This window comes from Coffea arabica, chromosome 11c (assembly GCF_036785885.1).
Source record: "Coffea arabica cultivar ET-39 chromosome 11c, Coffea Arabica ET-39 HiFi, whole genome shotgun sequence".
Classification (NCBI taxonomy): domain Eukaryota; kingdom Viridiplantae; phylum Streptophyta; class Magnoliopsida; order Gentianales; family Rubiaceae; genus Coffea; species Coffea arabica.
In genome coordinates this window covers 31,198,516-31,267,833 of record NC_092330.1, presented here as the reverse complement: position 1 = coordinate 31,267,833, position 69,318 = coordinate 31,198,516, and the positions used below count along the sequence as shown (strand labels likewise).

Genomic DNA, 69,318 nt, shown 5'->3' with positions numbered 1-69,318 from the left:
CATCAACTTCATTTAGAGTTGCGGTGTTTTTGATAAAAAAGCACTTTTGGGTGGTAAAAGTACTTTTGACGTGTTTGATAAATATCATCCATAAAATTAGGAGTACATCTATTGGTATGAAAAGAACTTTTAGTGAAAGCTCAAATTTGGTGCTTTTAGAATAGCTTTTGTATTTTAAAAAATAAAAGATTAAATTTAATAATTTTATCCTATATTATAAGCTAAATAAAGAGATAAATACATTTAAAATTTTCAAATTACATATTATCCAATACAATGAGTACTCATTGAACTATATATCTAAACAATTTATTTAAAAGCACTTAATAAGTACTTTTATTAAAAGCTTTTTTCATGAAGCATTTTTCAATAAACTACTATAACCCCAAACAGACCCTTTTCTCTAGTTTTGCTTTTTAAATAGGGACAAATTAGTCCAATAGCTATCTTATTAATAAGGACAAATTAATCAAAAATTTAGTTATGTTATTTGGAGGGACAAATTGAAACTTTTGATTTCTACAGGTCTGGCTTTGGTGTTTGGTATGTTATTAGAGGTGCTTCGTATGTTATCAACAACGCATGTCATGTGCCAATACTTTTCCTATTGTTGCCTACTATTTAGGCTTTTTTTTTTAAGCAAAACTTGTCACTTATTGTTAATCACCATTGCATTATTAATTACCATGATTTGGCTTACTTAGTAAATAATATTGTCCCATTTTAGATTTTTTTTTTGTCTAACGTGAATAATCTATTCTACTCCTTTACTACGAGAGGAGGGAGAAGCCCAACCGAACTTCTATGGAGTTGAAGGTGAGCATCCAGATCCAAAAGATGCACCACTGCACTCTTTGACCTTTTTAACGAAAAGAAGCATCATGTTTCCCTCAATCTGCAGGCGGGATTATTCCACTTTAGATGCTCTTAATACTTTGTTGAATGAGCTCCATTGATGCCATATTTTGTTTTTGACTGGACTAAACTTATTATTTCAGCCCAACCGATGATTGTTTCTCTCTTCATGTTTTACCATTACTAGCTACTTGAACTTGCAATTGGGATTAGTTTTTCGTAATAATGTATACTGCCTAAAACTTTTAATAGAGTGTTAAAATCGTCTTCTTTTTGCTCAGGAAACTTATAATGCATTTTTTCACATTATGTTCACTTCTACCTTAGAAAGATGCATATTACCCTTTTATATTGACAACGTGTGCACCAGCAAATATTGATGTATGTCACATATGTAAAAATTGAAGATTAAATTCAAATTGAGATTACATGACATGTGTTTATAGTCACTAATACATATACAAGATAAAAATCTTTTTTTTTTTACAAAGTAAGATGCCAATTACTTTTTATTTCTTTTAGTATGATTTCCCTAAATATAAATTTTTTCAAAATTTACCATTGAGCAAAGTGATGCACAAATACTACTCTGTCACGCCCCATTTTAAAAATAAACAATTATGGGTTTTATAAAAAATGAATTTTGATTTAATTTTGATTGAAAATGAGTTTTGATTTTTAGAAAATAAATAAAGAAAATGGGCCTAAATAGGACTTTAAAAATGCGACGATTTTGGCCCAAAATAATAGTTTAAAAAGGGTTTTTAATTAAAAAAAGGAGTGGCCACTTGATATTGAGTTAAGGTGTACTAAATCACCTAAAATGAATTTTTTTTTAAAAAAGTAGAGAAATCCCTTTTTCAACGACTCCAAATCTGCGAAAATCAAGAGAAAAAAGGGTCCAGAGTCACATTTGAAGAAAGGGAAGGCAAGGATAAAATTCAAGACACCCTTTCAACCTAGCCAAGACTAGTTGCGTGATTTAGTAAAAAAATTTCTTATTTTTAGTCTAAAAATTTATCACATTTGGATGCCAATATATGGATGCAAAATCTAAATCTAGGAGGATATCGGGGGTCGGAACATCCCTTCAAAGTTTAATTGGTGCAAATCACATTAATTGTGATGCCCAAGAGTGACTCTTTGAAGAGGTCACGAATATGCAAAAATATAAGACTCTTTTTTTTTTTTTTTTTGTAAGCGGGAGGACTCGAACCCGAGACCTCTTGCTTACACTCCCTCCCCCCGTACCACCCAACCCAACCCTCCCCCCATAAGACTCGAAGGAAAGAAAAGAAAATAATAATTATACAAATATACATGACCTAAAGGAATGCATCATAACGGATGCGGGGGGCTAAAATTCGTGTCTTTAATTTTCTCTTTAATAGAGGAAATACGAGCATGCTAAGGCTAGAGAGCCATACTCGTCCATATTCCATATTCGAGGGGTTAATTTCTCCTAATTTTGGTCAAGCAAATGATCTAACCTATTTCTAATTTTCTTAAATGGAGTGCGAGTCTATATGTCATGTTTTGCACATAGGGATAAGAAATATACATATAGAGGAAATATGGGATAAGGGATATACATATAAGGGAAATATTATACAAAATGATAAGGATACTAAAAAGTAGAAAATATGCATGAAAATGTAGTGATTGGTCACACAAACATGATCTAGCGCGTGGACAGTCCTTAAGGGTCTAGCGTTGGACTAGCCCATATCTATAGTTCTCATTAGCATTGAACTAGTGAAAAATCGGAACAAAGGGCCACAACTAGCGTTGGACTAGTGTGGTGACGTCATGCATTTATTATAATCAAATAAATCATATAAAACATAATAAAGTAGATAAACACATAAATCACATAAAACACATAGCACATAAGCATGATATCTAGATACAATACCCTAAGGAAGCGAGTAACATGTAAACACACAAGCATGCAAAACACACAAAGCAAATAAAGACCTAACTACTACATTTGGGGGCTCTAACTACAATCTAAAAGGGGAAGGAGCAAAATAAATAAAATAAATACCTAACTATTGCATATTCTATCTAAATACATATCTTGAACCCCCTAACTATTACAAATTGGCATTTAAATACCTCTTAATAATCAAACATTAAACTAAAAGGAATATACGAAATTAAAAGAAACAAATAAAGTGAATAAACAAAACAAAATAAATAATAAAAAAAACATTCAAAAAAACATGCAATTACACACATAGATTCACAGAGGATCACACAGTATCAAGTAAAATCAAAATGAAGGAGTAGAGTGTACTTCCATTGAATTGGTGACCTAATGAAATGAAGTTTCTCTTATTTATCCTCCAACACAAAAAAAAAAAAAAAAAATGGTTAAGGTACCGCTTTAATTAACAAATAGTCATAATAGATGGAAATAAATGTGAAATTGAACAATTAAAGCATTTAAATGAAGGTAAACAACTCATATTCAAGAAATTAAAACAAGCAAGGACCCAATTGAAAGAATTAAAGAAATTTGAGGGGTCAAATAATTATTATTACAAATATTAATGGTCTAAATTAAAATAAAATAAACTTAAGGGCTTAAGATGAAGCCTATCAAAACCAAACCCTAAACTTCACAAAATGAATGAAAACCCATTTGCTATAATTAAACAACAAACTTATCCAAAATTTTACTAAAATCCAAATCAAAACTATATATCTATAAAAAATTATTAAACCTTCAATTTCTCTCCTAAGACTAATGAATAATCTTTCCAAAAAACACATTAAAGCATGCCAAAGAAATTTAACATTTTAAAAGGATAAAATTTAATTGATTTTTCCAATATTTGGGCCATAGTGAAATAAAGAGAAACTTGAAGGGTTAAAATGCAATTTTCAAAAATTTTTCCGTGCTTCATCGAAGAAGCTTGCTTCTTCCTGCTGGTTTCCTTCTTATTCATTGCTGGGTTCATTCACGAAAGACTTCCCCACAAATTTCTGGATTTTAGGTGCAATTTTATTTTTGCAAAACATAATTAAAGTCTCAACCAAACATCAAACTTTGATCTTAAGCAACAACGTCACAGGAATTCAACATCTACACGCAAAAATCTTCTGCAACCTTTGTGGGTTTCATTATGAAATTCACAGGTCATGCAAGCCAGTTTCCAAACTAACGAAAATCATGCAACTTACGCCTTTTATTTTCACAACCAAACACTAAACACAAACAGGAACAGGCAACAATCTAGAAAATCATCTAAAAAAAGAAACAAGCAGCAAAAGGCGGCAAACCCACGAAGCTTTGATGCATTTCTGAGTTCATCTTCAGCAAGCATCGCACGAGTTAAGCAAGCAAAGCAACTAACCATATCATGAACCCCACCAAACTTTCGAATGATGTACCAAGATAAACTTCCTATGTTTTCTTGCCTAAAAACCAAGTTTGAACAGAACCCAGCTCTAGATCTACACATGCCAAAATCAGAGTAAGACCTTGCAATTTATGCGGACACAAAGTGAGAGAAAAAGATAAAAAAATCTATTTCATGGCTTTTATGTGAGCATCAACCTCTTCAGACTTCATTGAACTTTTCATCAAACTTTAAACAACTAATGTCAGCTAGAATCATCAGAAAAATAGAAATGACAGAGCCTTTGAACAGACATAGCAAACCGGCAGCCAAACTCAAGAATTCATGTCTTGTGGGCCTGAATTCTCATGAAAAATGGTGTTAAAACAATCAAGAGAGAAAGCTATAGTTACCTTAGAACCTTGGTGGAGTAGAATGAACGTGGAAATCTCCCCCAATGGTCACGCCAATCTGAAAATGAAGCTCAAGAGGGTTTGCTGCAGATTTTTCAGCGATGACGACCTTGCAAATTCGAGCCCCAATTTGGTCACCTTGCAAATGTTTTCAGTTGACAATTGCTGAACAAAAATTGTTCCCGGATATCCAGAGTAGGATTAGAAAAAGAAATCACACTCTAAGGGTAGGAGGTTAGATCGGAAATGGACCGGAAATGGGTTGGTTCGCCAACCTGGTTCCAGAATTTTTTTGCAGAAGTTTTTCGGCGTTTTTTTTTTCTCGGTTTTCTCTCTCTTCCCTTCTTTCCTTTCTTGCTTCGCCGCTCCTCTACTCTTCCTTAGACTCTCCCCACAGTCTCTCTCTTTCTCTCCCCAGATTCCCTCTTCCTCTCTCTACCAACCCTCTTGCTTGTTTCTTCTTGTCTTCCCCTACGCGAGGCTCTCTTCCTTTTTTCTTTCCTTTTTCATTCTCCAGTCGCCACTCCCTCAATCTCCCAATCTCTCGGTTCCTTCTCCTTTCCCTTTTTCTTGCTTTTTCCTTGTTTTTTACTGCCCCCCGAAGCCCTCTCCTCTCTTCTCCCTTCTTGTTTCCAGATTTTTCTCACCTTCAACCTCCACCCTCTCTTGCTCTCTCTTTCGTTCTCAGATTCCCTCTCTCCTTTTTCTCTTCAGCCATTTCTTCCTTTTGTTTCTTTCTTTAGCTTTTTCTTTTTCTCCCCCAGCCCGTAGCTTCTTTTTTCCTATTTCTAATTTTTAGATTTTTCTCTAAAATCCCCCAAATCAACAAGTGTCCTACCAGCTAATCTAGCAAGTGTTGTGGTGTTAACAAAAAACGAGGACACTTGTCTAACCCTTATCTATCCCACTTAACTAGTTTGCATGGTCTTCACCTATCTATTATGCGTGTGTTCCACATATTTTTCCTTTTTAATTTTTTTGTTTTCCAAAACAAATTTAGAATAAATAACAAATGTTACATTCCTTTTTTTTTTAATTTTACCTTGCAAAAATTCATTTTATTTTATTTTAAAAAAATTGAAAAGATAAAAAAAGATTGGAATTTTTATAAGAATTTTCCTTTTCCGAAATTTAATACAAAAATATCCTAAAAAGAAAAATAATGAACCTAATTTACTAAAATAAATAAAAATAAACACTAACTATCATTTTGCAAACTTAATCAACTAAAATAAAATAAAATAATGACAAGAATAAATAATAAAAAATAAAGCTAAAATTGAATTAAATAAAAATTGAAATCTTGGTGTCTACAGCTTGTCCCTCTTTGTCTGAGTTTCAAAGAAATTTGAGACAAAGAAGTAGACACCAAATACTTACCTGTAGTTATTCTGTCGTGAATTGAAACCTGTAAACATAGAAAGGTCAGTGGGATAAAAACCCGAACCTGCCATAAATCGGTCAGTGGGATAATACCCGATCCTACCGTAAAATTGATCAGTAGGATAAAACCCGATCTTGCCGTAAAATGGGTTAGTGGGATAAAATTCAATCCTGTCATAATATCGGTCAGTGAAATAAAACTCGATCTTGCTGTAAAATCGATCAGTGGAATAAAACTCGATCTTGCCATAAAATGGATCAGTGGGATAAGATCCGATCCTACCGTAATCATCGGTCAGTGGGACAAGGTCTGATACTGCCGTAAAATGGGTTAGTGGGATAAAACCCGATCCTGCCACAAATCGGTCAGTGGAATAATAACCCGATCCTACCGTAACATCAGTCAGTGGGATAAGACCCGATCCTGTAGTAATATCTGTCAAGAAGGGAGGTAGAAGGGTGCGCGGCGGACACTGAGACTCGCCAACAAGAAATTAAATATAATTGTCAAGAAGGCGGGTAGAAGGGTGCGCGACGAACGCTGAAACTCACTAACATGAAATTAAATTGCCAAAAAAGGAGGTAGAAGGGTGCGCGGCGGACGCTAAAACTCGCCAACAAGAAATTAAATGTGATTGTCAAGAAGGGAGGTAGAAGGGTGTGCGGTGGACGCTGAGATTCGCCAACAAGAAATTAAATGTGATTGTCAAGAAGGCGGGTAGAATGGTGTGCGGCGGACGCTGAGACTCACCAACAAGAAATTAAATTTGATTGTCGAGAAGGGGGGGTGGAAGGGTGCGCGGCGGACACTGAGACTCACCAACAAAAAATTAAATTTGATTGTCAAGAAGGGAGGTAGAAAGGTGCGCGGCGGACGTTGAGACTCACCAACATGAAATTAAATTTGATCTGGGGAATCTTTTCAAAAAATTTGCCCCAATTTCAACCAATTATTGTACAACCGATCATTCGTTTTGCATTATGGCATTGTTGCTTCTCTTTATGACTTTGATTCACACTTTTTCCTAGGTTTGAACCATGAATATTCAATTCTTGGATGACATTCTACAATTATATAAAAAAATTCGCCCCAATTTTGTTATTTGAACCATGTATGGACCTGCAAGAGAAAGAACAATCCTAATAACAAATAATGCCACTACCATTCGACCCGTCTAATTTTCAAGAAACGCGTAAACATGAGTATTTTGATATTTTTCTCTCGATGTTGTAAAACCCAACCTTGTAGCGCAAACCACATCTAGGCTGCCTTAGCTTCCAATGCTAATTCAATATGAAAATTTATACATATGCACTTTCGATAAACCGTGGAGATTGTTATTTGATAAAATCCAATGAGACAAATGAAACCATGCAACACCTAAAAATTTTTATACAAAATGATAAAAGTCAATGAAATGCCAAAAATAACCATCAACTTGTATTGAAGGAAAAATAATCTTAGAGAGATGACTCACAAACTCAATAATCTATGTTTGATGACCAAAATATTTTGGTCTCTAACAAATTGTCCCGTTCGACCTTTTGGATATCCTCCGTTGGAAATTCAATGCCGGCAGAAAAATCACAATGTGAAGTGAAATCCAAACAAACTGAGTTGCCAGTTATTACCTTCTTCACTTTCCTTGGAAAACCCTATCTTAGTACCCTTTCGAGTCTTCATTAAGATTATCCCCACCCTTTTATTTTCTCTACTTTTTCTTTTTTTTTTTTCATTTTTCATTTTTCATTTTTCATTTTTCATTTTTTCTTGATTTTTTCTTTCTTTCTTCTTCTTTTTCCCCTTCTTTTTGTTGTTTTTTTTTTCTTTTTTTTCTCTTTTCTTTTTTTTTTTATAGTGATCTCTTTTCCCTTTTGAAGGCTTCCTTGTGAATTTTCACCTGATGAGCAGTGTCAACCTCAAACCTAATCCACTCAGAAATACACTTAAAATTTTTTTCTAGCATCAGTATATGAACATCGTGTGCCAGTTAATTAGAAAATTTCTTGACAGAACTATTGCAAAAAACAGAAGTCAGGACTTTCGACTTTTGTAATAGGGTCTGGTAGGGTGCTTAGAAAAGTTAAGAATTGAAAACAGATTTCAAAAGTGGATTAAACGATCTGATATCGCATTGTTGCGCCAACCCTATTTTAGGGTTAAATTAAAACTTGCCCCAGTTTATTCTCAACTGAAGTTCTCTTTTCTTTCATTTTTCCTTTTTTTGTCATTCCATTCATCTTTTGAAAATTTTTAAAATTTGCCCCAATTTATTTTTTAACTGAGGTTTTTTTTTTGTTCATTTCCTTTTTTTTTCGGCCTTCCTTCAAAATTATATTTGCCCCAGTGTGGGGTTTTTCTCTTTTCTTTTTCAAAACTAAATTTGCCCCAATGTGAGGTTTGCGATTCTCAGGGGTTGACAAGCGAAATGATCCATTCTGCAAGTTCAAAAGGGACAACTAGGGATAAAATGTCTCAATGGAAAAAGAAGAGAGCCCGACTTTTATTCTGTTCCTTACATTAACACTGAAAGGAAACTTTCATTAATGCGAAATTTTGCCTATATCAAAATTAATCGACTGAGAGAAACTCTCATCAATCCATATTTGTGAAAATAAGTGCTCCGCCAAGCAATACCTTTTTGACAATAAAAGAACCTTACCAATTTGAGGCAAACTCTTCTTTTGACCTCATCTTGCATCGACAATAGTTACCTCAACGCTTTGTCTCCTCGTTTGAATAGTCATGATTCGACCCTTTTATGGTAAGCACGGATCAATCCTTTTGATAATATTGACCATGACAGACTGCAGTTAGCTGTTTCTTCTCAAGTGACCACTGATTTCTATTTCCTTAAGCTTGATCCCAATTTGGCTTGAGTTTCTCTTTATACCATTCGGGTCTCTTTGAAACATTTTCGGATGTCTCTTCCCTACTCTTCTCATTTTGAAATTCAAATTCACATTCATGAGATATCGAGACTGTTGCCATCAAATTTCGGAACAGTGATGTCCAAAGGGTCAGAGGATTTTATTCTTGACCATCTGAAAAGAATGCATAAGTAATACAATATATATATAACTGTACATTTTATTGAATTTCAAGATAAAGATCAAACTTAATAGCATGTTACTTGTTAAACAAGACGTGTCTTCAAAAATCACTTGATTCAAAACTATTTACAAAAACATAGTTAAACAAAAGATACACGCATGAATGATTTTCATGAATTTTAATTAAAGACAACTCCCCAAATTTATCGAAACTCCCTTCAAGAGAGAGGGATCTCCCTAGCTCGGGATTTTCAAATTTCCTCATTGGAGGTAAATGCCTTAAAGGTGTCCTTGTGTTCGAGAAAGGGATTTGTACTTGTGCTCGGTGCTTGTTCTCCCCTTTTTCTTAGCACTATATCTCCTGCTTCGATCATATCCTGGATTTTATATTTCAATGCCCAACAATTATTGGTGGGATGCCCGGGAGCTCCAGAATGATAAACGTAGACGGCTTGAGGGTCATAGCCAAAGGGAACACCCTTAGAATGGATCTTGGGAGGCATAACTCCAATTTTCCGCCAGCTTTGAGTTGTTCATACAATTGATCGATAGGTTGGCCCAGGTTGGTGAAGGTTCGATATGGGGTTGGGTTTCGAATTTTTCTGTTTAGAGGATAAGTTTTGTTGTTTGGTTGAACATGTCTTTAATTATAAGGAGGGCGAGGTCGAGTTTGAAGATTGGATTGAAACATTGGGACGGGTAGTATAAGTGAGTTTGCATAGTTTGGCCGAGGTTGAGGGTGATTGATAGTAGTATGGTAAACAGGGTATGGGTTTGGGTAATATTGATAAGGGTATGAGTAAGTGGATTAACTAACAGGTAAGGGATCATACTCAACACTGCTGACCAACTGATCAATCACGCGCCGTTGTGTGGTTATCTTCATGCTCAACTCATTAATTTTGTTTAACATTTCGCTCACTTGAGTTCCCAGATTTGCTAGGTCAGTTGATGATATCGTTACAGGCCTATTTGTGACGACCCACCTTCTCCTAGGGCATACTCTAGAAGTTAGCGGACCGCCGACCTAGTTCTCGCCTAGACTCACTCACTTACATTAACTTCAGAGATAACATTACCATTAAACAACTGAACATTTACTCTTAGGTACAACTCCATTCAACTTGAAACATAAATTTGTCCAATAAAAGAAACAAAATACATGTTCTAAACATCCATTCTTAATATCACACCAAACTCAAAACAAAAGATTCAACCATCTCGAAATATAAAAGAAATCATGACTACAATATATACTCAGTAACAGATCATCCCAAAATTAACTTTCCAATTCACTTCAATCACTCTTCAATCTCCAACTCCTGTAAGGAAAACAAGCTAAAAGGTTGAGCTAAAACTCAGTGAGGCTTGCCAAGCAACTAACAGCTAATAAACGTTTAAATCAGTACAATTAAGCAAGTACAATAAACGTTTACAATCACTTTCATTAAGCAATTGAGGAAATACTTCACTAAACAATTACTTTTAAAAGGATACGGTGCTCGCATTAGAGCCACTTCAATGTCATTGAGCATTCATTTCAGTGTCAAGAGACACTCATTTCACTGTCATTGTACATTCATTTCAATATCATTGCACATTCCACCGATTCACCTCCTTATGTCATCCAAAACAATAAACAATCCCCTACATTCAATAATCAGTTCAATAATCTCCTAACCTCATAGTAATACTCGAGTATACCAAAACATTTGCCCAAAGCTACCGTCCGACCCGACCAAATCCTTTGCTGGCTCGAATAGTCCATTGAACAGAGGGTTTTGGGGCCTAGTTCAGCCGATGAGGCGAGGCACATATACGGCTTACATTCATGCACACTTACAGTAACATTCAGTCAATTATCGACCTTCAAACTCAACTAAATCGAGTGCGATAAAGTATACTCTTGACTTAGAAGGCGAGGGACAATTGAGATACACTTCACAAGGAATCATTTAGTAATAATTCATGATAAGTACATTTGTCACATAATTTCATTTAGAGACACATAAACAGTTAAACACATAAATTCGGGAAAACACTCACCAAATACCCAAATAAATTATTCTCGAGCCACGGGTTCGTTTTCTGGCTCACAGCTACTTCCTGAGACAAGTTCATAATTCCAAAGTGAATATATAATTTATAGATGTTCACTTATTGTTCTTTATTTAACTAATTAAAATCAAGTTTGACCATAAAATACAAATTTAACATTCTTAATATTTATTCATCCTTTTATTTTCGAAACTTATTGACTTTATTATTTTTAAACCATGGAACATACCTATCTTAAGTTTATAAACTTGTATAATCGTTCAAATCAATATACTTTCTCAATCCAATATTAATTATGGCTTATAGATATTCCATTTTCCCTTTTTAAACTAACTAAACTCTAGGTTGTTTCTAAATTAAATTTTATTCCACAATCCTAACCTCTCAAGTTTTATAGTCTCTAAAATATTCATGAAGACAAGATTAAGTGATTAAAAGGCAATTTATGTATATAATTATCATGAGTTTTCCTCTCAATTGCCTTAGTTTAACTCTACTCGTAGAACTAGATATAGTTGTTAAATCTCAGGGCAACCGTAACTATCATTTATGTAAGCTTACAAAGTTGGAAATTAGAAGAATTGCTGCTCAAAATATGGTTTCCTCAAGGCCAGCATCAAAGCAAGTTACATTCGGAAAACAAGAGGAAAGCAACAAGAAAGGCAGCTTTGCCACCCTCTGATGTTTTGATCACAACTGGAGGTACGCTTATCAGATTGAGGCGAATTTTATAGCGTTTTGAAGCTAAGACCTAGACCTACATTTCCTATGAAGACATCGACATCCAGTTCTTGCATTTCCAAGGCCAAAAGGGGACGGTCAGAAGCACAATCTGCTTCATTCTATCGGACAGCAACCAGAACTAGTAACGTTACTTCAAGCTTTCGGCAAAAACTCTATTCTTTCACTTGCTTAAAGCTCTAAATACTTAAAGTACATTCAGTCCAGCATAAACCAAGACAAATAGCATCTAGTTTTAACAAATTATTCAACTATCTGGCATTAGCTATGGCATTGAACAACTAAAGCTTCCAGCAGTGTAGCAGTTTAATATGCAACATTTTCACCATAACTCCTTCAGTTTTAACTCCAGCTCATCATACCAAATACAAGTATTAAACTACAGAGTAGCCTTAACCAACACACATGAAGTTTACAGTTAAAACTTTGAAGAAAAAGCTGATGAGAACTTGTTTCTCTCTTTCGGCCATGATTGGTAAAGTTTCGGACAGCAATCAGATTTTAAGCGAGGACTTCTCCATTAACTACTTCATTTCATACCCAAATCTAACATGCATGCCAAGACTAACATATTAGGCAGTGGGTTAAACCTCAGCGTAGGAGTTTAAACCCAAAATCTATAAAGAAACCTGGGAATTTCCATCTCTCCTCCCTCGGACAGCTTAGCAGAAACTTCCAACCATTTCCTTCAACCAAACATGGTTTTTTTCTTAGTTAAAATCCAACATGCAACCTTAATATTCAAGGGTACTGAATAACTAAGAGGTTAATGCAGAAAATTTATTTCATTCATGAGCCGCAACTCAACAACTCTCAGTTACCTCTATTTCTGTCCAGTTCCCATTTTTTTTTCCTCCTTTAACAGATTTCTCCTCGGTCAACCTATTGTTCCTTACTAAAAACTAACATGCAGATTGTATATATACTCATTTGCGCTAACTAAGCAGAAAATTATGGTAGATTCTTACCTCTTTTCCCTTAGAATTTGATAATAGCAAACGGCTCTATCTCTCTTTGCTTCAGCTCCTTCAATTCTTGCACCAGCTATCCCTTTTCCCCTCGCTGATGTAGCTAATACTCGAAGTTGTAGACTGGTTTCTCCTCTTAGCTCTCGGCTTTGGTTGGTTAAAAAGTGCAGAAATGGAAAAGCTGTTCGGTTGCTCTGTTTTTTTTTTCCTCTCTCAGTTGTTGCTACCTAAGGAAAAATGCAGAGCTCTCTCTCTCACTCTCTCGGTTGGTCTTGAAGTGTGCAAGAGAATGAACTAAGTTCTCCTTTTCTCTCGGTGATCACTCACCGCTTCCTCAGTCGGTGATGGCAATTCCAAGGCATCTCCACTCAGTTTTGTTTCTAAGGTTCTGATACTAGCTGGCTGCATGGTAGATTAGCTAAATTGAAAGGTGAGTTAGGTCATTTGGTACCAATTTAATTGCTTACTAAGGAGCTATGGTTTTATTAGTCCACACATTAACTCCTAACTTTTGTTACATATATTTTTACACCATTCCAAGGTATTTATAAATTCTCGATTTTGTTGTAAAATTTAAATTTAGACATTTAGTTAATCTATTAGTTGTTATATATAATACTTCTAATGGAAAAATGAAGGTAATACATGCAAAGCTTACACCAAATTTTCTAGGGTTTTCACACTATTGGACGATTCAGGATGTGTACTCATGTTTACACTATTTCTCAAAACTCGACTACGTGATCGTGTAATGATGGGGCTTATTCGTGTAGCTATGTTTGCAATTAGCTGAAAATTTAGGAAAAACCCTATTTAAATGCCCTTCTTGATTAACTATTGTCAAAAAGAAAGGAAAAAAAACACGAATTAGTAAAAATTAAAATAATTTGGATGTATCTCCTATTGGGGAACCCTTTTTGTGCCAAGGGTAGGCCTAGCATGATGCAACACCTTTAAAGTGGGATCTGTTTATCAAGCCTGCTTTTGATCACCATTTTACACAAAAGAAAAGTCATTTCAAATTTCAAATTTCCATTTATAAACATTATTTACATAATTCCTCGGAGACGGTCTAGTACAAAGTCATTAAACCTCTTTAACCTATCTATTACAGTATCCTTGGATTCTTTGGCATAAGGATTTCTCATATGTTCCACTTCATCGTACAGTTCCCCGCATTTTCTTTTCAATTCTCGATGTTTTTTTTGGCATCTTTTCACCCGTCTCCTTATGTTTCTCGACCATCTCTTGGTGAGTTTTGACGGATTCCTTCAGTTGCAAATTTTCTCTGTCTTTGGTTTCGATAATGGCTCTCAATCTCTTGACCTTCTCGAATAGTTCATCTCGTGATTCTTGCATATCCAAATCCTTAAGCCATTCCTCATATTGTGGAGTGACTAAACCCTTTTGCTTGAGTTCTGGAATATACTTGACCGGCTTGTCATCGGACAATGTCCCCTAGGCCTCAATGATAGGAATCTTCTTCGGAATTTCATTTGGACACATTCCTTTGTCAAAAACAACGATGAATTTGGTCAAATCAAATGGATGCGGTAATTCTTGAATACGGCCTAACTGTCGAAGAAACCTCTTCGGATTATATGCCATGATACCTAGGGTGCCTATAGGCCTGTCAACGGGTCGGGTCTAGACCCGGATCCGTGAAATTATTGCGGGTATGGGTAGGGATTTATTTCCGTTTTCCGGATCCGGATCCGTTTTGTCAAACAAAAAAACGGGTCGGATACGGAATATAGTATTCCGACCCGTATTAGACCCGGATTCGGATATAAATGAATTAACAATTTAAAATATATATATTTATCAATATAATTTGATTAGGGTGATGTATTTGAGTAAAGTCAATTTGATTTCTTTTCTTATTTGGTTTTTTCTTTGCATTAGTTAGAAATTAGTTTACAAATATATTTTTTCTCATTTTTATTAGAAATTATAAATTTTGCTAAATTTGTTCGGGTAGACCCGACCCGGATCCGAGACCCGCCGGATCCGGATCCGGAACATAGAATAAAAGACCCGCCGGGTAAACGGGTCGGATCCAAATCCGGTATAGTAATTCGGGTCCGGGTCCGGAATAATGAATTCCGGCCCGGACCCGACCCATTGACAGCCCTAGGTGTCTAGCAATGGAATGAACTCGGATGCTTTAGTGCGAAGTACGGGTTTAACACAATTTGTCCAATCTAAAACCTATCTAACATTCTGATCAGGCAAGTTCTTCAAGAAGTCCACATACCCGGATGTATTACTTGGTGAATCATTTCTAGTAACCCTCTTGTGATGTGTGATTATCCAATTATACCGAGACATCGGCAAACTATCAGGAATAGGTACTCGTCTCATGAAGTACTCCATAGCCCATATGTGCAAAACTAAGTTTGACCCATAAAAGAATTTTCCACCTCTCTGACAAGTAGTGCAAGCTATAAAGATATCGGCTAAGATAGTCGGAACAATAGAGCATTGCCTATCTTTTATCGCTAGAAACAGATCAAACATGACTTTAGTGAGTTTAAAAGCTTTTTTTTTGTCTTTCCCTGGAAAAAGGTAAATTCCAGCCACAACCAATCCATAGACCCACACTCTTTTATTCCCATATTGCCTTGAACGTAAATGAGAAATCTCCTAAGTGTCTCTCGAAACCATCCCTCAATGCAAATCGGTCGAATAAGAATTTCACGTTTATGCTTTGGTCACAACCTTGTATTACAGATTCCCTTAATCTAGTGAAATGGCAGAACTCGGCTTTGTTAGACAAAATGGGAATATTACGGCGGTACTATGAATCGTAAATTAAAAAGGCCAGAAACTTCCTCAATTGTCACAGTCATTTCTTTCTTGCCTAATCTAAACGCGGAGCAAGTAGGGTCCCACAAATGTATCAAAGCTTCTACCAAATAGCTGTCTGCTTTGATATCTTTAAAATCCCCAATTGGTCCTAAATGAGAGGCTATTTGGTTAATTTCACTAGGGAAAGCAATGCGGGCCATTTTTGTACCTCAATTGGTGCTACTAACATTTGCTGGACTTGTCGAGGGCGCTCGATCTAAAAACAAGAAATTTGGTGTCAAGTGCCTTACCTACAGGTCCCACTTTTCCGGTTGAATATGAATCTAAACGTGAAAATCCCAAAATATGGTTAAATAACCCATGGGAATATAGGGTTGGTTTATTCTTAACATGGCATTCCCTAAATGACATTCCCTCTAAGGTTTATGCATGATGCCAATTTATCAAAACAATTTAAATATGCAATTAAAAAATGAAAACATGACCTAAGGGACCCTTCATATGCCAGGGTAGGCCTAAAATGATGTGCAATTATTAACCTACGAATGCAATATATCGGAATTTAAACATGCAATAACCTATCTAAGAGGGTAGATTCTAAAAGAGTATCATGCTAGAACTCTTATTTTCTAGTGTTTGTGAATGCAAAAGATGAGAAAACAAGGAAATGTTAGTTCAACAAATAACACATAACACGTTAGGCAATTAGATGATATAAAAGGTGAGAAGAAAGAAAAATAAGGGAAAAGAGGTGGAATCCCTCCCTTCGTGCCTAGTGTTTCTAGTTGGGTACGGTCGACTCTATCCTAGGTGATTTCTAATATGGATGCACGAGGTTGAACTCATTAATGCATCTAGACTCAATTACGGTTTTAGGCCCCCAAACTTTCAGATCAAAGGTGAAGGGTCATCAATCCCAAGGCCTAAGAGTTGGTGGTTCGAGTGATTCCTCAGACATTGCTACGTGCACGTCGTGTCACGCTCACATGTCCAAGTGGATCGATCCTAATCCTAACGTGGTGGAGTGGTGTGACAACCACTAAAAGTAAAAAAAAATGAGGGGTTATAAAGTAAAACGTATGCACTATGAAGTGCCCGTTTTGAAGGGAGGGATTAAATACCATCTTATGTAAGTGAAGGTTCTAGGGTGGTTACCCCCCTCCCCAAGATGCAAGCACTATTAAACATAAGTAAATGAAAGAAATAAACACATTATTCACATACACGGATATTGAGACAATTGCACGTGTGAAATGCAAGAAACCCTAAAAGGGAAAAAATACAATCTAAAACCTCCAAATGTGATATATAAAAAGGTTAGAAAAATAAAAGGATTGACTAAATCGAATGCTCGAACTCTCTGAAGTCCCCAGTGGAGTTGCCAGCTGTCGCGCCCCATTTAAAAAAAATAAATAATTACGAGTTTTATAAAAAATGAATTTTAATTTAATTTTGATTGAAAATGAGTTTTTGATTTTTAGAAAATAAATAAAGAAAATGGGCCTATATGGGACTTTAAAAATGCGACGATTTTAACCCAAACTAATAGTTTAAAAAGGGTTTTTAATTAAAAAATAGGAGTCGCCACTTGGTATTGAGTTAAGGTGTACCAAGTCACCTAAAATGAATTTTTAAAGAAAAAATAGAGAAAAACTTTTTTAAACGACTCCAAGTCTACGAAAATCGAGAGAAAAAGGGGTCGGGAGTCATATTTGAAGAAAGAGAAGGTAAGGATAAAATCCAAGGTGCCCTTTCAATCTAGTCAATGTTAGTTGCGTGATTTAGTCAAAAATTTTCTTATTTTTAACCTAAAAATTTATCATATTTGGATGTCACAATATGGATGCAAAATCTAAACCTAGGAGGATATCGAGGGTCGGAATATCTCTTCAAAACTTAATTGGTGCAAATCACATTAATTGTGACGCCCAAAAGTGACTCTTTGAAGAGGTCACGAATATGTAAAAATATAAGACTCGAAGTAAAGAAAAGAAAATAATAATTATACAAATATACATAACCTAAAGGAATGCATCATAACGGGTGCGGGGTGATAAGAGTTTATTTTACGTATTTTTAAGTGCATTTTATTAATTAATTTTGAGTTGATTATTTAGTTTTATAATTAAAATAAAGAGGTTTTTGGTAAAATTATATATTTTTGGTAAAAGTGGATAATATTGCATTTCTATTGATTTTAATGGTAAAAACTTCATTTTCTTGTAGGTTAATGATCCAATCACCAAAGGATGTCAAATGAGGTGAAAAGTAGATCATTGGTGATGAGTTCAAAGTGGTTAAAAGAAAAATGAAGTGAAAAACGTTTAAGTAAGGAAATGCAAGTCAAGACAGTTTTGACACTTTTCAGTATTTCGACTATATCTGGAGCTACACTGATCGGATTGAGGTAATCTTTATACCAATTTAAAGCTAAGAAAGAGAGATACAATTTGTATGAAGACATTAAAATCCAGTTCTACCATCTTCATGGACAAAAAAGTCGGAATACAGAAGCTGCACTCTGTGGTCGGAATCTGAAACAGGGGTTTTACCAGGTTTTGGTATTTTGGCCATATCTCAGGCTAGACAACTCAGATCTGGATGATTTTTAGAGCATTGGAAAGCTAACTCAAAGGGTTACAACTTTAGTGTTTTGTACAAAAGCCAGTTCGGCCTTTATGATAGAGAAAATCGCAGATGAAGTAAGGCCAAAGTGAATACGCGAGTACACAAAACGTGACTTGTAACCGCGTTTTGTGTAGGCGCGTTTTCTGGCCGTAATTCTGCAATTTGCTCAGTCAATTCTCTTATGTTCAAACTACTTTCTAGCTACAATCTGCAAGAGAATTCGGTGCACATGCCTCGGAAGACAAAAGGGCAATAAAGATGGCTTATTTTCAAGATAAAAACATTGATTATTGACTATCCTAACAAAGTTAGATTTGTAAATCAAAAGTTGGAATTTGACTTGGAAAAAGAGAGCCTTTGAGTAGTTTATATGCAGAGACATTTGGGAGCCAAAAAGACACAAAGGGGAGAAGCCTGACACACCATACGTAGCTAGTTTTCCTTCTTGTAACAAGTTTTCTCTCTAGCTAAGAGTTCTTGAAGAAGTTTTTGGAGTTTTCACTCATAACCATCTTGTACAAGAACATAGCAGGAATTTGAGGGCTTCACTATCAATTGGCTAAGCTTTCTTTTATCTTTCATTGAACTTGTACTTCATGATGTTTTGCAGTAATAAACTTGTGAGTTTGATTGTTAAATCATTCATGAGTAGCTAAACTCCTTAATCTAGGGAGTAAATGAAACTTATGGCTAATTAATACTAATTGAATGTGATTTACACTTGTTATATCTTGTATTAACTTGTCTACTTGTGTAGCTGTGATTACTTGTTATTGATTGATCACCAATAGCATGTTTATAGTGTTATTCTTCAATGAAAATTGGTAGTAACAATGGAAACACATGAGTAGAGCTTAAGTTGTATGTTCATGAAAATAGAGATACACTTAAGTAGATTACTTAACATTTCATGAAAGAAAACAGAGTAGTAGTAGTATTTTACCATGAAAATAGGAAAAACTGAACTACTCTAGGCCATTTCATCAGGAGAATGAGACTTGGTAATCTTGGAAATGAATCTCTGGTTAAACAAGAATAATAACAAGAGGTAAATCCATTCATTTGTGTTGATTATACCATAAGTGGAATTTACATCCCTAGAGTCTTTCTTGAGTAAGAACTCTTCATTTGCATTTAGCATTTGTTAAACTAGATTTGCAGATCATATTTGTAAATTATAGCAATAAACTTTCCTTGCTCAAATTCATTGTAAGTCTAAATAATAGAGAAAAATAAGGGTCTAGTACTTGTTTCAATTGCTCCTTGTGGGATCGACCCGATACATACCCTACATTACAATTGCGACCTGTATACTTGCAGTCCAACGGGTGTAAAATCGGAATTAAACTTGCATTAAAATAAAAACCCGTCAAGTTTTTGGCGCCGTTGCCGGGGAGCGGCAATATTAGAGCCTAATCAACTCTATTAATTTAGACAGATTTATTTTTATTAGTTGAGCTGATTATATTTAATCTTATATTGTAATCAGTTTTTGACAATTGAAATTGCATAATATCTTTTATTTCTGTTTGTAGTGTATGCACCGGGCGTCTCGAGAAGTCGCACCTTTCGATCCAGAAATTGAGAGGACACTACGTAGACAAAGGAGGCACACACAACAGCAAGAGGAACAAGAGATTTGGCAACCGATAGAGGAAATTTTGATAGAACTACCATTTGAAGAAGAAATGGCCAAAAATGAAGCAAATAGGCGAGTTCTACGAGATTTTGCTCTACCGGGAACACAAGGATCTCAAACAAGCATAGTAAGGCCTACGGTAAATGCTAACAACTTTGAGATTAAGCCATCACTTATCCAAATGGTTCAACAATCTCAATTTGGAGGTAATGCTGTAGAAGATCCTAACTCACACTTAGCTACATTCTTAGAAATATGTGATACCATTAAAATGAATGGAGTTAGTGATGATGCTATTAGGTTACGGTTGTTCCCATTTTCATTAAGAGATAAGGCCAAAATGTGGTTACACTCTCATGCTCCTAACACTTTTACCACATGGGATGATTTATCAAGGGCATTTTTGAATAAGTATTTTCCACCCAGTAAGACTGCTAAGCTAAGAATGGATATCACTGGTTTTAGTCAAATGGAAGGAGAATCATTATATGAAGCATGGGAAAGGTTTAGAGATTTGTTACGGAAATGTCCACACCATGGACTACCCGAATGGCTGATTATACAAACCTTTTATAATGGTTTATCTTTCACCACTAAAACTATGATTGATGCAGCCGCAGGTGGAGCTTTAATGGGTAAATCACCCCAAGAAGCTCAGAATTTGATAGAAGAAATGGCCGCAAATAACTACCAATGGGCCAATGAAAGAGGTAATACGAAACGTCATGCAAGTATGATCGAAATGGACACTCTCAATATGTTGAGTGCCCAAATGAATAACGTTATGAAGATATTGAGTAGACAAGGTGGAGTTAGCCCAAGTTCATCTAATGCTCACGTAGCTTGTTGCTCTTTCTGTGGAGGTGAACATGATATTAATGAGTGTGTTGATTCTGAACAGGTACAATTTGTCAATAATTACAACCGAAATGCTCCAAATAATCCCTACTCGAATACTTACAATCCGGGGTGGAGAAATCATCCAAACTTTGGATGGAAAGATCAAGGCAATCAACAAAGGCCAACCAATCCGCCGGGATTTCAACCAAGGCAACCACAGGCTGAAACTAAACCAAGTTGGGAGATTGCAGTGGAAAAACTTGCTAAGGTTACCTCGGACAGATTTGAACGAGTAGAAGGGAGACTGGATCAACTCACTACAATGTACAGAAACTTGGAGGTTCAAATTGGTCAAATTGCCAATGTGATCAACAATAGAAACCCTGGTGAATTATCAAGTAAAACCGAAGTGAATCCGAGAGAGCATGTCAATGCAATCATTCTTAGAAGCGGGAAAACGGTTGAGGGATTCGATTTTGAAAATTCGGGTGGTGAAAAAGACAAGAAGCAAGCAATTGAAGGGGAGCAAGAAAGTCAAAATGATCATGTTATCATTGATATTGATGCACTTCATCCCAAATTAAATTCTCATTTAAATTCTAATGTGATACCTTTTCCTCACAGGTTGAAGAAAGATAGACAGGATCGGGAGTTTGAAAAGTTCTTCAAAATGTTTAAACAATTGCACATTAACATTCCTTTCATTGATGCTATAACACAGATTCCCTCTTATGCACGTTTCTTGAAAGACATCATGTCAAAGAAGAGGAAAATTGTAGATAATGAGATGATAGCATTAACGGAAGAGTGTAGTGCATTGATTAAGAATAAACTCCCTCCTAAATTGAAAGATCCGGGAAGTTTTTCTATTCCTTGTACTATTGGTCAATTGCATTTTTCTAATGCTTTATGTGATTTAGGTGCAAGTGTGTCACTTATGCCGTTATCGGTTGCCCGGAGATTGGGACTTCAAGAGCTAAAAGCTACCAATATTACATTGCAATTGGCGGATCGGTCAATCACACGTCCCATAGGTATTTTGGAAAATGTGCTCATAAAGGTAAGACAATCTATAATACTTGTGGATTTTGTTGTCTTAGATATTGAAAAAGATGTGAGAATGCCAATTATTCTAGGACGACCGTTTTTAGCCACTACACGAACTATAATTGATGTAGAAAAAGGTAAGCTTATATTACGGGTTAATGGTGAGGAATTGGAATTCAATTTGGATAATAAAGAAGGGAGTATAGAGCCTACTGCTCTTGTTTCTAATATGCCATCTGATGAAAAGGTTAACCAAGAAAGGACCGAAGAAGTTAAATTTATAAATGTCCTTGGTACTAACTTTCATGGTGTAGGAACAAAGGAGGAGAAGATACGGATGGAAGTTGGCTTAATAAATTCGCCATTCCATGAAGAAAATGGTGAAAAGTTGAGCCAATTCAGAAAAGACAAGCAAAATCCACTCCAAGGTGAAGTTGAGCCTCTCTATGACAAGTTTAATATTCCTCCTTGGCATTTGAGGAAATTGGACTATGAAGATCAATGCATGGTTCATCACATGGTGGATTGGCTCGGGAGTTTCGACCCATGGGGAGAAAATCGCTCCCTAATGCTCTAAAGTGATTCAACTTTTTCAGTCGAGCCAACGACTATAAACAAAAGCGCTAATTGGGAGGCAACCCAATGTTTATGTTATTTGTTTTAATTTTTTGTGATTTTTAGACTTAAATAAGTGTTTTAGTTAATTTGTTGTTTTTGTGTTATAGGGTTGGCAAATGAAAGCAAGAATGACCATTTGAGGTGAAAAGGGCAAACTTTGATCAAGCAACTCAACCCCTCGATTTACGTTAAAGGTGTTTTTGATTCATTATAAAGGGGTAAAATGCATGTTTTTAATGTTTTACATTTGTTCCAATCAATAAAATTGACAAACAAATGATCTATGATGCATTTTGAGTCATTGGGGTACCATTTGTAATTTTTCAAAAGTTGAAATTTTACTAAAAATCGCAGCAGAAAACGCGCTTATAAGTCACGTTTCTAAGGATCGCGTTTTCAATTCTGCACGTACAGAAACGAAAACGCGCCTTAAAAACGCGACTTTAGGTCGCGTTTTAATGGAATCGCGTTTTCAAGCCTGAATCGACTCCAAAAACGCGACTTTAAATACGCGACTAAAAGTCGCGTTTTAATTGCTGCGAGATTTGTGCAGAAAACGCAACTTCAAAAACGCGAGTTGAAGGTGCGTTTTTAGTAGCGTTTTCTGTGACTAAATATAAGGTGCAGAAACGCGATTTCAGCATTTCTTCTTCCCTTTTCCATTTTTCCAGCCGCGTTTCTTCTTCCTCCCTTCTACCCAACTCACAAATCTTCATTTTTACTCCATAATCTTGCTAAAAATCATCACCCAAACACCTTTTGAGCTTCATACAATCTTTTTAACTGATTAAAATCCTAGAAAAACACCTAAAATCAGGTTTTTGAAGGATTGAAGGTTAGGGTTCTTAAACTCCAATTTCTTCAATTGGAGGTTGTTTCATAGGGCTTTTTGCATTTTTAGCATCTCCAAACATCCTTCTACGTGATTGAGGTAAGTTTCTTCATCAAATCTTTTGATTTTAGAAGTTCATATTTTTTATCCTGAGCTATCTGACATCTTTTAATTTCAAAAATTTGATTGTGTTCATGACTATTTTTTATTTTATTCATGATTATTATGATTGTTTAAGCATGTTTATATGTTTAAATGTAGCAATTTATTGGTTTTCAAGTACTTTAAAATTCACAATTGCTATATTTAGACGAAATTGGAAAAAGGAACTAGGATGTTTTTGAGCCATTGGTGATGTTAAATTATGGTAAAAAATGGTTAGTTGATGATGTTTAAGCATGTGCATTGTGTATAGTGAGTAATTTGGTTGATTTGGTGAGTTAATTGGTTTAATTTTTGCCTAAACATGATTATAGCTAAAAGCATATTATTATTGTTAATTCTCAATAATTATAATCATAATTGTTGCTAATTTCACTAATTGGGTTATAATTATTGCATATCTTATTTCAATTGGTGATTTTGAGTAATTTTTGGGCATAAATTATGGCTCTTCTTGTTTGGTCCTATACATTAGTTATTGGACGTGTTGTCACTTGAAGGGATAAATTGGAGGTTATTTGGATAATTTTAGAACATTCATTGCTAAATTGTGAATTGTGTACAAATACAGGTGGTTAATTGAAATATTTTCTTTTAGGTACTATGCCAAGGGGAAGACGTACGATACCCTCGTCCTCCAGCAGTGAAGAGAGGGAGGTTAATGAAAAAATGGAAGTATCCGAGGAGGAGAATTCACCTTCTCCTCCACCAGTTAGACGACAACTTGGTGAGGGCACCTCTCGTGGAGCGGGAAGATTTGACAGTGCAAGGTTCACTAATCGGAGGAATCAAGAATGGCATGAGGAGCATGCTAACTTGGAGTTCCTATTTGAGATGCACGTGAACCAAACGGTGGAGATGATGTATAACATCTCGGAGGCTTTTGCTCAGCTTGGATGGGCTCCGATTCTCACCTTACCAAACCATTACTACCCCGACTTGGTGCGCGAGTTTTACGCCAACATTGAGAGTAAGACGCGCCACAGTGGAGAAATGGTTGAGTCCTGGGTGCGTGGAAGACGAATCGTCTTGTCACGTCAAGATTTGGCCGCTATTTTGGGGTGTATGGATGATGGACGTCCAGTAGATTTGAAGAAGGAGTTTGTTCCCCCGAATAGGAGGTGGGATCCATCATTGGCCATGGCTAGATTTGGTCTCGAGTACCAACCTTTTCGCTCTACAAGGAAGGAGACCATATTGGCGAATGTCTTCGAACCTCGTAATCGTCTTATCATTTATATGATGGCTCACAATGTCATCCCAAAGAAGACGGGGCACACGGAGGTCCGCAAGAGCGATATCTATTTCTTGGATTACATGTTCCATAACCGGACATCTCCATATGCTCGAATTTCATTGCCTAACATCATCATCAGCCACATTAGGTCTACGGCGAGGCATAAGACAACTTCCTTCAAACTATCATTTCCTCGTCTACTAACTTTAATCTTCCCCCATTTTGAGGTTCAGTTGGAAGGAATGAGGCGGGAGATTGTTCCACCATGGGCTGAGATGACTATCACTACTCTTCGCCGCCTTGGCATTGGCACGGGGGACATTCCACGCCCTGTTCAGGAGCGAAGACAGAAGGCTAGACATGGTCACGATGGAGCTGGACCATCTACTGCAGCACCACCTTCTCCTCCACCACAAACCAACTGGCAGCGGCTCTTTGGTCGTTTAGATGACATCGATCATCGCTTAGCCAGAATGGATACTCGCCTGGACCGAATTGAAGATCATTTAGGCACACGCCCACCTCCCATCGATGATGATAAAGATGACGATGAAGAGGATGATTGAGGCTGCCCTTTGGCTGGCTTTTCTTTTGTTTGCTTGTTATTTTTATCTTTTGTTTGAAAAATGTTAACTTACATTCCTTATTTTGAATATTGGAACTTGTGGCAGTAACTAGTAGATCGTTGACTGTAGATGGTTGAGCGGTCGATGACTCATGATTCAAGGCTTCACTGGACCGCAATCATCTCACTTGGGGAGTCACTTGTTCCTTTCTTTTGTTTCTTTTCTTTTCTTTCCTTACACATTGAGGACAATGTGTAATTTAAGTGTGGGGGGAGAAATATGTGTGGTACTTGTGGTTTTAGTTGTGTTCGATATAATTCTTGTACTTAAATTGTGTTTCTTGTGGTTGCTGGCAGGGAGATTTAGTCCACTTTTAAGGGGAGACTCTGTCAAAATTTTTCCAAAACCTTATACATATATATATGTTATTAACCATAATAAATAAAATGTTGTCACTTGTCCTTTTGAAATAAATATATGTGGTCTTGATACTTCTTTTCTCATGGAATTTGGAAATGGTTTTTATGTGATTATAATTTTTACATCTATAGGAAAGTATATCTAGTAAAGTGGAGAAAATTATGCCTACATTTTGCATATTTGATGAAAATTCTTCTTTTTATCTGATTTTATAAGATAAGAAATTAATATGGTCAATAAGTGTCATACTTTTCTCATGATTATTCTTAGAGGGAATTTTATTATATATATATATTGAAAAAAAAACAAAGGGTTATTCTACTCCAATGATTCTCGTACCGAGTAACCGAGAGTTGGCATCTACATATGTCGACATTCGCGTAAAAAGGTACTTGAATTAAGAGTATGCAAAGCAACTTGAGTATGTGAAATGTTGAGTAACCGGGGATCTGCATCTAAAAATATTGATCTTCGCATCAAAAGGCATTTTTCACAACTCAAGTAATATTTAACCCTTAAAATATATATAAAAAAAACAAAAACAAAAAGTAAATTAAATCCCTCTTTAAGAAAAATAAGAAGTTGATCATGAGATTAGTTAGCATCTTTATTGACTATAGGAGTTGCTTGCTTGCGAAATTGGATAAAAATAAGAAGTTGAGTTGAATTGGTAAAATTATGGTATACTTGGCTCTTCTTTGCTTGATATTATGAGTACTTGAACTTAATGGAAAGATCACATAAGGGTTATTTACCTTGATTCAAGGAAATGGAGTTGAAATACTACATATGTTTATTTTCAATTTTTGGATCATTGTTGGTTTTATATTTCTTATTGCTTGAGGACAAGCAATGGTTCAAGTGTGGGGGTATTTGATAAGAGTTTATTTTACGTATTTTTAAGTGCATTTTATTAGTTAATTTTGAGTTGATTATTTAGTTTTATAATTAAAATAAAGAGGTTTTTGGTAAAATTATATATTTTTGGTAAAAGTGGATAATATTGCATTTCTATTGATTTTAATGGTAAAAACTTCATTTTCTTGTAGGTTAATGATCCAATCACCAAAGGATGTCAAATGAGGTGAAAAGTAGATCATTGGTGATGAGTTCAAAGTGGTTAAAAGAAAAATGAAGTGAAAAACGTTTAAGTAACGAAATGCAAGTCAAGACAGTTTTGACACTTTTCAGTATTTCGAATATATCTGGAGCTACACTGATCGGATTGAGGTCATCTTTATACCAATTTAAAGCTAAGAAAGAGAGATACAATTTGTATGAAGACATTAAAATCCAGTTCTACCATCTTCATGGACAAAAAAGTCGGAATACAGAAGCTGCACTCTGTGGTCGGAATCTGAAACAGGGGTTTTACCAGGTTTTGGTATTTTCGCCATACCTCAGGCTAGACAACTCAGATCTGGATGAATTTTAGAGCATTGGAAAGCTAACTCAAAGGGTTACAACTTTAGTGTTTTGTACAAAAGCCAGTTCGGCCTTTATGATAGAGAAAATCGCAGATGAAGTAAGGCCAAAGTGAATACGCGAGTACACAAAACGTGACTTGTAACCGCGTTTTGTGTAGGCGCGTTTTCTGGCCGTAATTCTGCAATTTGCTCAGTCAATTCTCTTATGTTCAAACTACTTTCTAGCTACAATCTGCAAGAGAATTCGGTGCACATGCCTCAGAAGACAAAAGGGCAATAAAGATGGCTTATTTTCAAGACAAAAACATTGATTATTGACTATCCTAACAAAGTTAGATTTGTAAATCAAAAGTTGGAATTTGACTTGGAAAAAGAGAGCCTTTGAGTAGTTTATATGCAGAGACATTTGGGAGCCAAAAAGACACAAAGGGGAGAAGCCTGACACACCATACGTAGCTAGTTTTCCTTCTTGTAACAAGTTTTCTCTCTAGCTAAGAGTTCTTGAAGAAGTTTTTGGAGTTTTCACTCATAACCATCTTGTACAAGAACATAGCAGGAATTTGAGGGCTTCACTATCAATTGGCTAAGCTTTCTTTTATCTTTCATTGAACTTGTACTTCATGATGTTTTGCAGTAATAAACTTGTGAGTTTGATTGTTAAATCATTCATGAGTAGCTAAACTCCTTAATCTAGGGAGTAAATGAAACTTATGGCTAATTAATACTAATTGAATGTGATTTACACTTGTTATATCTTGTATTAACTTGTCTACTTGTGTAGCTGTGATTACTTGTTATTGATTGATCACCAATAGCATGTTTATAGTGTTATTCTTCAATGAAAATTGGTAGTAACAATGGAAACACATGAGTAGAGCTTAAGTTGTATGTTCATGAAAATAGAGATACACTTAAGTAGATTACTTAACATTTCATGAAAGAAAACAGAGTAGTAGTAGTATTTTACCATGAAAATAGGAAAAACTGAACTACTCTAGGCCATTTCATCAGGAGAATGAGACTTGGTAATCTTGGAAATGAATCTCTGGTTAAACAAGAATAATAACAAGAGGTAAATCCATTCATTTGTGTTGATTATACCATAAGTGGAATTTACATCCCTAGAGTCTTTCTTGAGTAAGAACTCTTCATTTGCATTTAGCATTTGTTAAACTAGATTTGCAGATCATATTTGTAAATTATAGCAATAAACTTTCCTTGCTCAAATTCATTGTAAGTCTAAATAATAGAGAAAAATAAGGGTCTAGTACTTGTTTCAATTGCTCCTTGTGGGATCGACCCGATACATACCCTACATTACAATTGCGACCTGTATACTTGCAGTCCAACGGGTGTAAAATCGGAATTAAACTTGCATTAAAATAAAAACCCGTCAAGTTTTTGGCGCCGTTGCCGGGGAGCGGCAATATTAGAGCCTAATCAACTCTATTAATTTAGACAGATTTATTTTTATTAGTTGAGCTGATTATATTTAATCTTATATTGTAATCAGTTTTTGACAATTGAAATTGCATAATATCTCTTATTTCTGTTTGTAGTGTATGCACCGGGCGTCTCGAGAAGTCGCACCTTTCGATCCAGAAATTGAGAGGACACTACGTAGACAAAGGAGGCACACACAACAGCAAGAGGAACAAGAGATTTGGCAACCGATAGAGGAAATTTTGATAGAACTACCATTTGAAGAAGAAATGGCCAAAAATGAAGCAAATAGGCGAGTTCTACGAGATTTTGCTCTACCGGGAACACAAGGATCTCAAACAAGCATAGTAAGGCCTACGGTAAATGCTAACAACTTTGAGATTAAGCCATCACTTATCCAAATGGTTCAACAATCTCAATTTGGAGGTAATGCTGTAGAAGATCCTAACTCACACTTAGCTACATTCTTAGAAATATGTGATACCATTAAAATGAATGGAGTTAGTGATGATGCTATTAGGTTACGGTTGTTCCCATTTTCATTAAGAGATAAGGCCAAAATGTGGTTACACTCTCATGCTCCTAACACTTTTACCACATGGGATGATTTATCAAGGGCATTTTTGAATAAGTATTTTCCACCCGGTAAGACTGCTAAGCTAAAAATGGATATCACTGGTTTTAGTCAAATGGAAGGAGAATCATTATATGAAGCATGGGAAAGGTTTAGAGATTTGTTACGGAAATGTCCACACCATGGACTACCCGAATGGCTGATTATACAAACCTTTTATAATGGTTTATCTTTCACCACTAAAACTATGATTGATGCAGCCGCAGGTGGAGCTTTAATGGGTAAATCACCCCAAGAAGCTCAGAATTTGATAGAAGAAATGGCCGCAAATAACTACCAATGGGCCAATGAAAGAGGTAATACGAAACGTCACGCAAGTATGATCGAAATGGACACTCTCAATATGTTGAGTGCCCAAATGAATAACGTTATGAAGATATTGAGTAGACAAGGTGGAGTTAGCCCAAGTTCATCTAATGCTCACGTAGCTTGTTGCTCTTTCTGTGGAGGTGAACATGATATTAATGAGTGTGTTGATTCTGAACAGGTACAATTTGTCAATAATTACAACCGAAATGCTCCAAATAATCCCTACTCGAATACTTACAATCCGGGGTGGAGAAATCATCCAAACTTTGGATGGAAAGATCAAGGCAATCAACAAAGGCCAACCAATCCGCCGGGATTTCAACCAAGGCAACCACAGGCTGAAACTAAACCAAGTTGGGAGATTGCAGTGGAAAAACTTGCTAAGGTTACCTCGGACAGATTTGAACGAGTAGAAGGGAGACTGGATCAACTCACTACAATGTACAGAAACTTGGAGGTTCAAATTGGTCAAATTGCCAATGTGATCAACAATAGAAACCCTGGTGAATTATCAAGTAAAACCGAAGTGAATCCGAGAGAGCATGTCAATGCAATCATTCTTAGAAGCGGGAAAACGGTTGAGGGATTCGATTTTGAAAATTCGGGTGGTGAAAAAGACAAGAAGCAAGCAATTGAAGGGGAGCAAGAAAGTCAAAATGATCATGTTATCATTGATATTGATGCACTTCATCCCAAATTAAATTCTCATTTAAATTCTAATGTGATACCTTTTCCTCACAGGTTGAAGAAAGATAGACAGGATCGGGAGTTTGAAAAGTTCTTCAAAATGTTTAAACAATTGCACATTAACATTCCTTTCATTGATGCTATAACACAGATTCCCTCTTATGCACGTTTCTTGAAAGACATCATGTCAAAGAAGAGGAAAATTGTAGATAATGAGATGATAGCATTAACGGAAGAGTGTAGTGCATTGATTAAGAATAAACTCCCTCCTAAATTGAAAGATCCGGGAAGTTTTTCTATTCCTTGCACTATTGGTCAATTGCATTTTTCTAATGCTTTATGTGATTTATTGACTATCCTAACAAAGTTAGATTTGTAAATCAAAAGTTGGAATTTGACTTGGAAAAAGAGAGCCTTTGAGTACTTTATATGCAGAGTCATTTGGGAGCCAAAAAAACACAGAGGGGAGAAGCCTGACACACCATACGTAGCTAGTTTTCCTTCTTGTAACAAGTTTTCTCTCTAGCTAAGAGTTCTTGAAGAAGTTTTTGGAGTTTTCACTTATAACCATCTTGTACAAGAACATAGCAGGAATTTGAGGGCTTCACTATCAATTGGCTAAGCTTTCTTTTATCTTTCATTGAACTTGTACTTCATGATGTTTTGCATTAATAAACTTGTGAGTTTGATTGTTAAATCATTCATGAGTAGCTAAACTCCTTAATCTAGGGTGTAAATGAAACTTATGGCTAATTAATACTAATTGAATGTGATTTACACTTGTTATATCTTGTATTAACTTGTCTACTTGTGTAGCTGTGATTACTTGTTATTGATTGATCACCAATAGCATGTTTATAGTGTTATTCTTCAATGAAAATTGGTAGTAATAATGGAAACACATGAGTAAAGCTTAAGTTGTATGTTCATGAAAATAGAGATACACTTAAGTAGATTACTTAACATTTCATGAAAGAAAACAGAGTAGTAGTAGTATTTTACCATGAAAATAGGAAAAACTGAACTACTCTAGGCCATTTCATCAGGAGAATGAGACTTGGTAATCTTGGAAATGAATCTCTGGTTAAACAAGAATAATAACAAGAGGTAAATCCATTCATTTGTGTTGATTATACCATAAGTGGAATTTACATCCCTAGAGTCTTTCTTGAGTAAGAACTCTTCATTTGCATTTAGCATTTGTTAAACTAGATTTGCAGATCATATTTGTAAATTATAGCAATAAACTTCCTTTACTCAAATTCATTGTAAGTCTAAATAATAGAGAAAAATAAGGGTCTAGTACTTGTTTCAATTGCTCCTCGTGGGATCGACCCGATACATACCCTACATTACAATTGCGACCTGTATACTTGCAGTCCAACGGGTGTAAAATCGAAATTAAACTTGCATTAAAATAAAAACCCGTCACGGGGGCTAAAATTCGTGTCTTTAATTTTTCCTTTAATAGAGAGAATACGAGCGTGCTAAGGTTAGAGAGCCATACTCATCCATATTTCATATTTGAGGGGTTAATTTCTCCTAATTTTGGTCAAGCAAATGATATAATTTATTTGTAATTTTCTTAAATGGAGTGCGAGTCTACATGTCATGTTTCGCACATAGGGATAATGAATATACATATAGGGGAAATATGAGATAAGGGATATACATATAAGGGAAATATCATGCAAAATGATAAGGATCCTGAAAAGTAGAAATATGCATGAAAATGTAGTGATTGGTCACACAAACATGATCTAGCGCGTGGACGGTCCTTAAGGGTCTAGCGTTAGACTAGCCCATGTCTATAGTTCTCACTAGCATTGGACTAGTGAGAAATCGGAACAAAGAGCCACAACTAGCGTTGGACTAATGTGGTGACGTCATACATTTTTTATAATCAAATAAATCATATAAAATATAATAAAACAGATAAACACATAAATCACATAAAACACATAGCACATAAGCATGATATTTAGATGCAAGACCCTAAGAAAGCGAGTAACACGTAAACACACAAACATGCAAACACACAAAGCAAATAAAGCAAATAAAGACCTAACTATTACATTTGGGGCCCTAACTACAATCTAAAAGGGGAAGGAATAAAATAAATAAAATAAATACCTAACTATTACATATTCTATCTAAATACATATCTTGAACCCCCTAACTATTACAATTTGGCATTTAAATGCCTCTTAAATAATCAAACATTAAAACTACCACTTTAAAAGAAACAAATAAAGTGAATAAACAAAACAAAATAAATAATAAAAATAAAATAGAAAAAAAAATATTCAAAAAAACATGCAATTACACACATAGATTCACATAACATCACATAGCATCAAGTAAAATCAAAATAAAGGGGTAGAGTGTACCTCCCTTAAATTGGTGACCTAATGAAATGAAATTTCTCTTATTTGCTTTCCAACACAAAAAAATGATTAAAGTACCACTTTAATTAACAAATAGTCATAAGAGATGGAAATAAATGTGAAATTGAACAATTAAAGCATTTAAATGAAGGTAAACAACCCACATTCAAGAAATTAAAACAAGTAAGGATCCAATTGAAAGAATTAAAGAAGTTTGAGTGGTCAAATCATTATTATTACAAATATTAATGGTCTAAATTAAAATAAAATAAACTTAAGGGCTTAAGATGAAGCCTATCAAAACCAAACGCTAAACTTTACAAAATGAATGAAAACCCATTTGCTATAATTAAACAACAAAATTACCCAAAATTTTACTAAAATCCAAATCAAAATTATATATCTATCAAAAATTATTAAACCTTCAATTTCTCTCCTAAGACTTATGAATAATCTATCCAAAAAACACATTAAAGCATGCCAAAGAAATTTAACATTTTAAAAGTACAAAATTTAATTGAGTTTTATAAGTTTTGGGCCATAGTGAAATAAAGGGAAACTTGAGAGGTTAAAATGTAATTTTCGGAAAATTTTCCATGCATCTTCGATGAAGCTTTCTTCTTCCTGCTGGTTTCCTTCTTATTCATTGTTGGGTTCATCCATTAAAGATTTCCCCACAAATTTCTGGATTTTAGGTGCAATTTTCTTTTTGCAAAACATAATTAAAGTCTCAACCAAACATCAAACTTTGATCTTAAGCAACAATATCACAGGAATTCAACATCCACATGCAAAAATCTTCTGCAACCTTTGTGGGTTTCATTATCAAATTCACAGGTCATGCAAGCCAGTCTCCAAACTAACGAAAATCATGCAACTTACGCCTTTTATTTTCACAACCAAACACTAAACACAAACAGGAACAGGCAACAATCTAGAAAATCATCTAAAAAAAGAAACAAGCAGCAAAAGGCAGCAAACCCACGAAGCTTTGATGCGTTTCTGAGTTCATCTTCAGCAAGCATCGCATGAGTTAAGCAAGCAAAGCAACTAACCGTATCATGAACTCCACCAAACTTTCGAATGATGTACCAAGATAAACTTCCTATGTTTTCTTGCCTAAAAACCAAGTTTGAACAGAACCCAGCTCTAGATCTACACATGCCAAAATCAGAGTAAGACCTCGCAACTTATGCGGACACAAAGTGAGAGAAAAAGATAAAAAAATCTATTTCATGGCTTTTATGTGAGCATCAACCTCTTCTGACTTCATTGAACTTTTCATCAAACTTTAAACGACTAATGTCAGCTAGAAATCATCAGAAAAATAGACATGACAGAGCCTTTGAACAGACACAGCAAACCGGCAGCCAAACTCAAGAATTCATGTCTTGTGGGCAGGGGCGGATTTAAAGTGGGGCACTGGGGGCTTGTGGGCAGGGGCGGATTTAAAGTGGGGCACTGGGGGCACGAGCCCCCACTGCCCCCTTAAATTCCTATAATACATCTATAATTTTGACATAATTTTAAAGGTGTCCCCATAATTTTTTTTAGAAGAAATGTGAAAGAATGGGTCACAAAATTTATATCATTCACTTTCCTCCTCTAGTTCCCATTTTCCCACCAACAAGGCCAAGTACCAATTATATCAGTCATTTCTTTTGGTCCCCATTTCCCAAGTTTCTTTTATTCCTGTGGTTCCCCATTTCCCATCACAACCGGCTCCTCTTCTTCCACACCCAAGCCAACTACTTTTTCTTTTTATCATTTCATCTAATTATCATTTACTTCCTTTGTCCCCACTCCCTAATTTCCCTTTCCTCATCTGACTCTTGGTTGTTCCCACTCCCCAATATACATAGGAGAGCCATTTTTTCCCACAACCAAAGCTTGTTACTCTTTCTTTTGATCACTTCATCCTATTTAGATATTGCACCAGAATCAATTGATCTTCTAGGACTTGGGTTCGCCATATTTTGCAGTTCTTTTCACCAACTTTAGGAGACCATCAAAATCAGGTTCTAAACAATTACTTCTTATTATTATTATTTTAAATTTGTTTGCAAATACATTTCTAGAGCATGAGACTATTACTGTTTTAAAGAAATTTGAAAATTGATTAGTTAATGTAATAACTAATAAATGGGTTATTTGATAAATATTTTAACTTGTGAAATGGTGATTTTATGCATGAGACTTTTTTTTTTGCTTGAAAAATTAGAAAAAGAGTAGATAAAAAATTTTAGTGTTATTTTTGCCCCCACTAAAATTTTTTTCTGGCTTCGCCCCTGCTTGTGGGCCTGAATTCTCATGAAAAATGGTGTTAAAACAATCAAGAGGGGAAGCTATAGTTACCTTAAAACCTTGGTGGAGTAGAATGAACGTGGAAATCACCCCCAAAGGTCACGCCAATCCGAAAATGAAGCTCAAGAGGGTTTGCTGCAGATTTTTCAGCAATGACGACCTCGCAACTTCGAGCCCCAATTTGGTCGCCTTGGAAATGTTTTCAGTCGACGATTTCTGAACAAAAATTGTTCCTGGATATCCAAGAAGGAGCACAAAAAGAAATCTCGCTCTAAGGGTCGGAGGTTAGATCGGAATTTGACCAGAAATTAGGCTGGTTCGCCAACCTGGTTCCAGAAATTTTTTGCAGAAGTTTTTCTGCGTTTTTTTCTTGATTTTCTCTCTCTTCCCTTCTTTCCTTTCTTGCTCCACCGCCCCTTTACTGTTCCTCAGACTCTCGCCACAGTCTCTCTCTTTCTCTCCCCAGATTCCCTCTCCCTCTCTCTACCAACTCTCTTGCTTGTTTCTTCTTGTCTTCCCCTATGCGAGGCTTTCTTCCTTTTTTCTTTCCTCTTTTCTTTCTCCAGTTGCCACTCCCTCAACCTCCCAATCTCTCGGTTCCTTCTCCTTTCCCCTCTTCTTGCTTTTTTCTTTCTTTTTTTCCAGTTTCTTTCTTTCCTTGTTTTTTCACTGCCCGCCGAAGCTCTCTCCTCTCTTCTCCCTTCTTGTTTCCAGATTTTTCTCACCTTCAACCTCCACCCTCTCTCCCTCTCTTGCTCTCTCTTTCGTTCTCAGATTCCCTCTCTCCTTTTTCTCTCCAGTCGTTTCTTCCTTTTGTTTCTTTCTTTAGCTTTTTCTTTTTCTCCCCCAGCCCGTAGCTTCTTTTTTCTTATTTCTAATTTCCAGATTTTTCTCCCAAATCCCTCAAATCAACAAGTGCCCTGCCACCTAATCTAGCAAGTGTTATAGTGTCAACAAAAAATGAGGGCACTTGTCTAACCCTTACCTATCCCACTTAGCTAGTTTGCATGGTCTCTACCTATCTATTATGCATGTGTTCCACATATTTTCCCTTTTTAATTTTTTTGTTTTCCAAAAAAAATTTAGGATAAATAACAAATGTTGCATTCTCTTTTTTTTTTATTTTACCTTGCAAAAATTCATTTTATTTTATTTTGAAAAAATTGAAAAGAAAAAAAAAGATTGGAATTTTTATTAGAATTTTCCTTTTCTAAAATTTAATGCAAAAATATCTTTAAAAAATGATGAACCTAATTTACTGAAATAAGCAAAAATAAACACTAACTATCATTTTGCAAACTTAATCATCCAAAATAAAATAAAATAAGGACAAGAATAAATAATAGAAAATAAAGCTAAAATTAAATTAAATAAAAATTGAAATTTTGGTGTCTATATACTCAAAGAAGACATTGAAAGGATTTCAATCCCATGCTTTTCACATGGATGGACATGATTAGTGTGATGCCCTAAATCCGGATCCCTAGACCAATTTTATAATGTGGCACACCATATCTATGAAATCCTACTCTCACAAATACTATGCATTTTAATTATAACTTATAAAATTCACTAAAATTTAAAACTTACATTTACTCCATTGATAACATCGCCAATATTAAAACCAATAAAAATTCAAATCATCTGTACTATCAGTATGATTATAACATGAGAATTTCAAACTCTTAAATTAAGTATGAGCACTTCATTTAATACGCATGCTAAACACTTTACTTTATAATTCCTTGAGTTGATTGTCAGTTTATTTATCTCTCTCTAATCTACTAAACTTAATCGTTCTTCACTTCTTGATTTGCAAGAAAAGTAAAGATAATGTAGGTTGAATGACGTACGCCCAATAGAGAGTACTTATTCTTCTATGGATCATGTAATTATATACATACTGCATATTTACAAATTTAGTCACACAATTCCATGTGCAAACTTGAAAACCTTTAGTATTGTTTCATATATTACATATACATATTTCATTGAAAAGTTGGTGGCATGTAGATAAGTGACTTCTATTCGATATGACACTTGATCCCTAGGTTCTAGAGGTGGCCTCCGTCGAACACGACATAGAAACAACATGATATGATCATATTTGTAAAAAATTCTTGTAAATCATATAACATGTCATTCCCGTCATTTCCTTCCATAAGACATAACTCATAAACAAGTACACATAATATCCGACTTTTGAGTACTAAATCTAGAAATTAAACACCTTCCAGGAGGGTGATCAAAAGGTTTCTAGATTACCGTTTGACCACATAATATAACATGAGTCCATCGGTCTAGCACAACAGTTACCATGACTATCATAACATATCACAACTATAGTTCCTACCATTTATTTCATGACAGTTTACAGTTTTTCTCAATGTAAATTCATTTCACATATTACATGCATATTTCTTTCATTTCATAGTTCATAATATAGAAAAGAATTTCAAATAAGCCTACATGATCCATTTTACATGTAACAAACTAAGTCTTTCATTAGAAAAATATGTATATAGCATTTTAAAAATATAGAAGGACAAGCACCACCTACTTCAACTACTCACTGGAAATGATTTCTAACTTGGCCTCAAACTTGCTTCAAACCTATAATCAATAATATATATATATATATAGGGTAAAATACATTAAATCCCCTTGTGGATTGAATTATTGTCATAAAGCCTCCTCATTGTTTAAAAACCCCCAAAAAACCCCCTCCTGGTTTGGACTAATTTGAGCAACAAACGAAAATCGTCCAATTTGATAGAAAGTGAATTATACACGCTTGACAAGCAAGTGTGATAATAATACATCACTACAAGAAAATCAGGCTTTTGTGACAACCAAATTTCATCATTAAAAACCAAAAAGTTGTCATTATAAAGAGATAGTGACGACTTTTTCTGTTGTCACGTGGTTGTCACAGATTCTATGTCACAAATGAGTCCATGTGACAACTCGTCACAGAATCATATTATTCTATGACAAAGAAAAACTCGTCACTAACTAAAACCATTTTGTGACGACTTTTTTTGTCATTGCTTCACCTGTATTTTTGTCATAGATAATGTAAAAGTCGTCACAAATTTCATATCTACAATGATGACTTTTACATGTCACTTATAATCCTGTTCATTAGTGACAAGAATTGTTGTCATGGTTGAACTTGTAGCTAGTGACAACCTTTCCTAATGTAGTCACTGAACTTTGTTTAAAATGTTTGAAATTTGCCATAAAAAGCCTACTTCTATTGCATTTTCAACAACCATAGCAGAAAATTGTGGCTCGACTAATGCAAAAAAGATAGTAATTAATGTACAATGAACCCTCAAATATATATATATATATATATGGTTATAAACATCTCTAAATTCATCAAAACACACATTAACCAAAATGGGTTCCAAAGCCCACATTAGTTCAAGTACTAATAGCCATTATCCTTCCAAACAATAGAGTACTAAGTTCACATCAATTCAACTAGTAACAGCCATTACGCATCCAAAAAAACAAAGTACTCTTTCCAAACAAAAACATAGACTAAAGAAGCAATTTGTGTCAAACTGAAGTCACCTTCATGAGCATATCCAAAAGCCAACCTTTTTCATCTCCTCAAGAGCATTTAATAGCATTATACTGCATTGAAAGAAAAGTATCATACGCATTATAATCGATTTCAGTCAAAAAATATGCCATTACAAGCATACACTATTGAATTTGAATGAATAGTCATACTGAACAAAAATCCAATTAAGTCAATATGATAAGAGATAAAAGAATCAGTCAAACAAGAGTTTCAACTAAAATATACTAATTAGAATATAGATAAAATCTGCCCAAAGTACCTCATTAGAGATCAATAAAGTCAAGTTTGTTTCAATTCTACTATTAAGGGTTATTTCAACCAAAATTAACTTGATATAATTGACAAATTAAGCTTAAAGAGTGGCTTAAGCTTTTGAACTTGATATAAAAAACTCAAAGGGAACTTGATGTACAAAGGAACCAAGAAAAAAAAAGTGCAACAAAAACAAGTCCTTATCCAAGGATATGATGACGACGGATATCAAAGTACCAAGTGTTCCAAACAGCATTATAGTAATGAAATTGCGAAAGAATTGCTTCTTTTTAACCTGGAACTTGATAATTAAGGGGAATGAAAATTGATCCCAAATCAGCCCTGTGCAAAAAACGCCCCTTGAGAAACTAGACTTCGGCAAAGTTTGTCATTTGCCTGCTATCTAAGCAAATTAATTTACTAAAATGCATGCTCCCAGCAAAACCAAGGCCTAATAATGCTGAATCTCAGGTTATTTTTTTCTTTTGAACTTTTTCCTCTTTTCAGAATCCTATATCCATGTAGGGAAGAAAATGGTTCAGTAAATTTACTACATACCCAGTATTGAAAATGATCGGAGGAAGTAGATAAATAAAGAAAAGATCTTCACTGAAAACCAACAGATGTGAGCTTGTTCCTCCACTAATTAGTAGACTTACCATCACAAAATTTTCTCCAGTCCTTGAAAATAAATGAACAAACAATTGAATGTCAAATCTCTGGCAAAATTTACAAAATAAAAATAGGGGACTCAAGTGTATTTATCTTTGGTATCATACCAGCCAAGAAATTAATGAAAGCTAATTATACATGGTTGCCTCTTTTATGTAAATGCAATTTTAGTGCAATTCTGTCCAAAATCTCAAAGTTACTGTTAGAAGAATATCAATATTCTTGTAAATAATAAATTAGTAAAGGTATTCTTGTAAATAGTTGGTTAGGTTTGTACTCCTAGAAATACTAGTTAGTCACTCATAATACAGTGACTAGATAGTTTCCTCTCAAGATACCTGTTAACATGGTATCAGAGCTAAAGTCCTAGGGTTAGGGTTAAACATCTAACAAAAATACTGTTCACGCCGCATTGTTCATCACGGCACTGTTCACGCATTACTGTTCACGACGTACTGTTCACGCCATTACTGTTCACGGCGCACTGTTCACGCCGTCCTATTCACGCAGTTAGTGTTCACGCGGCACTGTTCGTCTCGAATTTTGACCCTTTTTTGGGTTTGAAGTGCTATTCGCTACGGCTGAAACTTTATCAAAAGGTATTGTGACGTCCACTAATATTATGCCAATGGTGATGTCTCAAATCAAAAATTAGAAATTGAATGACACCAATTATCAACAGTGGTCAAAAGTTTTTAAGATTTATCTCACAGGTTTAGGAAAGCAACGTTATCTCGCAGATGATTCTCCTACGGAGGACAGCAAGAAACTAATGTGGATTCAAGAGGATGCCTAAATTCTTGGAGCAATATGCAATTCTATGGAGCCACGAATTGCTTACATGTGTTCTCATTGTGAGACAACAAAAGAAGTTTGGGATTATGTCCGGTTATTATATTGCAGTAATCTCTCACGGATATATGATATTTATTTGGGGTATTTTCAGTTGCAACAAAATGACAAGACAGTAACTGAATACTTTGCTGATCTTAAGCGAGTCTCAGAAGAATTAAATGCTGTAATGCCTCTCTCAAGTGATATTACGGTTATGCAGAGGCAAAGAGAACAAATGCTTGTGCTCAAATTCTTGGCTGGTCTCAAGCCAGAATTTGAACCAATCAAATCTCAAATTCTAGCAGGTGAACAATTACCATCCTTTGCAGAAGCGTATGCTCGGGTCTTACGTTCTGCATCTAAGGACAATGCACAGGGTGACGGTGCTCTAATTAATGACAAATCTACTTTAATTGCTAACAACAATCGGATAGAGCAACTTAATTTTGAACGTGGCTCTTATGGAGGAAGAAGTAGAGGGGGTCGTAGAGGTCAAGGCACCCGTGAGTACAATCATTGTGGTTTAAAAAATCACACTCGTGATACTTGTTGGAATTTAAATGGAAAACCACCTTGGTTTATTAATACGATTACCACTGACCAAACTGAACCAAGTTCTTTAGCACAAGGGTCCCAGAAGACTTTTACCATATCTGAGAAAGATTATGTCAAATTTCTGCAGTACCAAACTGCAAATCACGCATCTCTTCCCTCTATTTCTTTAGCACAAAAAGGTAATGTTATGGCTTGTCTCTCCACATCATCTAATTTTTGACTCATGAATCATTGATTTCGGAGCTACTGATCATATGTCAAGTACCTCTAGAAAATTTTCTAATTTTCAAGAGTCTACTTCCTTCCCTCATGTTACTTTAGTTGATGGATCTGCAACTAAAGTTAAAGGACTAGGCACTGTAGAAATTAATTCATCTCTTCCGCTGCCTTCTGTTCTTTACGTTCCCAGTTTGCCTTTTAATCTAATGTCCATTAGTAAGTTTACTAAATCTCTACAGTGTTCAGTTACTTTTTATCCTGATTTTGTTGTCACTCAGGATTTGAAGACAAAGAGGACGATTGGTAGAGGACATGAGCATAATGGTCTTTATTTTCTCAACTCTAATAGTCCGATTGTGTGCCCTGTTCCTGTTTCTCCTCTTGAAATTCACTGTCGTTTGGGTCATCTGTCTCTACAAAATTTGAAGAAGTTGGTCCCTACCTTGAGTCAGTTGTCTTCATTAAAATGTGAGTCTTGTCAATTAGGAAAGCATCATCGTGTTTCTTTTGCCCCTAGGGTCAATAAACGGGTTTCGGAACCCTTTTTGTTAGTTCATTCTGATGTTTGGGGTTCTAATCGAGTCACTTTAGAGTTAGGTTTTAAATATTTTGTAATCTTTGTTGATGAATTTTTCAGAGTTACATGACTTTATTTAATGAAAGATCGTTCAGAACTATATTCCATTTTTTATGCATTTGTTACAGAAATAAAGAATCAATTTGGTGTGCATGTACGTATATTTCGCAGTGATAATGCGAAAGAATATTTTTTCACTCCTTTTGATACCTTTATGACTAAGTTTGGTATTCTTCATTAGTCCTCTTGTTCTCACGCTCCACAACAGAATGGAGTTGCAGAAAGAAAAATTAGACATTTAATCGAAATTGCTCGGACACTTTTGTTGCACATGAATGTGCCCAAACAATTTTGGAGTGATGCAGTTTTAACTGCATATTATTTAATTAATCGCATGGCATCCAATATTCTTGGAGGCCAACTACCTTACTCCATTCTTTTTCCTCATGACTCTATATTTAAATTACCTCCTCGTATTTTTGGGTGTGTGTGTTTTGTTCATCAACTTGCTCCTGGGGTGAATAAATTAGATTCTCGTGCTATTAAGTGTATTTTCTTAGGAAACGCACGAGAGCAAAAGGGGTATAGATGTTACAGTCCAGTTTTAAATCGTTTTTTCACTTGTGCTGATGTTATTTTCTTTGAATCCACTCCTTATTTTATGAAACAAAGTATGTCTTATGAGTTGGACCAGTGTTCCTTTTTTCCTTCTCCTGTTTTACCAGCTCCTTCATCTTTATTACCTGAGTTATTGAGTTCACCAGATTCCACCACTCGATTATCTCGTCCTAATCTTCAAGTTTATTCTCGTCGTTCCATGGTTGAGAAAGCTCCTGATATGTTACGCGCTTCACCAATTAACTCTCAATCTTCAGATCCAGGTATGATGCCCTCCTGTGAGTCAGATCTTCCTATTGCTTTACGTAAAGGTAAGAGACATTGTACTTCTCATCTTATTTCTAATTTTGTCTCTTATTCTCGTCTTTCTCTGTCATATTGTTCTTTTGTTGCATCTCTTGATTCGATATCCATTCCTAAGTCTATTACCCATGCTCTCAATGATCCTGGTTGAAGGTTAGCCATGCAGGAAGAGATGCTTGCTTTGGAGAAAAATGGTACTAGGAATCTTGTTCTTCTTCCTTCTGGTAAGCCCGTTGTTGGTTATAAATGGGTGTACACTATAAAAGTACAACCTAATGGTTCTATTGATAGATTGAAAACTCATCTGGTAGCTAAAGGATTTGCTCAGGTGTATGGAATCGACTATTTCGAAACATTTTCTCCTGTTGTAAAGATTACCTCTGTTCGTTTTCTTATCTCTTTGGCAGCAATTTATAATTGACCATTGCATCAGTTGGATGTGAAAAATGCATTTCTGCATGGAGATTTGGAAGAAGAGGTATATATGAAACAATCTCCTGGATTTGTTGTTCAGGGGGAGCATCCGCGGTTGGTTTGTCGTTTGAAAAAATCCTTATATGGATTGAAACAGTCTCCGAGGGTTTGGTTTGGCAGGTTTATTAGTGTTGTTATGGAGTTCGGTCTGACAAAATGTGAAGTAGATCACTCTGTATTTTATTGGTATTCTAATGCTGGTAAAATTTTATTAGTTGTTTATGTGGATGATATTGTGATTACAGGTGATGATGTTGTGGGGATCCAGAAACTTAAATTCAATCTGTAGGCAAACTTTCAGACAAAGGATTTAGGCCATCTACAGTATTTTTTGGGTATTGAGGTAGTTCGGTCTAAATATGAGATTTATTTATGTCAAAGAAAATATATACTCGATATGTTGAGTGAAGTTGGGATGTTAGGTTGCCGACCTGTGGATACTCCTATGGATCCCAATGTGAAATTAGCAGAAGATCAAGGTGCATTACTTGATGATTCTAAGCAATATCGAAGACTTGTGGGTAAATTAAATTATCTCACTGTAACGAGACCTGACATTTCGTTTGTAGTGAGTGTTATGAGTCAATTTCTTGATACCCCTCGTACTAGTCATTGAGATGCTGTTATACGAATTCTCAGGTATCTTAAGAGTACTCCTGGAAAATGGTTGCTGTATCAAAATCATGGACACACTGATATTGAAGGATATAGTGATGCAGATTGGGCTGGTTCTGCCTCAGATCGAAGATTGATCACAGGATATTGTGTGTTTGTTGGTGGCAATTTAGTGTCGTGGAAGAGTAAGAAACAAACAGTTGTCTCCAGATTAAGTGTAGAATCTGAATACCGTGCTATGGCTCACACTGTTTGTGAGTTGATTTGGTTGAAAAGTATGTTATTTGAAATTAGGTTTGAGCATAAACAGCCTATAAATTTAGTGTGTGATAATCAGGCTGCTGTCCATATTGCATCTAATCCAGTGTTTCATGAAAGGACAAAAAATATTGAAGTTGATTGTCACTTCATTCGAGAGAAATTGTTTGACGGAGTCATCAAAACATCTCATGTACCGTCTGTAGATCAATTGGCTGATTTATTTACCAAGAGTTTGGGGGGTTCTAGGGTGAAATACATTTGTAACAAGTTGGGTGCTTATGATATATATGCTCCAACTTGAGGGGGAGTGTTTGAAAAATATCAATATTTTTGTAGATAATAAATTAGTAAGGGTATTCTTGTAAATAGTTGGTTAGGTTTGTACTCCTAGAAATACTAGTTAGTCACTCATAATACAGTAACTAGATATTTTCCTCTCAAGATACCTGTTAACAGTTACTACTGTAAAAACCTTATAGCGATTAGAATATGTAAATCTACAATAACTTAATAACTAAAAGACTTCAAAATCTGCTAGTTGCACTCCGATAGTGTACGGTGCTGGATCTAAAAAGAAAAGGAAAGTTACCTCTATGGGTGAGAAGTTCCTGCCAAATTGGAAAAAGATGCAACAAAGCCAGGTTAACAAAGCTATTGCGTACCAAGGGAGTAAGGGATCAACATGTACTTTCTAATATTCTTTGTGGAAGAAACATATGAAAGAGAGTAAGCCCCACCTTCTAACGAAGTGAAATATCCTCTAAGTTATGTTCCTGCTCTTTAATTAATCGTCTTGCAAGCTCCTTAACCTGAAAATGGAGAAGAGAACTGGTTATCTTTGACCACCAGTTTAAACATGAAATGGTGTTGATGCAACTAGTTGGATGAACAAACTTTTGTTGAGAATCAAAGGGAGGCTGATGTTGCTGAAGCTAATTCTCTTCTAGCTAACAGAAAGGCTGGATGGGCAAAACATACCCCTTCTGAAGGGCATAGAGGACGTTTGCACTACTATAGTACTATGATGAAGCACATCACAATCTTCATCAGACAACGGATTTATAGCTACCAATTTCAACAATCATTACAGTACTTCCCCCATCATACAGGACAGACAAACTTACTGCGTGCAAAAAGATATCCTAAATCAAAGAAAGAAACACAAGACATTCCAAGCGTGCAAAACAGCTTAGTATAGAAAAGGGATATGCCTTCTCTAAATGCTGATAGCGTGCAAAATAGCTTAGAATAGAAAATGTTGGTTAAACAAACTACACCTACTACTCATTGTAGAATAAATAGATATCAAAGAACTTGTCTATGGTGTAAACTGTAAATGACATGATATTGCCATCAGGGTAAACTGTAAATGACATGATATTGCCATCAGGAAATTAAGGCCAGTGTACGCTACCATGATTCAGAGTATCAAGATTCATGTATATTTCTTCCAAGCAATTGATGATCTTAATGCTACGGCAATCTCTAACAACTTTTGCTTTAAAAAATCATCTGATCTGCAGGCATTCTTTTTCTATCTTTTTGGCATACAAGTACAGGTGAGTCGAATAAAGGGAGAGGGATACCTCCAGAGAACTTTCGGAGATGAAAATCAAGATCTGATACCCGAAAAGGAAGTCTAAGATAACAAGAAATTACTACTTATGATATCTGATACCCCTTGCGAAAGGCCTTCACGAGCTTATCCCCTTCAGTACTATGCACAACCAGAGGACCTTTCCTGCAGATGTAGCGGCAGTTACGCATCTTACCTTTCTTGGGCGGATACCCTGGCTGTCTTTAGCCTTCTCAGCATTAGGGTAAGCCCCAATTTTCTTGAGAAGACTAATAGCGTTGGAGGTTTTCTCCATGGCCTCAGTAAAATCGGAGATCGCACAGGGGATTTGCAAGACAAGCTCAATACGGTGGCCGCAGGCCATAACAAGGGAAGGCACTGCAGAGGGAGTGATGGCAGAAACCACGGCATACCGTTTCTTGTTGACTGGGACCTTGCGGTGCCAACGGCGCCAGATCTTGGTCGGAGCAAACATGCGGCAACCGCGGCACATGTTGCCATAGGCACCCTGGCCGGCACGGTGAGTGCCGCCGCCAGGAACACGAGAGATACGAGAAACAGCGCGACCAGTACCCCAGGACTCGACGAAGGTCTGGTGGTAGCGGACCTATAGACGGTGTAGGTTGGCAAGAGTTCTTGGAGATGTCGCATGATGAACGTCTTGGAGGATGTCTGGCCAGATTAGGGCTTTTATGATGTCAAGTAGAGGGAGGGAGTTGGCGTCGGCCTCCATTTCATTCTCAAGAGGGATAACGGTAACTACAAGGAGAGCGGCGGCGGAATTAGGGATTTTTGCTATCTACTACTCCACTAAAGCTACACAAATCTTTTGGGTAGCTCAAATTACGGATGAAAATGGTGGGTTAAAATGATTTTCTGGATAATTTCAGCAAAATGATGGTGGAGAGAATGAGAAGATGTAGTGTCCGAAGTTGGCAAGAAGAGGGAAAGCAAGTTTTGTCCAAAATTTTTCTAAGTGTTATGAGTGTTTTTGTTTAACTCTCGCTAAAATGACGTCATTTCTACTTCTTTTGTTTACCCGTCTCTACTCGTTCAATTTTGTTCAATTTTTAGCTTCCCCCGCCTCTACTCCAATTTTCAGCTTCCCACTTCCATTTTAGCTTCAGCCAAAAAATAACGCTTTCCGGTGACTTTTGTACTAACTATTTGGACCTTTCTTTACAAAAACAATGCCTTCTCTAGTATATCTCTTTTTCTTTTCTCCATCTTTGTGTAATTAAAGTTGTTTATTATTTTGAGTTTTTAGCTCACAAGTTGTATTAAAACTTTATTTGTTGCATTAAAACTTTAGAATATGAAAATTTAGTGTTTTGTGATAATTTTGTTTACTAACACAGGTTTTTTTATCTCTACAAAAAATTAATGTCCAAAAACTAAAAAGCTTATTAAAAATATGTTTATGATTCAAAAAAATCTTTTAATGTAAATATTTTTGGTATTAATTTAATAATTTTATGAATTATGTACGAATTATGGTTTGACAAGACCTAACAATACTGTTTAGTTGATCAAATAACCAAAATAGTTTGCTAATACATGCATGACACACTAAATGTTTTTGGTACAAGTGCCAATCCATAAACCATAAACAATGTGACTATTGTAATTAATAATAAACTCCAGTCATCCAATTGGTTTACTAGTTAATAATAAACTAGTTGATCAAATAACTAAAATGGTTTACTAATACATGCATGAAACACTAAATCTATTTGATACATGTACTGATTCATAAACCATAAACAATTTGATTATTGCAAATTGTAATACATAACAAATTCCAGTCATGGAATTGTCAAGATTTTTACTTAATTTCATATTAAATTTTATTATTCTCTTCCATTATTTTCAAACTATATTAATCAGTAATTTCCCATTTGTTGTCAAGAGAACTAAATAATGAATTCATGATATTTTTTTTAACTTTATAACAGGGTATTAGCTATGTTTGGAATAATTAAAAAATAGGTAAATATTGTTTTTTACAATACCTTCCTCATTTTACTAATGATAAACACAACCTAAAGTGCAAAAGCATAGGGTGCCATAATAAAATTAATAAAACCTTTCTTTATCACATACGAGACTAAATTGCAAAAGATAAGGTATCATGGTAGAGTTAATGAGATTAGTTTACCAAATAAGGGGCTAAAATATAAAAGTTCGGGTGTCATAACATAATTAATTAAATTTACTTGCAACATATGGGCCATATAGAAAAAATTAGGGTGGTATATGGGATTAAAATGTAAAAGTTAGGGTGTCATAATAGAATTAATAAAATTTATTTACAACACATGGGCCATATTGAAAAAATTAAGGTGGTATATGGGGTTAAAATGTAAAATTTAGAGTGTCATAGCAAAATTAATAAAATTTATTTACAACAAATGGGCTATACTAAAAAAATTAAGGTGGTATAGGGGGCCAAAATGTAACAGTTAGGGTGTCATAGTAGAATTAATAAAATTTATTTACAATATATGGGCTATATTGAAAAAATTAGGGTGACATAGTAGAATTAGTGAAAGTGTGATGGGAATAAATGCTTTGGACAGTGACGACTAGTTGTTGTCACTAATTTAGAACTGACAACCATATAGTGACGATATTTCAAGTTGTCACTGTAGGACGAGTTTCAGTGACAACATGTTTTCCAGTCGTTACAATGGTGATCTCCCGCCACATTGGATAGTTGCGCGTCATCCATATTGTGATGACTTATTCCGTATCGTCACTGTTGACGGATGAACCTACGATCAAGTATGACGACATTAAAGGTCGTCACTAAAGTTTTCAATTGTGACAACTTTTTCTCTTGTCACAGAGAATGTTGTCACAAAAGGCCAAATTTCTCGTTGTGCATCAAGGGTAATGTGGTAAATTTATATTTTCTTTTCTTTGCTTTTTTTCCTTGTTCTTCCTTTTTTTTTCTTTCTTCTGAACCATCTGGAGTAGAAAAACAGGAGCAAAACAGAAGCAGAATCAACACCAACCTTTGTTAATCTTTCTTTTCTTTTTTTCTTCTTTCCTTCCTCCTTCTTTTTCTTCTTTTTTTTTTCATTTTTTCTCCTTTCCCTTCTAGTGCAACTCCAAGTAGAAACCCAAAGCTCCATGACCTTTGATAAACCCTCTCAAATTGGACTTGAATTTCTCTCACCAACTCAAAATCTCCCTTAAACATACAATTGACTCGATTCTTGAAGCCAGAGACACCACCATCTCATAGCCTTTAGGTGACCCCTTTCCCCTTCATTCTCATCCACCGCTACCACCAATTTCGCTTCGCTGCTGTTGCCATCGACACTACTGCTTAGATTTCCTGGTGTGGGTCGCTTCGCCAAGTCCGTCAACGACCACAAGGCCAGTCTAGATCTCATTTCAATAGATAATCTGCCCAAGCCACTCACCATTGCAGACGTCTCTCCAACTCTGATGCATGGCTTGAAGCTCCATATTGCCCACCAAGGTGTTCCCGGAGCTTTCAGCGAAGCCACTGCCGGTAAGTTTATATGAACATCCAAAGTGGGTTATCGGGGGTAATTCTTAAAGTAGTGAATTTTAATGTGTAGACATTTTTGATCTAGTGATTTTCGTGAAGAAATTTTGTGGGTTTTAGTTGAATTTTGATTTCTCATTGCCCAAATCTAATACAAGTTGACTTTAATTTGAGCGGTTTCTACTTAATTTAGTATTGAGATTCTTGGTGTTGATATTAATTTGATTTGATCCATTTTAGTATGAAGGGAGAAAAGAAAAGGAAAAGGAGGAAAAATGCAAAAAAAAAAAAGAGGCCTAGTATAAATGATTGATGGTTGAACCTAGAGATGATGACAATGGAAAAGGCATTAGTGTTTGTAGCGTGAAGGAGGGTAGGTTGGAGAAGATGACTATTTGGAAAAGATGAAATCTTTTTAAAATTTCAATTTAGCCCCTTAATTTACTTTTTTGTTCTCAAATGAATTAAGAAATTTAGTAAAATAACAGCTAAATCCTAAATTAACTGTTGGTACATTTTGAAAACGGGGTTAGCATTGGAATTTTACGTCTTTCCGTCAATTTAAATGATTTCCATCCATTTTCTAAAGAAGTCCAAAGCATAAGGAGTTTATATGGGAGTTTTCAAACAATGAGGAGGCTTTATGACAATAACCCAAATCACAAAGGGGTTTAATGTATTTTACCATATTATATATATATATATATATATATGTTTGGACATTTTTTAAAATGTACTTGAATAGTTTATGAAGATAAATTTCCTATTTTGGAAAGTTTCTTAATTTAGAAAGTTTCCTTTTTAAAATGTTTTCCAATTTGAAAAGTTTCCCATTTTTTAAAGTATTCTAATTTAGAAAGTTTTTAATTTTTAAGAGGTTCCCTGATTTGAAAACTTTTCCTTTTTAGAAAATGTCTAAATTCATATATTCATAAAGAAACTTCCCATTTTAGTGTAAATGGGCCGACATTAGTTCAAAATGTATTTGAGTTTAGACTTGACCTTAGAACTTAGCCCAATCATGAAAAGGTCTTATTCATATTTATATTTGGATTTACAATTTATATGGACACTTAAAAGAGTCTTTGAGTTCATTTATTCACAACTGGGTCTTTATAACAACATTGGACTTTTAAAATAAATTCTTTAAGGTGTCTAATTAATATTGGGTCATTGCTGCATATTTGGGCTCTTAAAATAATCCAATTTATGAAAACGAATTGGTCTAATTAATTTGGGCTTTTCACTATATTATTATATTTCGCGGGTTTAATTTCAAAACACTTTGAACTCAATTTAACCAATAGGATTAGTTAATTCAAAACTAGTCCAATATCAAATCTTTTGGGTTGTAAAGGAATTTCTAAATACTTTGATTGTTTTATCATGATTATCTTAGAAATTAAGGAGTTAGATTGCCTTAATAACATATTTTGAAACCAAATCTGAAACTCAAGCATGTCTTTTCGGGGGGAATTAATTACCATCAAACTGTCAAACCGTCACTAGTATTCAGGAAACCGTCTGCATTGACCTCTTTTGCACCATTTCTCTTACTCTAACAATATTGGTTCATCTTGCTTTTCTTTCTTTTTTTTTTCACGTCCAAAGCTGTAACTTAGGTTGTGTTTGGATTGCATTTTTCATGGATTTTTCATTGGAAAATTACTGTAGCAATTTGATATATGTGAGGTAAAAAGGTGATAGGGAAATGTGTTCACGAAAAACAAGGCCATTTTCGGTGGAAAATGGCTATCCAAACAAGCCTTTAGATTTGGACCATTTAATGCGCAATGTTATACCGTTTCTGGCCAAGAGTACATAATAAAATCCACCACTGAAAGCCATTAAAATTACCAAAATATTCTATTGCTATGTTAACGTCTTTTACCAAAATATAGCCACAAAGATCCGCAAATTAAACATAATTTCCTATTGTGATTTATAGAAGCTTATTGGAGAAAGTTTCCCCTTTTATCTTTTAGCTTTCCTTCCCTCTATTTCCTCTTCATTTTTAAAGCCTCTATTCCCTTTATTCTCTAACCAAATCCGAGGTTCCTAAAGCCTCTGTTTCCCTATATTCTCTAACCTTGATTCTCTAACCAAATCTGGGGTTTCTAAAGCCTTTGTTTCCCTTTATTCTCTAACCAAATCCCAAGTTTCTAAAACCAAATATGAGGTTTCTAAAGCCTCTATTTCCCTTTATTCTCTAACCAAATCCCAAGTTATCAAAACTGACAAAACTTGTACCTCATATTTCAGACATCTTTTAGGGCTCCTAAGGATGAAAATCTTTGATTAGTGAAAGAGGAAACTAAGGAATATTCAAAGAAGAGTTCATAGCCTTACGCATTCATTGTTGGAAGTGTCGAATTCTTGTATTCTCTCCCTTTGCTCAATCTAGTGATGTCAACTTTTATTCAATTGAAACTCTCATTCTCTGTTTTTAGAGTTTTCTTCTTGAAACGTAGAAATTCAACTGCTATTAGACTCCTCGTAGTTGGAGTTAGTTTACATGAAGCTGCTTCTTCCTAAAATAACTCTACCACTCAAATTAACTTCCATCTTTTACTTTATCTCCTATAATATGTACTAGTTCACGTCCATCCCCACTTTCTTTCCCATGATATCTATAAAATTTGCACGTTAAGTCACTCATTTAGTTAGTTTTCAACTTCCACTATCCCTTAGTGATTGAGATAGGATAGGACCTTAACATCAACAAGGAAAAAATTAAATTAACTAAGTAAACTACTAGTAAAATAATTAATAACTAGTGGTTAAGGTACATTCAATGTGTGTACTACTAATGAAAAGATATTAAAAATAATTAGTATAATTTTTGGTTGGAAAATAGTAATTTAAAATAATTAAACTGTTGTAGTATTTTCAAACAGTGGTAGTTCTTTTTTTTTTAGAAGAGTGGTAATTAATTCAATAGTTATGGAGTCGTTGTAAGGAGGTGAGTAGTCAAAATAATGTAATTCTCTTTAGAAGTAAGGGTAGATTGGACAACTGTGACGGCCCCACCTCCTCCTAGGGCGTACCCCAAGATTCGGCGGACCGCCTGCCCAGCTCTCGCCGGGACTCACTCACTCACTACAATCTTCAAATAATTTACAATACACATCTCAAATATTACATCAAATGTTCCACAAATTTACATATCATAAGTGAAGCGAATACTTCTCAATTGCACTACAAACTAAAACCTCAAGAGATAAAACAATACTAATTTTCCGAATAAGACAAAGGTCCTCAGTTCTCACATAATTACAATTACAATCTCAATCTCAAATATTACACAAGATAAATCTAAAACTCCAACGGTACAGGAGATAATCCGACCATTCACATGGAGAACTTTAATACAAATGCTTCCTTCGCCTCAAGCCCTGTGGAGGGGAATAAAATATTTTTGGGATGAGCTGAATGCTCAGCGGGTGTCCAGTAAAATCAATAATCAAATATATTTCACAATATGCATTTCGATGATGCCATGATTCAGAGATCAATTATACGTATTTTTGCTCTTGTGAGCTAGTGAAATCATTGCACTTAAACATCCAACGCTCAAATTGATCAGTTAACAGTGAAACAGTGATAGGGAGCCATTTGCTCCAAATAAACAGAGGTGGAGACATTGGTTCTAAGCACACGAATTCCAAGTACTCATTTGAGCCAAAACATGTCATGGACCACATGCAAACACTCATGATATGAAATCGAGTAACAATATAAGAAATAGTTCCAGAGTAACTTTGCAAATAGTTTGGGAATTACTCACCAATCACAGCTCATGATCCATCATAGACAGTTTCTCGATCAAGTCCAAGCCCTTAAACTCAAACGCAAAGCAATCAAATGCTTTCAAAGATTGGACAGCATTTCCCCTTAATTTTTTTATTTTCCATCCTACAAATAATCACCAAATCCATAACCATCAACCACAATCACACATACACATTATAAACTATTAAACCCCCTGAAAATATCATCACTTAGCACCTCATAGTAGAAACCCTAAACTGAGATTGAGGCACAAAAGCTAGAAATTTTTTTAGGCAAAGTAAACTAACACTAAAACACTAGATATTTCTCGTATCAAAACTAGTTAGGCAAAGTAAACTAATACTAAAACACTAGATATTTCTCATATCAAAACTAGTAAATCATGGCTAGCCTTTAAACTTCATATATGGGCAGAAAATTCACTATAAAACTGAAAATTCACATATCACCACTTCAATCCAAGAAATACTGAATAAAACTACCAAAGTGGCAACCACATGCCACTAATTTCCAATTATTAGAAACAAAGAGAGATGTTCTTAGCTAAATACCTTAGAACCTCAAAGCAAATGGTAGCTTAGTCTTTCCTCCTCCAAAATCACTCCACCACAGTCTTTATTCCTCCTTAGTATACACTTGTACGGAATAGTTTGTGATTTCACCGGTTAAAACTCAAGATTTGATCAAGAAAGTGAAGTTTTCCTCACTTGTTTTCTCTCTCAAAACAGCCAGCCAAGAAGGGGAAGAAATGAAGAAATGTCAGCGAAGAAACAAGATAAGAATGAAGGAAAAATAGCCAGTCAAACCTGGCTGCCGAAGTGCCACGTCACAATCCAGCCGGTTTCTGGCCGAATACCCTGTCGGATTAGAGGCAATGGCCAAATAAATTTTTTTCAAAATGCTCTGCCAATCCGGCCCACAATCCGGCCAAGAACTGACTGGATTTGCAGCCGGATTCTATAAAAAACTTCCGGCCAATATTTGTTTTTTTTTTCAGGGCATCACAATCTCTCCCCCTTAAAACAATGTCGTTCTCGACATTCCAACTCATACTAATCAAATCAAGATATCTCTCAAAAGTCAAACAAGCATTTGCAAGCAAGCACTAAGAGTTACTCTAATCCCACTTGTCTGAGTTTTCATTCTTACAAGAAATCACTTATATTTCAAACCAGACCCACAGTCCGGCATCCTAAACTTTAAGTCTAGGATACACTACAGAGATCTGAACCCTAAGCTCTGATACCAACTATAATAGCCCCACCTCCCCCTAAAGCGAATCAAAGGGTTCGGCGGATCGCCTGCCCAACTCTCACCGGGACTCACTCACTCATTACAGTCCTCAAATAAATTACAATGTGAATCTCAAGTATACATCAATTCCTCCATGAATTCACATATCATAAGCGAAGCAAATACTAATTACCAAGCGTGGAACATACACATATATCCGTTCAAGTCCAAACATTCCAACAATCCTAACTATTACACAAGAGAAGTCCGAATTCAAACTATACATAAGGTATTCCATCCAGTCACATGAATAAGTACTACAAGCCCTTCCTTATATATCTCCCAAACCAAACCAAACCAAACTCGAAGAAATCCCACATTTCCAAAATTTGGACAGCATGTCCCCTACATTTCCTTACTTTTCCATCGTACAATCAACACCAATTCATCTCAAATCAACCACATACAAATCATAGACTATAAAACACACCTTTCGGCACAATAACCACAACTGAAGCTACACTTATCGGATTGAAACGAATCTTATGGTGTTTCGAACCCAAGATATATACCTACATTTCTTATGAAGACCTCCAAAGCCAAATTATGCATTCTTAGGGTCAAAAATGGAAATCTCCACGAAAATAGAAAACTGTCCGTGAAACAGGGCTTATGGGTAGTCAAGGGTATTTTGGTCATTTCACATGGTACAGTGCTCTGATTGAGATGAAATTTTACAGGTAGCTAGCTAACTCAACTACCAACAACTTTCATGTTTTGAGCAAGGGCTGATTCGGCCTCTTTCAAGGACGAACATGCAGTGTAAAATCAGGGCAGATTACTAACCCTAAGCTGGAATTTCTGCACAAATTCTGAAATTTTCCGCAAATAACTACAACTAACACACAAATGCTTCAGTTCACACCATATCAAACTATCATTCATGGCCAACCACTAATTATCATATAAAATCAGAAAAATCACCAATACAATCAGAAATTTAGCTAAATCTACCTCAAACCACAAAATCTTCCATAAAATAGTATATTTGGCCACTAAAACCCACTAATTTGACATTAGCAAGAACAAAGAGGAAGTTTCCAAGCAAGGTACCTTGACACTTCAAGAAAGATGATAGCTTAAAGCTTTAATCCTCCTTAGCAAGCAACTTAGATGGAGTAATTTGATAATTCAACGGCTGAAACTCCAGATTTGAGCAAGAAAATGAAGTTGAGGTTGAAAAGTTTCTCTTGATTCTTCCTCTAAGAGGTTCGGCCGGCTCAAGCAAAAAATGAAGATGATCTTGGTCAAATTTTGTATTTAGTAAAGGTGAAGAAAAGTTGGTCAAGTCCACCATCCAATCGGGTCGCGACACATGGCACTTTTAATGGTTCAAGCTTATCTTCTTTCTTCCAATGATTAATCTATCTAACTAATCTCTAATTATCTCCTAGCACCTTATAAAATAATATTCTTCAATATGAAACTTAATCTAGTCATCCAAAATTTTATCGCACTAACCGCACTAGCGGGTCCCACGTCCTTAATACACTTCCAAATTGACCCGAACTAAGTTATACTAGAAAAATGTTTTAAAAAACTATATTCACTTATAAAATGTCTAGAAAATTAAGATAGTAAAATAAAATAAAGAAAATGAATGAAAAGAAATAGAATTAAATGATATAAAACAAGAAATTTTTACGGGTCCACACACTCTCTCCCCCTTAAAGAAATTTCGTCCTCAAAATTTTTTTCCCACCGGAATCTATCAAAATCTTAGGTAAATGGTGGTATACAAGAATCTTACCTTTCCCATCTTCAGACGAGTCAGAGACTTGATGTGGCTCTAGGGAATACACCCAAGCCGACATCTTCGGTCCAGTCCCTTCCCCCTTTGACTGGTTAGAGTTGGTCTTGGTTGATTGTTGATTCCCACTTCCTTCTCGAGATAGGCTTGGGCAATTAGCGATTTGATGATTTGCACTCCCGCAACGTAGACATTTTCTTCCTTTCTTCCAGTAGACATCCTCCGTGTGATTCGGCTTTCCACAGTACCCGCAGAGACCATGGGAAGCAGAGCCCGAGCGTCTCTGTGAAGCATCTCCTAATATCCTTGGAAATCTTGCTCCTCTATTTCCTTTTCCAAACTTGGGAGGTATGCTCGTACTCTCTTGTCCTACGCCACTTTCAGGAATAGCCCATTTTTTCACCTGGAAGGTTCTAACTTGTAACCTTGCGCTTTCAACTCGTTGAGTTTTTTCCACCGCGCCACTGAAGGTATTCAGTTGGGTTACAGCCAGATCTTTCTGAATCTCAACATTTAAGCCCTGGACAAAACGCCTTATCCTCCTTTGCTCAGTCACAAGTAGCTCGGGAGCAAACTTAGACAACCTAGTGAACTGGCTTTCATATTCGGCAACAGTCTGAGCTCCCTAGCGAAACCTAATAAACTTGTCTTCTTTCTTTTCTTGAATTAGGGGTGGGAAATACTTCGCGTTGAACTCTATCATGAAGTTCGCCCACGTCCTCGGTATTTGTGCTCTTTCCCATTTCAATCTTATTACATTCCACCAAGAACGGGCTGCTCCCTCAAGTTGGAAGACAGCAAATGTCACCTATCTCTCCTCAGTATAGTGCAACGCCGCAAAAATATCAATCATCTTCTCTAGCCACCGCTCGGCCACATCAGGGTTTGGTCCTCCAAAGAATTTCGGTGGGGAGAACTTCTGAAATCGTTCGAAGGGTCTATCCTCCCCCTCTATATGGTTACCAGGGTTTCCAGGTTGAGGATTAGGGTTTTGGCCCTGATGCTCTACTATGTGAGCTAAAAGATCAATCACGTGCTGGATAGCCGCAGCTACCTGAACGTTAGGATCCACTCCAGGTTCAAGATTGGGTTCAGGATTGATTCCCGATTTCCCTCTTCATTCAAGGGTTGCCTACTTCCACGGCACCGGCCTCGTCCACTACAAGTTCCTTCCATTGGATTAACTAATCTAGGCTCGAAATGTGAATACAATATACAAACTAGCGAGGTTAGTCAGTCAGATATACATCCGCATCAATTTAAAAGCAAATATACATATAACACAACTATAACAAACAAATTACACAATAACAGTCAGTCAAACACAAGCAAAGGAAATCCTATGGAAGTAAGGGGTCATTCAATAATACATACTACGAACTAAACCAAGAGTACAAAAGCAACTAACGAAAAGCTTCCCCCTCTCCCTTAGGGTTCCATCCGTAATCTACAAGAAATCACAATTTATCTCTTAGGCTAGGTTAATCATCCACACATCATATACAGTTCCGTAGAATCAGATTTCTAATTCGCCCAAGTCATTTCAAACCTAGGCTTTCATCCCATTTCGTATTCAGGTACAAGAATCCAAAATAAGATAATTCACCACTCGATCTGGCCAATCCCACGAGTAAATCATCTACATTTGTAATTCCTACCGGACATATATCTATTGTTTCCAAGTACCACGATAAAGGTCGGAAACCTATCACATTTCATAATTCATAACTTATGCTCAAAAGCACTTAGTCCTTTACACCCGTTCACATGATCGAGACCATAACACCACTTGGGCCCAAGCTCACTCTGCACAAAGACCATGCGAAGCGGCTCTGATACCACTTGTGACGACCCCACCTCCCCCTAGGGCGTATCTCAGGGTTCGGCGGACCGCCTGCCCAGCTCTCGCCGGAACCCACTCACTCACTACAATCGTCAAATAATTTACAATACACATCTCAAATATTACATCAAATGTTCCACAAATTTACATATCATAAGTGAAGCGAATATTTCTCAATTGCACTACAAACTAAAATCTCAAGAGATAAAACAATACTAATTTCCCGAATAAGACAAAGATCCTCAGTTCTCACATAATTACAATTACAATCTCAATCTCAAATATTACACAAGATAAATCTAAAACTCCAACGGTACAGGAGATAATCCAACCATTCACACGGAGAACTTTAATACAAATGCTTCCTTCACCTCGAGTCCTGTGGTGGGGAATAAAATATTTTTGGGGTGAGTTGGAAGATCAGCGGGTGTCCAGTAAAATCAGTAATCAAATATATTTCACAATAATGCATTTCGATGATGCCATGAATCAGAGATCAAATGTACATATTTTTGCTCTTATGAGCCAGTGAAATCATTGCACTTAAACATCTAACGCTCAAATTGATCAGTTAACAGTGAAACAGTGATAGGGAGCCATTTGCTCCAAATAAACGGAGGTGGAGACATTGGTTCTAAGCACATGAATTCCAAGTACTCATTTGAGCCAAAACATGTCATGGACCACATGCAAACACTCATGATATGAAATCGAGTAACAATGCAAGAAATAGTTCCAGAGTAACTTTGCAAATAGTTTGGAAATCACTCACCAACCACAGCTCATGATCCATCATAGACAGTTCCTCGATCAAGTCCAAGCCCTTCAACTCAAACTCAAAGCAATCAAACGCTTTCAAAGATCGGACAGCATTTCCCCTTAATTTTTTTATTTTCCATCCTACAAACAATCACCAAATCCATAACCATCAACCACAATCACACATACACGTTATAAACTATTAAACCCCCTTAAAATATCATCACTCAGCACCTCATAATAGAAACCCTAAACTGAGATTGAGGCACAAAAGCTAGAAATTCTTTTAGGCAAAGTAAACTAACACTAAAACACTAGATATTCCTCATATCAAAATTAGTAAATCATGGTTAGCCTTTAAACTTCATATATGGGCAGAAAATTCACTATAAAACTGAAAATTCACATATCACCACTTCAATCCAAGAAATACTGAATAAAACTACCAAAGTGGCAACCACATGGCACTAATTTCCAATTATTAGAAACAAAGAGAGATGTTCTTAACTAAATACCTTAGAACCTCAAAGAAAATGGTAGTTTAGTCTTTCCTTCTCCAAAATCACTCCACCACAGCCTTTATTCCTCCTTAGTATACACTTGTAATGAGTAGTTTGTGATTTCACCGGTTAAAACTCAAGATTTGATCAAGAAAGTGAAGTTTTCCTCACTTGTTTCTCTCAAAACAGCCGGCCAAGAAGGAGAAGAAATGAAGAAATATTAGCCAAGAAACAAGATAAGAATAAAGGAAAAACAGCTCGTCAAACCTGGCTGCCGAAGTGCCACGTCACAATCCGGCCGGTTTCTGGCTGGATACCTGGCCGAATTCCTGGCCGGATTGGAGGTAGTGGCCAAATAAATTTTTTTCAAAATTCTCTGCCAATCCAGCCCACAATCCGGCCAAGAACTGGCCGGTTTTGTGGCCGGATTCTATAAAAAACTTCCGGCCAATATTTGTTTTTTTTTTTCAGGGCATCACAACAACACAATAATAATATTAGTTAATTAAATGGCTTTAAGTAAGAGAGGCCCAAAATTCAGCCTTTTACAATTAGTTATTATATTTCATGCTTTCACCAAATAAAACAAAAAATTCTTACATTTGAGCAAATCATTCAAGGTCCGGTCAGACCAGCAAAGCTGAAATCCGGTCAGACCATCTATCCAAAAAACCGGTCCTTCATTCCTCGCTCCTCTTCATAAACTCCAGCTTCTCATCCAAACCCATTGCCCACTCCTTTCCAATTTCACTCCGCAAAACCTCTAAAATCTTTCCCCCCAAAACACAGTGACAAAAAAAAAAAAAATTTTTCATCAATAGGTTCAACTTTGACCATGGCACCATCACCATCACCATCTTCCTTCCTCCACAGTAATCTAACCTCAAAGTTATATCACCCCATTTTCAATTTCAAACATCCTTCTTTTAGGCCTCCGAACAGTAGAAACTTCACCATTATCAAAGCTACTTCAGATTGTAATTCGAGTTCAAATCTAGTTCTAATTCCTCCAATCCAAATCCTTTAATTTCCAGTCTGAAAACGACCACTGCAGCCATAGTTTTTGCCGCCGCAGTTTTTGGAAAGTTCCATCAGTTGCCGGCCAGGGCCTGCCCTCCAGCACCACCACCAACTCAAGCAAATTCATCATTGATTCGTATTTTGGAATCCCATCCTGACATTGTTGATGTCTTCCAAGGCTCTCTCATGCTGATGCTCAAGAACAGTGAGTATGAGGACGTGTTGAAGACGTTGAGGAATCCCATCCTGACATTGTTTATGAATTAATTTCTATAATTAAATACGAGTTTTCCAATCCAAATCAAGACGATCAACATATAGTTAGCTGCAAACTACGTTATGACCTTAGGTTGGATTTGCTCATGGATTAATTCTGTAATAAAAACAAAAAGTTTTCCAAATCCAGATGAAGAAGAGAATACCTGCAAGGATTGATGCGGTGACCAGAAGAAGCCGTGGGTGGCCCAAGAGAGGAGGTGTGAATTGTCTGTCTGATCAAATGGGAGAAATTAGAGAAGGAGAGAATATGTAGTGAGAGTGAAAGCTTTAGAAATATACTTGAAAGTTTACAAATTACATTCTGAGTTTGATTTGAGAAGAGTGAAGAGCAGCAGAAATTGAAGAAAAATTGTGCTATATATATATATATATATATTGTATTCAGGGTGTAAAAGTTTGATGGCTTTGGACTTTTCTTTCACTATGCAGTAATGCATACCCAGCTTTGTTAAAAGTCCTATCTATAAACTTTAACAGTTACTTACTGCAAATATTTTTTGAGTCCTGATTTCTAGTTTTCTTCTTTTGTTTCTCCTTTCTTTTTTTTTGGTCACCTATTCTTTTTCCTTATAAATTAGAAATGGTTTGTGAAAAAAGAAAATTTCTTGGTCCACTAATTTTTTTTACAATTTCACGTAAATTGCTTCTTAAGAAGGAGCCATGCCCAAAGGACTAAAATGGTCATTTGTGTAGATGTTTTGTGTGATTGTGAGTGCTTTTTATATGGTGGTGTTCGATGGTTACTCTAGTCAGATTACGCTGGATTATGCTGAGAGTCAAATTGGTTTCATGAAGGTAAAGAGAAAAGCAAACTCTTAAAGAGTCAGTTTATCCATTGAAACTATCTGTATCCAATCTAATCTGTGTATATCAATATACCCTCTTTAGAACTATAGTTTCTTCTCTTTTCAAGTGATAGCATCATTTGGCTCTTAGTATTTTGTTATTTCCATGGTACCCTCACCTCTCATATCCAAGTTCAAATGTTTTAATTGGGATGATAATTACTAAAATGAAACTTTTCCTCTTCTAAAGTTCACTGTACTATATTACAAGACAAAAATGAAAAAGGAGAAAGGGAAAAGGTCATTGCAATTAGACATCTTAAAACACTTAAAGATTGATTGTAAAAAATCCTATGATACCTTTTGGATACCATTCCTTCAGTTTGTATCTCTCATTAAATATAATAGTTTAAATATTAAATATGTAACTATATTTAATTTAATGGTCCATAACACTTCTATTGCTATCTAACAGTGAATTTCACTTGTGAGTGTGACACCTAAAAGGGGCCATAGAATCTCCATAAAATTGCAACTCATGTATATTTATTGACTATTAATTTGATTTTCTTTTTATCCGGAACGTAACAATACTTGTTAGTTGTTACTAGCTAGGAGTTAGGACCCACAATAAAGAATAGAATGACAAAAGCATTGAAGAAAGCATTATCCCACATCGGGACAGACAGGTGAAAGCAAGCCTTGTAATGCATATTTAAATATGCATGAAAGCTACTTGGAAACATACTTACCTGGACGGGGTCAATAGGTGATCAAGAAGGCCCATGGCCTAAGTTGGTGACCTCCATTGCACTTGGGAGGGGTACCCGCCTAAGGTCAGCCCAAGTTGGTTGAGCCTACGTCATAATTTGTAGTAGAGGGGGCCTGCGTTCGCGCGGCCCCTGCCCAATTCTTAATTCTAAAATATTTTCTTGTAACTTTGTGGGTTTAAGGCTCTTAATTGCCAGGTGGAGCCTATGGCTCCAAATCATGAGAGTTAATTACTTCCTCCTAAAATGTCCTTCCATTAAATGGAGAATGAGTCCTCCAGGTGCTGGTTGGCTGGATGTGGGATCACCTCATTAGACCCTAGATCGTGTGGTCGAATCTGCCTACATTAAATAAGAATATCTTAGAGAAATTACAAATTAACTACATATATATTCATTAATTGAAAAGTGGACTACAATTTAAGATGGATAAAGAAGGAAAACAAGTCTAGGGCATTTTAGAGAAATTACAAATTAACTACATCAACATTTTTCAATTGAAGATTGGATTATAATTTGAGATGAATGTAAAAAGAAAAGAAGTCTATCAAAATGGAATGGAGGGAGTGTAGATATCAATTTCTTGTTGGAAGAAATTATGTGAGTTTAGATGTCGGAGAGCACACAAGGAAGGCAGCTTTAACAAGAAAAAACCAATAATATCATTATTCTATTTTGTCAATTATTTAACCAAGTAACAACCTATATGCCATAACTTATTCAATATGATTTCATCAAGGCAATGATATATTAAATAACAAAAATCAAAATATCCTGGTAATCTAAGGACCTTTTGCTTCTTTGCATAGTAGAGTTAAAGTTTAGCAATAATCAATCCCCTTTTGATGCTTACTAGAGATCCCAAGGGAAATACCAGGGAGTGCATGTGGTCTGGAGGTCTACCTTTTAACACTCAGATCACGTCACGATGAGACAACATATGGTAAAGGTTTGAAATACATAGGTCCTCAATACAAACTACAAGGAACCCAAGTCCCATTTAAAATTGAATAGTAGAAATAATCACGCCCATGACATCCATCCCTAATAAAGGTCTCGATGGCTCTGGTGGATTCTCAAATCTTTCATTTAAGTTATGAAGGAATTGGCGGATGGAATCACGACTAAGATCAAGAAGGAACTATTCATAAATGAAGTGGGTATGCATCGCAGTCCATCATTTGGTCCAGTTCCAGCTTTCAAATTCAATTTGTAGGCAATCAGGCACTCAATAGTAATCAATACGACTCCAAAATAAAATAGGATCAAAAGGCATTCGCAACTCGGAATTAACTTAATTCATACTTACCTCTAAATATGTCAATCGATCGAACCTTACCCAAATCCAATGTATTTCGGATAGGATCTGGGTTTAATTTCCCAAACTTAGATTTCACTCGGAGTCAAATTCTATCTGTAGGTAAGAAAGTTTTGGATTTGGATTCGGTCTAATATTCTGTGATCCAAATCCAAATCAGGCCTTATCTAGAGGCACATATATATATATACATATATATATATACACACACACACACATATATATGTGTGTGTTAAAAACAAAAAAAAACCCTTGTGGTATACCTAATACACATAAAAGTCTCCCGTGGTTTCAAAACATACAAAACGGCGCCTCATGTTTTGAACTAAATTATAAACTAATAGAATTCGTTAAACTTAACAGAATCCGATAAATTTAACGGAAAACTTAATAGAATCCGGTAAATTTAACAGTAAATTTAATGGAATCCGGTAAGTTTAACGGTCGAGGCCATCATTTTATCCGTTAAGTTTAACGGCCGAGGCCGTCATTTTCATTAAATTTAACGAATTTTGTTAGTTTATAATTTAGTTCAAAATATAAGGTATCGTTTTGTATGTTTTGAAACCACGGGAGGTTTTCTGTATATTAGGTATACCACAGGGGATTTTTTTGTTTTTAACCCTATATATATATATATATATAAATTTATAAAATAAACTAATATCCTATGACTATTGGATCGAATATAGCAATACTTCATGACTGTTAGATTAAATAATATGCTCTTAATCTAAGAAAAAACCATCTAATCTCACCTATCTGTTGCTTGCCTCCGTTACCTCTGTCTCCCTCTCTATTTCATTTCAAATTCTTGAATGTTAATTTTATTATTTGAAAACAAAATTAGATGACACTTATGTTATTTTTGAACTCTATATATTTTAAAATATTTTTACTTTAATTCTTCACTGTATGTTTAGAAAAATACCTACGAATACCCATTAGATGCCTAAAGTCACAAGGATCTGGGTTCGGATTTATTTTTCAAACCCATAAGGGTCTCAAAATCTAGGTTTGGGTGTAACTAAATTTAATGGATTTGGATTTAGATCAAAGGGATCCAATTCAAATCCTATCCATTAACATGCCTACCCACCTCTTTGTGTTTGAACTGACACAATGGCTTAGTATCTTGAACTTTTTTTGACTAATTTTCTGACCTTTAATTACATAAAAGTGGCCAATATTTTGTGAACCAAGACCCGATTTAGCCAGGCTCGTCTACTCCAGCAAGTTGAATATCCACTGAAAATCAATAGCATTCGATAGCAAAAGGGAAATCAACTGGAAAGCAAGTCGATGGAAAGGGATACAAGTTCACAATAGCCAGGTTGTGCATTAATTATCACCACCATTACTCTCCATGCAAGTTGCCACCCAGATAAAATGACGAGAATGGTTCCAAAATGATCAAGAATCCATATAACATCTCATCACAACACAAGAAAATGACTCCCAAACTGAAAACTATATGGTTATGGTTGTTCCAGAACTTTCACCTATTGGTGGTAGCTATGGATTGCGGTCTTGTTTTGAATAATCTAAATAGAGATCAAAATATGTAGTGTAATCCTTGAGAAACAGATATTGTGATGGAGGCCAAAGACAGTGTCTGTTAAATTCTTGTTCGGTCTATTAAGCTATAGTGATTATCAAATCAACAATTACTTTTTGTACCGATGGAACATGCATGAAAAGGTTGCAGAAAAGAATCAATGACTTGGTAAGTCGCAATCGCTTATACAAGGGAGATAGAATCCACATATTTCTTCCCTTCAGTGATCGTTAGAAATTTGTTCCAAGGATTGATGAGATCAACGTTACCTATTGCGTACGTTCGAAAGTTCTAAACCTACACTTTATTATTATTTTTGTTGGAAGAACTTTGATGGTTTAATCTTTATTACATCAACAGTACATGTAGTAGGTTAATTAATGTATACATGAGATTCACTAGTGTACAATTTATCAGTATATAAAAAATTAGTACAATTATCATTTGCATAAAATTAGTTATCACAAATCTTTCATAATTTTAGACCTTTCTTTGAAATAAACACACATCGACACTAAATACTAATATACTATGCATTGTGGTGTTGACATTCCCTTGCTAATTTGACAGAATGCACATGAGGGAAGCAATGAGAAATGGACTTGCTTTATAGGCAACTAGACATGCATGTATGATAATTCATAATATGCAAGTAAAGCACAAGAATAATAAGGCACTGGCCTCTGGAACAAACATTATTGTATGGCTCCGCTCCTTAAATTTCCATCCTGATAGTGATACTAGTAAAATTCTTGTATGATATGTCAAAATATCCTTAGACAGACATAAGCAGCAAATGCAAAATGATTTACATGTCGCAGACATCCAACCTAAAAGTAACCTGATTAGGGGCAATTAGGGATCATGGAATTGGAGCCAATGACCAAAGTTGGTGAGGTGCAAAGCAAAATTTAGAGCGGTGCCTCATCTAAGGTCTAGACAAAACCTAAATGAATTACAGCCCATGCCACAACTTGTCTATTATTAGGCACCAACTTAGAGCTGATTGTAAAGGTCCATAGCACAATAACTGTTAGGATGGACAAAATATATTACAAGTACATGTACTTATGGAGCAAAGCATGCCTTACTGCTGCTGATCCCCAAATGTTAAACTATTTCTTTTCAGCCATCAATACCAACACATACAACTTTGAAATGAAGAATTGTAAGTGCTTATATTTAGAAGTGGCAAAATGGATATATGGATTATAATTGGTTTCATATAAATGGATCATGGATTAAATGGTCCAATCCGTTTGAATCCATCTAATAAATGGCTGTATATGGATTGGATCCAAATGGATGATGGATATCCAATTTTTCATTTAAAATTTATTTAACTAACACAGCTAATTTCTTTAACTAACACGCAGCTTAAAATGACACTCCTAAGTTAATTAATAGGATGAGTTTTGATAACCAAGAAGAATAAAAACAGAAAAAATGGAAAAAGAAAATAAATAAAGCATGTAAAAATTTGGAATACGCGGATTGAGAAGAAACCTTTGACCGCATGAGTTGGAAGAGCTGAATAGCGTCTTTGGACTTGGAGTATTTACTCAGCATCATAAGAAACAGTAGTACTACCAAAACATGCTGGGTTTGCTCGTTGCCTTCTTAAATGGATTTAGATGGATTGCATGGATTATCCACTTAAAACCATCAAACCAATTGGTTTTATTTGGATGTCCATTAATGTCCATCTAATTTTTTTTAGTAATCCAAATCCATTTAAGTGAGATGGATATGGATGGTTAGATGGATATGGATGGAAATTGCTACCTCTACTTATGTCTAAATATACAAGTCAAATATGAATCATCAAAAGAAAGATATGAAAAGTGATGTACCAACCCAAAAAACTTAAATACACAAGTTAAAGATGAAACATCAAAACAAGATGAAAAATGAAGTTCAAATGCCAGAAATTCTAAGCCAAAGTTTTGAGTGCTAGTCGTCAATGATTGATCAAAAATTACTAATGAGCAACTTTTGACCAAACTTTTATTTCAGGCTATTATTCTTACGTCAATTGCTATCACCATGGAGAAATGGTATTTGGACTACAGTATAAACCTCTGTTGGGACGCGTCATACTTCCACATGAATGTTATTTTAGAAGCCTTACTGCCAGGACTTGAGCGTTTCACATTAAAGATTTCTGCGCCTAGATCCAGTGGACAGTCAACTGCTTTAGAGGTATCCATCTCGCAACTAATTAGCCTCTGGTCTTTGCCCAGACTACTGCTAAGTTCCCTGGCCCTTTCTAGTACAAACTGACATATATAGGTAAGAAAATGATCAGCAAAGGAAGGTTAGTACATTGGTCGAGTTAATCTGCGTAAATATGCTATGCAATCAAACAATATTTTTAATGTGCACAAAAGTTATTTAATTTGCATGCTACAAATCATACGTCCATACGATTGTAGTTTGAATACATCGATAAAGAGGGTATCACTAAATTTATATATTAATAGGTAAGAACAGCTTACCTTACTCAGTCTGTCATGAATAGCCATGTCCTGCACAAGAATAATTCCATTAGGAAGTATAGTTTGAAAAGAAAAAATAAAGGGGAGATTATAGATTCAAAAGAATATTTAATGAACTAGATGATGGATAGAACACCAAACCTCGACTGGTAGCTCATCCGTAATCTTCATCTGCAAAAGAATTGAAACTCAGAAATGCATGCATAGAGAATAGAGAAAAGAGAGGGGTGTAAAAACCAGCGTCCTTGCTCATTTTTTTAGCTTATTTTGCTCAATTAAATAAAAAAATTGCTATGGGTGGAAAAAAAATAATAATATAAATTTATTAGTAGGATAGGGTAGAGGAGTAATTAGGGTTAGTAAGGAGATGAGGCAGGATAAGAGTTCATAATAAACTAAAACTCTTATCTAAACCACCTACTAGTAGGAAGTGCTAGGGTTTAGGATTTTTATCAAAACAATAGAGAGAAAAATAACACCATTCCTATCTTTCCCGTGTCCGCCTCCCTTAGAGCAAGAATCGACTAAGAATAGAGGAGAAGGAGAAGACATCATCATTGAACAAGCAGATAACTAAGTGCCTAGACCTGTACGACACAAGTTTAGAAGGCCTGAGGTAGTTCCACTCGAGCAGCCAGACAAAGGTAGGTGATACTTACCCTTCTGAGATTTCAAAAGTTTAAAGTAAAATTTTTGTCATCGATTATATTTTTACGTGTTAATCTGAATTGTTTTTTATTAAATGATTTACTTAACTTTTTAAGCAAGTTCTATTTTGACTATACAAAAAAATGGATCATGCGACTTATTTGAAACTTCTTGATATGTTATTATATTCCAAATGAGCTGTATTTTTTATGAAATCAAGAACTATGCGCGTGACATGTGAAATGAATTTATGTCAAGAAAAACTCAAAACAATCACGGAATAGACGGTAGGGGCTATAGTCTTGTCTAATGGTCATGGTAGCCTGTATAGAGTTCGGCCGATTGACAAGGTCATGGTAGTCTGGTATAAAGTCCGGCTGATTGACCATGTATGTAATGAGACCAATCGATAGTCATGAAATCTATTGGTCGCCCACCTAAAAAAGTGTTTAATCCCTAGGCTGAGTACTCAGTAGCTGGTCATTACATGTACTTGTTATGAGCTGATTATGAAATGATTTATGAATTGATATGAAGAGACTTATAATTTTTCATATATAGTTATCAATAAGATGCTTTTAAATTGCTTGTCACTTGTTACTACTAATTGCTTTATAAACAACGTTACTTTCATGATTATGGATGTGATTCATTAATATCGATATATGTACCTATAAAGTTATGAATGCAAGGTCCAATAGAGGGGTAGATATTACATACTGAGCTACTTGTCGCTCAACCCACTTTTTATCATCTTTGCAGATTTTGAAGAGTATGAGTTGATTTACATAGAAGACCCTAAAGATGACTTTTATTAGTTTCTAAGTGAACAGAAGTTACCAAGCTAGCTACTTCTAGTTGTTAATTTTATTTGTTTTTGTTTCCACCTTTTCAACTAGAGACTAAATGTACGAATTTATTGGATATTCGTAGACTATCATTCATATGAGATTTGTACCGTATTTTATCTAGTTTTATTATTTAGTACTTTTAAAGTTTAGTATAGTGTGATGTTGCCTTGTATTCTTGAGCAAGACTTGAGGATATGGTGGATGTCACGTGACTGGCACGTGCAGCCTCGGGGCGTGACATTTTTAGTGGTATCAAAGCCTAAGTTCGAAATAACACCATAAGATAGAACAGTTTAAGAAACGAATGGTAGTAATTAGTAAATTAAGCTTGAAAAGATCTGTGTACCTTAGAGAGGAAAAAATCAGGACTAATAGTGTTCTATCTGGCATTGTAGGAGATAGCCGAACCGGTACATGGTAAGCATCAGGATTGCGACTGTCCAGTTCATGTGACGGGATGCGATGTGGCCCGTCTTAGGAAGAGACAAAGATTCTATAGGGACAGATACCTTGAGGAGTTAGAGAGAGCCATGGACGGAGCTAGGAAGGCTCATACATTGGCTGATCGAATAGCTGACCAAACGCACGAGATCTCGATGTTAATAGTGTCGAGGGAACACATGAGATAGAACATGGAAGGTTTGCATGGGGAGGTGCTCCGTCTACGAGAGGAGGTCAATAAGTTGAAAGCGGAAATGGAAGTACAGAAGGGACTAGCTGATATGTATAATGAAGGATTTGAAGAAGTAACTTCCTTACTTCAGAATCGAGAT

The 69,318-nt window shown here is 35.6% G+C and overlaps 1 protein-coding gene, 2 long non-coding RNA genes, 3 other non-coding genes and 1 pseudogene across 6 annotated transcripts; 2 read left to right on the top strand and 5 right to left on the bottom strand.

Annotated features, from left to right (window-relative positions):
* Positions 1-3,683: 3,683 nt before the first annotated feature.
* LOC140017053 (uncharacterized) lies at positions 3,684-5,421 on the bottom strand. Its single transcript, XR_011823349.1, has 2 exons — positions 4,616-5,421; positions 3,684-4,317 (listed from the first exon to the last, which is right to left on the bottom strand). It is a non-coding gene; the product is annotated as an uncharacterized lncRNA (long non-coding RNA).
* Positions 5,422-10,133: 4,712 nt separating this feature from the next.
* On the bottom strand, positions 10,134-13,141 carry LOC140016369 (uncharacterized). The gene is made up of 2 exons (XR_011822753.1): positions 12,820-13,141; positions 10,134-10,374 (listed from the first exon to the last, which is right to left on the bottom strand). It is a non-coding gene; the product is annotated as an uncharacterized lncRNA (long non-coding RNA).
* A 7,192-nt stretch (positions 13,142-20,333) lies between these two features.
* LOC113717502 (small nucleolar RNA R71) lies at positions 20,334-20,440 on the bottom strand. Its single transcript, XR_003454418.1, has one exon. It is a non-coding gene; the product is annotated as a small nucleolar RNA R71 (small nucleolar RNA).
* Positions 20,441-29,145: 8,705 nt separating this feature from the next.
* On the bottom strand, positions 29,146-29,252 carry LOC113717501 (small nucleolar RNA R71). Its single transcript, XR_003454417.2, has one exon. It is a non-coding gene; the product is annotated as a small nucleolar RNA R71 (small nucleolar RNA).
* A 199-nt stretch (positions 29,253-29,451) lies between these two features.
* Positions 29,452-30,498, top strand: LOC140016544 (uncharacterized). Its single transcript, XM_072070086.1, has one exon. It carries the CDS (start codon positions 29,452-29,454, stop codon positions 30,496-30,498), a length of 1,047 nt encoding a protein of 348 aa, XP_071926187.1.
* Positions 30,499-38,123: 7,625 nt separating this feature from the next.
* LOC113716019 (large ribosomal subunit protein uL4-like) lies at positions 38,124-46,300 on the bottom strand (annotated as a pseudogene).
* A 15,346-nt stretch (positions 46,301-61,646) lies between these two features.
* On the top strand, positions 61,647-61,808 carry LOC113717484 (U1 spliceosomal RNA). The gene has a single exon (XR_003454401.1). It is a non-coding gene; the product is annotated as a U1 spliceosomal RNA (small nuclear RNA).
* The last annotated feature ends 7,510 nt before the right edge of the window (positions 61,809-69,318 follow it).

What these genes read in the sequence shown, in the direction of transcription:
- LOC140016544 (XM_072070086.1), top strand. Translation starts at nt 29,452, where the DNA reads ATGGACACTCTCAATATGTTGAGTGCCCAAATGAATAACGTTATGAAG.